General features: G+C 36.2%; 5 protein-coding genes and 1 pseudogene across 5 annotated transcripts; 4 read left to right on the top strand and 2 right to left on the bottom strand.

Moving 5' to 3' along the window:
* The first annotated feature begins 17,704 nt into the window (after positions 1-17,704).
* LOC106363960 lies at positions 17,705-18,785 on the top strand. The gene is made up of 3 exons (XM_013803613.3): positions 17,705-17,997; positions 18,083-18,242; positions 18,317-18,785. The coding sequence occupies exons 1-3, from the start codon at positions 17,882-17,884 to the stop codon at positions 18,353-18,355; spliced, it is 315 nt and encodes a 104-aa protein (XP_013659067.2). The 5' UTR covers positions 17,705-17,881; the 3' UTR covers positions 18,356-18,785.
* Positions 18,786-27,447: 8,662 nt separating this feature from the next.
* Positions 27,448-28,775, bottom strand: LOC106378200 (annotated as a pseudogene).
* Positions 28,776-47,202: 18,427 nt separating this feature from the next.
* Positions 47,203-49,641, bottom strand: LOC106363938. The gene is made up of 3 exons (XM_013803595.1): positions 49,020-49,641; positions 48,394-48,894; positions 47,203-47,627 (listed from the first exon to the last, which is right to left on the bottom strand). Exons 1-3 carry the CDS (start codon positions 49,639-49,641, stop codon positions 47,203-47,205), a joined length of 1,548 nt encoding a protein of 515 aa, XP_013659049.1.
* Positions 49,642-51,539: 1,898 nt separating this feature from the next.
* LOC106452475 (beta-amylase 1, chloroplastic) lies at positions 51,540-54,969 on the top strand. Its single transcript, XM_013894610.3, has 4 exons — positions 51,540-52,571; positions 53,374-53,584; positions 53,715-53,825; positions 53,914-54,969. Exons 1-4 carry the CDS (start codon positions 52,012-52,014, stop codon positions 54,724-54,726), a joined length of 1,695 nt encoding a protein of 564 aa, XP_013750064.1. The 5' UTR covers positions 51,540-52,011; the 3' UTR covers positions 54,727-54,969.
* Positions 54,970-65,890: 10,921 nt separating this feature from the next.
* LOC106378186 (golgin subfamily A member 6-like protein 2) lies at positions 65,891-67,084 on the top strand. Its single transcript, XM_013818359.3, has 2 exons — positions 65,891-66,591; positions 66,662-67,084. Exons 1-2 carry the CDS (start codon positions 66,195-66,197, stop codon positions 66,943-66,945), a joined length of 681 nt encoding a protein of 226 aa, XP_013673813.1. The 5' UTR covers positions 65,891-66,194; the 3' UTR covers positions 66,946-67,084.
* Positions 67,085-68,896: 1,812 nt separating this feature from the next.
* LOC106363917 lies at positions 68,897-69,961 on the top strand. Its single transcript, XM_013803580.2, has one exon. The coding sequence runs from the start codon at positions 68,897-68,899 to the stop codon at positions 69,959-69,961; it is 1,065 nt and encodes a 354-aa protein (XP_013659034.2).
* The last annotated feature ends 2,128 nt before the right edge of the window (positions 69,962-72,089 follow it).

Genomic DNA, 72,089 nt, shown 5'->3' on the forward strand with positions numbered 1-72,089 from the left:
ACATATATAAAACGATTATAAGGACTTCAATTGGTAACGACACCCGTTAATAATAAATTAACTATAGTGTAGGAAATAATAATTTGTATTTGGAACTAAACGTGATTAAAGGTTCTTTAATGCCTAACCTAATATGATAATATGACAAAACGTAGGTCATATAATTAGACTACTCAATAGAGGTCTTTCCAAGTCAGGCGCGTGTATGACTAATAACATATGCTTTTGTTTCGTTTGCATGTGATGGAATAGTTTTGTCATATGGGTTAAAATTCGAATCTCATCATGATATCTATACTAGAGTAGCCAGCTAAGATGTTTATTATATTTGCACATATTGAAAATTTCGATCTTATCTGCATACTTGTTTACTTTCCTTGCCTATATATCCAGGATAACACAAAACTATTTCCTCACACACCTCACCAACTAAAATCTCTCTTTTAAGATGTCAAAACCTATGCGTGTAAGCTTATATCACGGAGCATGGCAGCATAACGACGAAGGTTATTGGATTTTCCAGAGAAAGCCGAGCGATCTCGGGTATACGGTGTTGGTCAAACCAAAGGAGAGTTTCGAGGAGTTGGAAACTATTATCCGAGATCGTTATAAACTAAAGCCTGAAACACCCTTGGCGATGGCTTACCACCCCCCAGAATGGATGCTTGAACCAGATGGGACTCGGAGGCTACCGATTACTGTGAGTACAACCTCCTAGGTAGAAGCTATGATGCATCTTCGCTCATGGTTCACAGATCTCAAACTTTGCATTTCATCTGGATACGAAGATGTTGCCCATTTCCAGTTTCTTAACAAGACCACGTTTACCGTCGGCGGTGCAACATTTGTGTTCAATGGTTAGTAACCAAATTTTTAAAAAATTTCCTAGGGTTTAGTTTAAAAAAATAATTTAATGCGTACAATGTTTTTGTAGGTTACAATGATCGCGAACTCGTCGCCTCCAAGGATGTTCTTGAAGAGATATTTACCGAACATGAGATGGTTTCAATCTACAGGTCCCATCTGGAAATTACAAACGCTAGGCAAAACCAACAAGAAAACGCTGCTGAACCAAGTGTATCATCAAGCCAATTAACCAAAGAAGGTTAGTTAAAAATAATCATACAGTTTTGTAGAATGATTAATCTAGATTATTAATTAATTATTATTATTTTAGAAGCATCTGGATCATCTCCGTCACTTCCTGGAGAGTAAAGCAATCGATGGCTACGTTTGTGGGCAGAAGCAATAAAAAATTAACATCAGTCGAAGTTGTTTTCTTAAATCGTATTGTCTAATGTTCCGTTTTAATTTCTGAATGATGAAAGACTGTGAGGACTTTATCTAAGGTTTCCTCTGTTCCGTTTGTTATGTTTGTTTTCCTGTTTTGTGTCGTGTCTGTATGTCCCAAACTTATCTTTTCATATGTAATATAACCGTTTCGAACTAGTTACAATTGTCGGTGAATGTGGTTTTTGCCAAGATATCAAACCACTACATCTTACTTTGGGATTTAAAATACAATACTCTATTACCTTTATGTTTAAAAATGTCCCAAATCTAGTTATATTGCTCGAGAAATATATAGAGAGTGGTCACCACTCTATTATCTGATAATCGATTCAGTAGATGGATTTCGCGGTTTATTATACGAGGTGCAAAATACCTATTCTCATTAACATAGATCGTATCATATTGTGTAAATTCCAATCACTCAAATTTAAGCCAAATAATTGTCAATTATTGACACTTATGGCGATAACAATTCTTATTGTACACAAATCAGTACAACAGCAAAATAAAGGGGAAATTTGTTGTTTGATTTTCATCATACATGAAACCTCCAAAATTGACTTTTGTAAGAAGAAATAAGTTAACAATTGGTTAAATTAAAGAGAAATTATATCCAAATAAACATCAATCATATCAACGAAGATGTCCGTTATCATTATACATGACCCCTTAGTTTGCTCCAATTATCCTATTTTGAATTTGATTAAATATCCGGATAACAATCATAATACCGGAACCAGCGATAATATCCAGCTTAATCAACAGAAAAAACTCAATGTGTTTCATTCGTAAATTGTTTCACTTTTCATAACAATAATTTGCATAGCGGAACACGATTAATTAATTATATTAGACTGATGCATAGACGGCATACAATCTTAAATCCTTACGATAGGAAAACAAAATAGTCAGCTTTCAAACATCACATTCGTATAAAATCTTTGCTTGGACAACAGAGTCTAATGTTAAAATTCTACAAATTCAATGCATAAACAGCAAACTAGAGTTTCATGTGGTACTCATAGAGCAGAACAGCAACCCTTTGCGCCTCAGAAGCTAAGATATGGGGTGCGATACAACGACATGCTTCGATTCCAGAGAGAGCATGTGTCTGCATACGCAAAACCGACGTCAACGAAGAATCTGCTGATATGATGTTCTGCGGAACGGTTTTTGCTCTTTCAACGACCATTGGCACCAGTTGAGAGTTTGAAATTCGCCACCCAGCTTGTTTCATCAGGTAAAGAAATATCTCTGAAATTGGTTTAAGTTCGGAACTCATCGAAGCTTCGCTCCTTAGCGAGGTGTTGCAATCAAAAACTGTAATGATCCAAGAGGAAGCATCTACACACAAACCGACCCAGTGTTTCTTATCCAGATTAAAAGGGACATAGAAAACATAGTGATCAGAACAATGGTCCACCATCTCTCCAAACACTTCTACCAGACCCTTTGTGAACACATGTGTTTCCTTAGCCTGTATTTTGGAGAATTTGGAGTAGTTCCTAGACAAAGAGGCAACGAACTTGGAATCCAAAAATACCGACTTCTTGCTCTCTTCGCTAAGAGACTGATTAGCGTATGACAAGCTAAGATGCTTCATGAGTACATCCATCACCTACATTGAAATATATTAATAGGTGGAGCAATTTTAAACGATAACAAAGAAGATCCTACTACCTTTGAAGAGTATGGCTTGGCCCTTTCGACAATATGATTAATGTCTTTGTTTGAAACTTGACACCCTCCAAGATGAATAACACTAGTATGGATATTAATAGATTAATAGACGCAAAATAGATCTTCTAAATATATCAGAATAGACATAAAATAATCGAATAACTTACAAATGTGATTTTTCTGGGCCAGTTTGGTATACTTTTGAGTATATTCCCAAGAATCAGCTTTGCCATACACAACCATTTGGGATTCCCTTGCTCTATTTAATATATCTGGACTACACTGGAAAACATCAACGAGGCCATGGGTAACTGTTTTTTTGTCTTTTGCCTCTCCTGCATTCTTGTAAATCAAAAGGATTATCCTTTTCTACTGCGACTTGTTCAGCAGCCAACCCGTTCACCAGGTCATCATTATTATCTTCCTGGGACAAACCAAGGGAGAACGATGGAATCTCAATAACATGGAACAATTCCATCTCAGAAATCTAAAACGATAAGTCCTAGTGTTATAATTTATCCACCAAACTAACAATGTTTAATAGTACTATGGATTTCATATTTTGTACCTGTTCGACCGAAGTCGACTGAGGCAAAGTTGAATTCAGAAAATTTCATAGCCGCAAACTCTTTCTACGTTGTGGGAGCTTATCATGACTGTCTTCTTCGATACTTTCTGGCTCTTGGGAGGATCTACCGTCAGTGTGATCCTGTTTTTCTTCCTGAGACAAACCAAGCGCGAATAATGGATTCTCAATAAATGAGAACGGATCTCTCAGTGCCATCTAAATAATAAAAGTTTTAATGTGAAGAAATACTATTCGTTCTAGGATAAAGTTAAGTTTAACAATAGAGAATTCAGATATTTTACCTCTAACCTTTCGGTTCGGAGACATTGAGGAGCTACCTGGAAAATAGGCACTATATTAATATCCAAAGCTATATTACTCTAACCTTCATGAAACGGCTATTATCATTAACTGGTGCAAGAAACTTTACTGTTTTTGGTGGTGGAGGATGTTCCATTTGATTTTCCAAAGATGTGACATTGGGAGATGGAGTTAATCCAGATATATGTGGGGACAAACATCTGGTTGAAGAATCCTGTTACTCAAACATATTGCATTAATATAGAAATTGGTCTCAAATTTTGAACATATGAATACTCATACGATTAAATATATAGCAAATTTAAAGAGTGGATTGTATTATTCATGCAAAAAGGTTTGCTTACATTTATGTCACCCTCTGGAATATGTGATGGTTCATCCTGAACATATGTGTTCTCAGTTGGTTGAACCTATATATTACAAGATATTTAGTGGGGAAATAATGGCACTAATAAAAATAAGCTGTGTATACCCGGATAACTACGTTATTAACTACTAGATCAAACATTTTAGGGATATGAATCAAAAATTCGGAAACAATGCCAATGTTTGTATTTATTTGGGTACCAAATGTTGTAACGTCGACTATTACTGCTGAAATATATATATCTCTAACACAATGAATGAACATTAATCATTTGCTATGAAATTATTTTTTGGATGGTTTTAGAGAACTTACATTTTCGGTATCGTTGGACGTCGGATCAGAGTTGTAATGGTCCTGCACCGATGATGGTTGTGACTTTGAATTGATAATGGGATCCTGATGTTGATTCGTAATCATGGTTTCAATACTTTGGATGATATCTCCTTTCATCTGAAACAGTTTCTGTTCTATCATTGGAATCATGACTGACTCTATCATCGATTTGATCTTACTCTCTACAAGCGTTCCACCTCGAGACTCCATGGAGGTGAATTCCTCAGTAGCAGCCTTGACAGTTGCATCTAGATTCTTTGTTGTTTCTCGAAATCATGAAATTTCAGGTTTCATTTTGTCATACAGAAGCGTAGCAACCTTCGAGTCCGAGACAGTTTCAGGAGACGCTGATTTCTTACCAGTCTTTGTATCTTTCTTCTTACCCTTTCTCTTACCACCCATGCGTTCGACTTCAGCCATGGTTAAACCTCCCTTGAACATCGAATTGTTGAAATCATGTTTTTCAGAGTGTAAACGCAAAACATTTTCAATCTTTTGGTCGGTTTCCTCGTCGGAGTAATCCTCATATTCATTATCCACAGGATGGATAGAATCATCTTCGATGATACATTTCACAGGTACCTAAGTCCATTATTAACATCAACGTTTCAATATACATTTCTTAAAATTGTATAAACTAATATATATGAAGAATGATCCGGATAGTTTTGATTGTACCTCGCATTTATGATCAACATCTCTAGCATGTCCTGGACACAGTGTCAGTCGCTTATTACGCTTTTCATGAAGATCACCGTCTTCCCTATCTGACTCTGACTCGGAAGAAGAAGAACCAACTTCTTGCACAACCTCGGTTAGAGCCGGCACCCCCTCCACCATTATTAATTGCATAGCGTGTACAAACCTTTAAGGGCGAAGGTGTTCTGACAAAGTGCTACCTCATCTCTTTCCTTGATGCTAGTCATTATCATATCAAATGCAAGTCGTCCCCAAGGAAACGACAAGAATTGGTTCAAATCTTTTATCATCTCTACATACTATTTTGGAATCTTAGACTTCAAATTTGTAGGCATCAAAACAGAAGAAACCAGAGCAAGAAGAGCATACTTAATCCTAATCTCTTTGTCGACGACTATTTTCTTTCGTAACATCCTAATCACCGACGAAACAGTAACAACGTCAGTACCACCAAACAGAGTAGGCCAATACGGAGTTTCTGCCATTCGCTCTTTCTTGTTTTTCCGTGATTTTCTTGGGAATTTCCCACATGGTAAGCCAGTGACAATAGCAAATTCTCTTAAAGAAAATCTTATCGGATTTCCGGCAAAACGAAACCAAACTTGGTGCTTCTTGTTTACCTTTAGTTGTCTTGAAAGAATATATCGAGCAAACCTCCCGGAGAATGCGGGTTTATCTGCGAGATCGATAAATTTCTCAAAGGTAGATTTTTTGATGAACTGGATTTCTTCGTCGGACAAAACTCTTAGGATTGACCGGATTCCACTTGAACGGTGATAAGCAAGAACTCGTACGCCAACTGGTTCTTCACCATCGGCAAACATGCGGTCAGGAACTTCGATCATCTTGACCATATCGTCTGACTCGGAAGAAACAGGTGAGTCGACCAGGCGAACTCGGACCATGATGATTTGAGTGGAGGAAACTGAATATTGTCCGGTTAATTGAGAATTCAGAAACTTAGAAATATGTTTCTAAAAGCTGCAATTAATCCCGTCGATTGGTGAGGAGAACGGTTACAATAATTCAGACACGCAAATTCTTTGCTCCGATGGAATATATTTTCGAAAATATAGTTATTTGTAATATTGTTTATCTTTAATATAGGCATGCAGGGGACATCAAATCTCTATATGTATCAAGTTGTCAGATACAAAACAGGTAATAGGCTTAGGGATCGATATGGCAATACGATATATAAATATTAATGAACAATACATATAGTTATTTTCCTAAATAGATGAAAGATGGTGTATATGGGAACCAAATTCTCTTAAAAAAATATCAAGATTACAACGAGTACACTATCTAAGACGTTTGTTATCTTATCGCAAGCATTAAGCAACTAGAAATATTTTTTTATCAAATTATATAATAGTTTTTAAAGGATCTTAAAAATATTCATGGAAACTTTGAAACAAACATATATTATCTATCGTTCCAAAATAATATTTTTGTATAAAAGTAAATTATGATATATTGTAATGCATTATACAATCATACAAGCTTCACTGCTATACAACTAAATAACTAGATAAAGTAATAGATAAATATTATACTTTAGGTTCTCTATATTATTAATTCAATAAATAAAATTTTACTTAACATTTGTTTAATTCATTATATTTTCTTAAAATTTATATTATCATACAAAGATTACTTAATATTAATTAAAGTTCATCAAAATATTTGTTTCGATTAAATTTTAAATCTAAATATTATACTATTACATATATATATATATATATATATATATATATATATATATATATATATATATATATGTGTATAACAATCACACATTAATTATAAAACTTTTCTGAATATAAATCAAAATTAGATATTACTTAGATAGCTTAATCGCTTATGTTATTCAAATAAAAAATATATAAAAATTTTTGATAAAAATATTATAATGTATTAACAGTTTACATGCATTGAGTAATCTACATAATATTTTAAAATATAATTTAATATTTTCAAAAACTATGAATATGTTTATAAACATAATAATTGCATCTATAAATACAAATAACTAAATATCTAATAACATGGTATAATTATAAATAAACATAAATAATAAAATCAACAAATCATATTTCAAATTAAAAAAAAATATAAATCAATTTAATTGTTAGCTTAAAAGTTACTATAAAACTAAACTAAACTAAATTATTAATACAGACTCGCGCGTAACGCGAGTATAAAATCTAGTCTTTTTTTTTACAACATTAATAACTAAACTAAGATAAAGATCCTACCGACTCGAAAAGCCAAACCGGTGGGGTGGAATCAACATAGAACACAGCTGAAGGGGAACTCCGAGCACCTCGTGCCAGCTTGTCCGCCACTAGATTAGTTGATCTTGGTATATGTTGAATTTTGAAGGAATGAAAGAAATTCTTACTGCGTCGAAACTCCTCCAAGTGTGTAGCAAAAGCTGGTCATTCGTCAGGTGAGGACACCATCTTCACCAGTTGAGAACAGTCTGTTGCCAAAACTACGTCTGAAAAATCAAGGGTCTTCATACACTCCATAGCCCATATCAAAGCTTCACATTCTGCATGTAGAGCTGATAAGCTTCTTCGGAGATTCATCGCCTCCATCATCTTCTCTTCTGATCCGACGCCTCAGCAGAACCATCCCTGCCCGGAGAATTTATCATTCTCCTTCCACGCACCATCTATAAAAAAAATCCTCGAAGGACCCAAAAATTGCCAGTCAAAAGCTTGTGTACCCTGAAACTACCTTTCTGGAATTGTTATTTGAGTCTCCGCTAATACCTCACTCTCCACTTCCGCAATTCGAAGAATTTCCTGAGGGTTTCCATCTCTATTATTAAAAATGATTATTTCTATTTTTCCAAATGTACCATAATATCCATGGAAAGTTGTGAAAATCATATTCTTTTGGCAGTCTCCAGAAAAGATAATCCATATTAGTAAACACCGAAGCGGTGGGGAAAATGCCAAGGGCTGAAGGGATTTTTGATAAAGCCCAGTTTGCAGAGCTGGTGGGCATTCAAATAAAGCATGATTCACTGACTCTTCCTCGGCACCACAAATACTGCATCGTGTATCACAATTAATACCTCGTGCCCTTAAATTTTTTGCCACCGAAATAGTACCGGAGAGAATTTGCCAAATAAAATGTCTAAGTTTCGGGGCACATTTAAGTTTCCAGCAGAAAGCTAGTAGCGGTTTAATATGCGGACCATAAGGAACCAAATCTTGTACTTTATCAGGAAACATTATTCCACCCTATATCCAGACTTAACCGTATATTTTCCTGACTCTGTGAAAGCTCATCCATAAGAATCTTGCCTATCATTCCGGCTTATAGCCAGACCTCTAATAATTTTGATATCCTCTGGGTGTATGTATACATTGAGCAAGTCCACATTCCAAGATTTTGTCAACGGATCGATGAGATGATCCACCTTCAAAGAAGGAATTAAAAATTGGGATAGTGTTTTTTGGTTTGCTGATCTCGGGCGGGGAGCAGGAATCCATGGATCATTCCATACGGAGATGGTCTGTCCTGTTCCCACTCTTTTGATTATCCCTTTATTAACCAGAGATCTAGCTGAGCAGATACTTCTCCAACCATAAGATGGTGAATAAGATCTGTGAGGATCCAATGGATCAGTATTCCGAAAATATCAGCCTTTAAATACTTTTCAGAACAAACAATTTGGTTTGTCAATCAAACGCCATAACTGCTTTGGTAGCAAAGCAGTATTAAAATTTTGAAGATCGCGAAAACTAAGTCCTCCCTCCTCCTTGGATTTACATACCTTATCCGAGGAAAACCAATGAATACCTATTTTATTGTTACTAGTGTTCCACCAAAAATGAACAATAGCCCCTGTAATTTTCTTTATAACTGTCTTTGGTAACCTATAACATGACATGACATGATTTGGCATTGACGACGCCACTGATTTTATAATCACCTCTTTTCCACCTGTAGTGAGAAACCGAACTGTCCAACTATTCACGCTATTGTTGACCTGTTCATTCAAAAAACTGAAAATTTGTGTTTTGGATCCTCGCAAACTTTCTGGTATTCCCAAATAATTTCCCATACGTCCCAACTTCGTAATGCCAAGTTTACTTTGAATTTCCACCCTCTGATCCTCTGGTACCTTATGACCAAATTGCAAACACGATTTCTCAAAATTTATTAATTGGCCCGACACAGCTTCATAGTCTTTAAGAAGCTTAAGGATAACATCACATTCAGCCCCAATCGCCTTGCAGAAAAAAAAACTATCATCCGCGAAAAGTAAGTGTGATACCGCATGACCTCCTCGTGATATTTTAAGTCCTGTTAACCGTTTCTCTGTTTCCTCTTTCTAGATATTGGCAATAAGAGCTTCCGTACATAAAATAAATAAATACGGAGATAAGGGATCTCCCTGTTTCAGCCCCCTCTATGGGGTAATGCTTCCTTTTGGTTGACCATTAAGTAAAACCTTATAAGTGACCGAATAAATGCATGTCATCACCCTGGATACCCATTTCGAACAAAAGGCCATTTTCAATAATAATCGTTCCATAAAAGACCATTCTACCATATCATAAGTTTTGCTCATATCCGTTTTTATCGCCACAAATTTTTTTTTTTTTTTTTTGTCACAGGCCATAAATTTTTCTTTACATACATTATTTGTTCGCAGTACATGAAACATCTCCTGAGCAATAAGGATATTATCCGAAATTAACCTTCCAGAGACAAAGGCCGATTGAGTTTCTGAAATAAGATGTGGCAGCAAACTTTTCAATCGCTGACACAAAACCTTAGAAATAATTTTGTAGCCGACATTACAAAGGCTAATAGGCCTTAACTCCGTCATCCTATTTGGCCTCACTGTTTTAGGAATAAGATAAATATTTGTCATATTCAGCCTGTCATCAAAACACCCCGAGCTAAGAAATTCATTAACCATATTAACCACATCCATCTTAATTACTGACCAAGATTGTGGATAAAATAAAGCCGTCATCCCATCCGGGCCCGGAGCTTTCTCAGGATGCATCATAAATAAAGAAGTTCTGACTTCCTCCTCCGTAGTTAGTGCTGTAAGTCTGCTATTTTGTGCTGTCGTTACCAACTGTGGAATTTCCTCTAGAAAATAATTATATTTTGTATTCGCCTATGTTTGGTCAAGGCATGATAAAATTTTGTATTTCTATCTCCACATGTATGCCACAAAGTCCAACTCTTTTGTTCCCAATATAATTCCTCATCTCGATATGCTTCTTTTAGTTTCCGTGAAACCTCAACCACCTCTTCATGAGATTTCGTCATATCATTTTGAACGTCCTCCAGAGCCTTCTGTAGAATATCTATTGTCTCCTTCCCATAAGATGGATTCTCCTTTCTCCAAACTGAGATTTCATGCCGACAATTATGAATCTTATCAACTATACCCCTACGCACTCCCCCCCCCCCTCTGTGAACACCACCCACGTTCAATAGACTCCATCAATCCATCCTTACCAATCCATCTCTTATCAAATCTGAATTGCCGCCGAAATTTTAGAACTTTATCTTCTATCGATGCCACAATCGGCCTATGGTCAGAGCTAATCATACCCAAATATTCAACAAAGGAGCAGGGAAATAGATTGTGCCATTCATTATTTGCCAATGCTCTATCCAGCCGGCACTTCACGTCATGTCCAGATCTTCGACCACTCCAAGAAAGAGTATTCTCAAGACTTGGAAATTCCATCAGACCACAATTTTCTATCATATGATTAAATTTTATAAATGTATCAGCATGTCTAAGAACTCCTCCATGTTTCTCATGATTACCCGTAATCGCATTTAAGTCGCCAATAATAAACCAAGGTTCATCCCTATTCTTGTAAGCCTCTCCCAGACTTGATCTCTAAAATTTTGATTTGGTTCACCATAAACAAATGAAAGAAAAATGTGTTTTCCTTTATATTCTGTCTCGACATCTATAATTCTATTGCAGGAAGAAATAATATTGACCTTATAAGTAGAGTCATAGAATAAAGCTAGACCACCACTTCTCCCAATAGGGTCAACCGTATGCAGATAAGAATACCCAAAATGAAATTGAAAGGACTGCACAAAATCAAATTTCTGTTTGGTTTCCGATAGAAAAAGAAACGCAGGTCTATGTTTCCCCCAAATTTCTCTCAAATAACTAATAGTCCACTTGCTACCCATGCCTCGACAGTTCCAACTTAAAATTTTCATTTATTCCGAACGCTTAACGAACGTACTCACCACCTCTACCGTTAAATAAGACTGGCAAAGAGGCATCATATAATCACCGAACCATTTCCAAGCATTCAGTAATGTAACAATTAACCATATACGATACAAAGACCTCCGAAACGAAACACCCATCATAAAGAGAGGCACCAAAATGACTATATCGTTGGAAACAACTTGTCCAAAATCCAAAGAAAAGAAGCCAATGCATACCCAAGTTAACCGTATACAAACGAAGCCCAGCCCGTATAAACCCAAGGCCTGAATTTGGCAAATCTGAGATATAGGTAATTTTTGAGCTTGAGACATATCTTTTATATGTAAACCTGTTCCAAAAATCAGTGTCAAAAAAAACAAACCAAAAAAAACAGTGCATGGATCCAAATGATAATACACTTGTCCTAACTATTCGACATCCACCAAAATAGAGATGTAAGCTCCCCCTTTACATTCCACCGTTCATGCATTTGTATTGTTACTAGTCCAACACTCCATAGTTTTACAATTAAGAACTCCAGACACATACAACAACTGATAAGAATCGCTTCCATAATTCCCAACATTTCCAAGAGTTCACCGTCCTTCTTCATAATCGCATCTCCTTTTGAAGTGGAGCAAAAACTGCTCAACACCATAACTTCAATTTGAACCCCAATGATCATATTACACCCTGCAAAACAAACATCAGAATACAGTGCTATAACCCACCTACAAACCCAAACAACAAGAGATCCACATATATAAATTATATTCTGTTTGCAATCCTTAATCAGCCGATCCACATATAGTCTATACTAAAAGTTGAGGCTATAAGCCATTGAGAGCGTCCACGTAGGATTTAAAACCACCAATTGCATTACGACACATCATTATATTAGTTTATTATTTATAAAAATTATTAATATTTCCAAAATTATATTAAAAACGAAATTATTATTATTTATATAACTTAAAATAACAAAATAAATATTAACATTTTAAAACTTGCTTTAAAATGTTAATTTTTATAGTAAAAAAGAAAATCAAAAGTAAAAAAATCTATAATCCATATATTAACAAAAAAACAGAAGTTTTAATACTTAATGTCGATATATAATTATTAGACTTAAAAAAAAATTTAAAAGTCAAAACATATCCTTAAATACTATATTACCTGTTAATAAAAAATTTATATTATCTAATAAAGTATGCTAATAAAAAAATAATTATTTTCAAAATGTCAAGATTCCCAAATTTATGTATATTAACCTAAATAAACTATTAAAAAAATTGGAAAACTGATGTTAAAGGATTTTATTTAGAAAATATTAATATTTCAAAAATTATAGTAAAAACGAAATTAGCATTCCATATATAACTTAAAGTAACAAAATAAATATTATCATTTTACAACTTACTTTAAAATGATAATTTTTATAGTAATATGGAAAATCAAAAGTAAAAAGGTTATATAAGCCATTAAGAGCGTTCACATATGATTTAAAACAACCAATCATATTATGACACATAATTATATTAGTTTATTATTTATTGAAAATATTAATATTTCCAAAATTATATTAAAACGAAATTAATATTCCATATAATAACATAAACTAACAAAATAAATATTAATATTTTACAACTTGCTTAAAAATGTTAATAAATATAGTAAAATCGTAATATTAACAAAACATTATTGTTTTCTTAGGTATAATATTATTGTTTTCTTAGGTATAACAAAACGAAAACATCTAAAAAGGGAAATTCATTTAATATATAAAATAAGAAACTTTCTAATATATGAAGTATTTTGGTGAATATAAATAGTTGTCAAATATCCTAGAGTTTTCAAAATTTACTTTGCAAAGAGAGAGATACTGAAAAAGAAAAGAAATATTTACACAATGATCGCTTGTGAATGATAAATATGTTTTAAATTGTCGTTTATTTACTTATTCATTGAGAATGTGTCTACATAGGATTTAAAACCACCGATCAAAATATGACACATCATCTTTACTCTCTATTTATAAAAATGTTAATAATACCAAATTTTTTTTTTCAAAATATAATAACAAAATGAAATTGCCTTTGATGCTTCGAGGCCGGATTTTTAGCACGTGCAACCATCAAACCAGAGATCAAAGCAGGACTCGAAAAAATAGAAAGTATCATGGCTACGCTTGCCCCGAAATGGTCTGGCCAAATAGGGAAATCCCAATTCTTATAAACTAATATAAAATAAGGTAAACATACAAAATTAAAACATCATATATAAGCTACCCTAATATATAATAGATTTTAGAAAATTAACATAAAAATAACTAACAAAAATAATAATTAATTTTAAAATGCAATAATTTTTGAAACAATAACTATTTAAACTTATATCACGTGATTTTTAAAGTTTAGGTTATATGCTATTAAAAATATTCAAAATAACATATACTATACATAAGTTGATGCTATAAATCATTGAGAATTTCCACATATTATCTTAAAAACCAAGGAAAATATGCCAAATCATCATTTTATTTATCATTTTAAAAAAAATCAAGATTTTCAAAAACTATTACTTTCAAAATTAAAAATACAGTAAATTTAGTCAGCAAAAGAGGCAAAATCATTAAAGGTATCTGTTTGATATATGAACTAAATCTTTGGAAAATTAATATAAATTTAACTAACGAAAACTAAATCTTAAAGAATATAGGAATTGAATTAATAAAAAATATGAATATAAAGCACATGTGATTTCAAAGTTAAGGCTATATGTTATTTAATTTTAAAGTGTTCACATAGAACTTACAAATATCATTAGAAATATAAAAAATCAGCATCTTGATTTGATATTTTAAATTTCAATTTCGAAACTTAATTTCACTAACATAAAATGAAAATAAAATAAGGTACCAAAAAAATATTTTTTATTAAAAATAACTAAGTTGATACATAAACTAAATATTTGAAATTTAGTAAAAAGACAAAATTATTATAGGAATCATTTTGATTTTTTTTTTTTGTCGACAATGATTCGTTGATCAGACCCAAATGGTCATATTACATGATATAGACATTAAGGCCCAATAACATAAAATACAAGGGAGAAACCCAAAAGCCGAAGGTTCGAAATGGAAGTCGGTGTATGATCACTGTCCATCCACAGATACGTGTCCCTCATGCGATAACAGGGGAGAGAAGAGAGAGAAATATCCATGAATCATTTTGATATATAAACAAAATCTTTGGAAGATCAACATAAAATTAACTAACAAAAAATAATTTTCAAGAATACAAAAATGTCAAATAAAAAGAATGAATATAAAGCACTTTTGCCATCACATATGAATCTAAAGAACATATGATTTCAAAATTGAAACTATTTCTTTCAAAACAAAAAGAAAGCCAGTATTAAATTTAGTAAACAAAAATGCAAAATCATTAAAGGAATCAGTTTGATATATAAATTAAATCTCTGGAATATCAACATTAAATTAAGTAACAAAAAATAATCTTAAAAATATAAGGATTTCAAATAATAACGGCAATATGAATCTAAAAAACTTTTCATCACATATGAATCTAAAGTACATATGTTTTCAAAGGTGAGGATATATATTATATATAGGATTAAAGTTTATATGATCTTACGAAGACTATTTAATATTCATTGAAGTTTTCAAAATATTTATTTGTGATTAAATTTTAAATATAAATATTATACTATCACATATATACAACAATCACACATTAATTGTAAAGTTTTTTTTGACTACTAAGCAAAATGAGATATTATGCAGATAGTTAGGGGAGGAAACCACTTGAAAGCTAATATGTTTAGCTGCTCTGTCATTTTTAGTTGAAACAAGGATTCAAAGCCCTCAACTTGGTAGGTCTTTGTTTATGTCATTCTGATATCTACGATCCTGTGAATTTTGGTAACTAAGTAGATGTAATGAATGATTAGATAAAGCTTCGTTTTTTCACTCTTAGAAGAATCTAAATATGTCCAAGCTTCTCATGCAGCAAACCACAGAAGAGCTTTGTATACTTTATAACAAGGAGAAGATACAATTTTTTATTACTTAATTTCCATCATGCCCAAATGAAATAAGAAAGAATCTGTTTTTCTCTTCTAATTTTGTTTTCATCTTTGTTTCTTCACTGGATCTGGTGATGCCTATTATCTATTTCTTTTAGATTTAGATTTTATTGTTTGTTTGTTTGAATCAGGAGGGAAATACCAAGAGAGATGTTTTCAGGAACTATTTAGAGCCCAATGGAATTCTTGATACTCTCACCATAGGTATAGTTTCTCTTTTCCTGCATTCCACCATTCCTACTATGATCCTTTGGCGTATGGAAATCTCAACTATTTGATAGTTTTGGTTATGATCCTTCTTTCGTTTTGTTTCAAATTCATTCAGCAAAAGCTAGGAGGTCCTTAAGTCTCTGACTATGAAAAGCTTCAAGTAGAAAAGTCTAATCTTTAAATAAAGGACATTGAAATTTGGCTAAAGATCAGAAAACTTTCATATAGGTATTGATTCCTAACTTGAATTTAGCTTATCATTAAACAATCTATAATTGAGTAGCACATGAGTCCATGCTTATGTAGTACCTTAGTATTGGCGTTGCAGTTGCTTTCTTCACCATCTATAATCATGAACATATTGAGTCATTCTTTGTTTACTGACTTGAGACTATAGCCATAACGAGTCCATTTATCTAGAGTAGCTAACTCTATTTATAGCTAAGTTTTTTCATGGTCACTATTAACAGGAGTTCGTAAAAGTATAAAAGTGTCAAAATCTGCTTGGCACATCTATTTGTGGTTAATGTTGTGGAGAGCTTGCGTTCACAAAAAAACTCTTCAAAAGAGGATGAAGACAAAGAGGCTATGAAGACGAGCACACAACCCTTTTGAATCCTCACCACTAAACTGTTCGTTGTTGTATTTGTAATTCTCACTGCGACATTTTAAATCTCCACTAGCGTTACTATTCGGAATGTCCTTTTGTTTCCTACACTCATTTAAGACAGTAACAGAAAAATATATGATGATGTATTCCAGTTTTAAAGGTATGGCAACGTTATTATTCCATCGTGTTAACAGAAAATATAAGTTCAATTTTTCTAAGTCAGTTTTTCATTTATCATGCAGGTCAGATTATGTGTTTGTCACAAGCTGTTCTCAACTCTGATTGTGCTATGTACAATAGAAGTGCTTATCTTAAGCTGTCTAATTATTTCTTAACGATCTATGACTCTATGGATGAAGATGAGACACTAAAAAAGCTGATATAGTAGGTATGGTTTCACGTACTATCGAGCGGCCGAGGAAGTTTGCAAGTTATCAAGGTAAACAGAAAAAAAAAGTTTGAAGGAAGGATATCCTGACAAGTCTCCTGACGATGAAAGAAAAAAACAAAATAATGGTTTATTCAGAATCATCAGATTCAAGGCCCAGTACATTTAAAGCCCAAAATTGTTTAATTCATTTTTACTTTATCATTACGTTGGATCTTAAAGCAATATCAATTTATATTTTTGGTCCACCATTTCAAACTTTTTTCGCAGCCTCAAACAATCTAAACAATTATCTAACTATATAATATTATAAATTTCTAGAGTTACTACTTTATAAAAATATAGTTTAATACAATACAAAATTTTTAAAATAAATTTCAGATAGAATAAGGAAAGTAATTAATTTACGGTTCATATAAATTGTTAAAATTAAGATCAAAATTTTAAATCTTTTTCTTTGCACTAGTTGAGTTGTATACTAACAAATACCTAAGTTTGGTCAAACAATAAAACCACTAATAATGCTAATTGTCAATTTAATCATTACAAAGATAAAATTTATCAATACCTCCGTATATGAATCTGCTGGTCATTTTTATATCAACCTAATCAAGCTAAGTAATTTTCATTATTCTATCCATAGACAAATTATAGGCAACATGAGAAAACAAAAACTTTAAAAAACTAACGATAAAATCACAATGCCAAAACAAGACAATGCATCATACATATCCGGGCGGATGTTATGCCCCTAGTATCTCTTAATGATTCGGCCGTAAAACATCTTGCAAATAAATCCACAAAAATTTAGACTTCGATTAATTTCTGACTAGTGAGTGATTTTGACACACTCTCAATCGGGTAACCGGTCTTAACCAAAATAAATAAATGGTTTGTTCTGGATATCTTACAGGGAAAAATCGCTGCTTTTTTTTTCTGGTGATCAGACTGAAGCATTACATCTCTGTGATCTTCTGGAGAAGGCTTCTGTTGCGGATTTGGAGAAGGTGCACACGGAGTACCGCGAGCGACTCTTCTTCCTTAGCGAACACGAAGTCGGATCTCTCCTTCTGATGAAGTTCTGTGCAAGGATCAGTGATCTCAATCTCGAGGAACCTAATATTCTACTCTTTGATGATCATATCGCCGACTTAGAGAGGATGAAGATGACTTTGCTCAATGGCATTGGGTAAGATGAATCTTCATTTAGGGTTAGGGTTTCTTTTTGGCTTCTTTACTGATGGCTAACATTTTACTTCTCATTTTTTGTGTAGATCCAAGGCGCTGATGAACATTGTTCATGTATGTAACAAAGATGAAGTTTTCGCCATGCTCCTCAAACGAACAGTCCATATAGACATCATGAAAGAATCTATGGATGTTAGACCTCTCTTCAGTTCTCTATTTCGGACTCTTAACGTTCGTCAGCTTGAGGTTCAACAGAAACCTCTTTTTTTTTACTATTTATGTCTTTTTCGATGACTTGATCTTCTGAAATTGTGCTACAGGACTGTTCTTTGGGAATTATGTCTTACAATCAGCTGTGAGAAGACGCTCTGTTTTGAATGCTGTGCAGTGCAGAGAACTCATTTCTGAGATATTGAGCAGGAGAAACGAGTTAGAGACTCATCACTCTGCCAGATAGGTTGTGAAGACATGCGATTATGTTCTAATGAAGATGCGAGTCTAGAAGAATCCACCAATATGTACAAAGACTTATACATATTCTTGCTTTGTTGTTACCTAACCTCTTTGCCAAAGAGTTGTTTGTCTAGATGCCTTTATCTTCTATTGAGGATGAGAGGATTGATAGTAGAATTTGATTCTGGAGGCTCTCTTTGAAGTTTATCCGAACAAATGTACAAAGAGATACATATTGTTTCTTATAATTGCCTTTTGTACACTCCATTGATATCTCGGTACATTCCTTTGTTGACTTGTCTTTTGTAAATTCCATTGGTTCATTCATTCTTTGGTTTGGTTCATTCATTCTTTGGTTCTTTCACAGGGAGTAATATCTTGATACAGGTCAGTGTCATAAGGTGTTATGTTTTGATTGATTGTACCCTAAGGGAGTTTTACTTGTACCTATCTCGGCTACGTCCCAAATTTTAATGTCTTTATTCGTTTTCTCACTAATGATTTTGGCACACTTAATTCTGGTTAGTCTAGACCGAAATAAAAAAATAAATAGATTTGTTTTTTATATCTTACATAACCGTTTGAATAACCAATGGGGTTTAGGTTTGGGTCGGGTCAACCTTTGTAACAGGACTACTTATATATGAACATGTGACTCTGGTTTAGCACAGACCATTATAATATAAAACTTGATTTGGTGCGTGTGTGTTTACTGTTTAGTGGTGAAGATCACGGAACAAGTTCGGTATCTTCCTGCACAGTCAAGCTTACAAGAATTCTATCATGAAAGACAATCAAGGAAGTTAAGTAATCTGACACAACTTTATAAATATTATTTTTTATAATAGTCCTTTGATACTCTGATTGCTACACCATGGACTACACGCCAACCATTTAACTTATCTGGAATTGCATAAAATGTTGAATTGCAGATAATCATACAAAACCTGATGATTTGTTGTAAGAGAATTTAACTTAGGTTACTTAGGTTCCAAATTAGTCTTAGATCTAGGTTTTAAACTGAAAGCAATGACACAGTCAATTTAACGAGTTCCCGGTCCTCGGCGCGGTACGTCTCGTGGGAGAACTTCTGCTCCCAAACTCCACTAGATCAAAGAGACTCTAGCAACACCAAATCAGTGTGCTAGACAGTTTTTTTACAAAGAACCAAATACTCCAAGCTAGAGGATACAACAAAACCTTTAGGTCAAATAGACTTAGGTCTAAGCTATTTATCTTGTATTGTTGTCTTCTTCCTCTTGCTTATTGCTGATTGATCTGATCCTTGTTGCCGTAAACGTTCCGTGTATTTCCTTAGACTGCTCGACCTAACAACATATTAACATCTCGTTATATATGTGTTAGCAAGGTACACGGGGTACACAGGAGATGGGCATGCGTCCTTGTCTTGGCCCATAGGAGTGATGCTGTCGTTGGCCCAGGTAGAATATCTGAAGCACAAAACCTTACAAATCTCCACCGTTTTTGGCTGAAGCCTATCAGCCCATTACTTCTTCTTCCGACAGCCCTAACTCGTGTCTCTTTGTCTGGGTAGTGATGAAATCAGACGCGATTTCCCACTCTCTTTCTCTAGCGTCTCTCTCTCTCCCTCGTTTCTTCTCGACTCTTCCGCCGTGAGTACTTGAAGCTTCGTCTAGCTTCGCCGAGGAAGATCTGATCAGCTCCACCATGATGGCGTGTCTCATCTTTCTCCTTTATCCTCAGGTACATCTACTCCCTTTTATATTTCCAGAGAGTAGGGTCATCTGTAAGGATGAGAAGTCGTTTTGAGTTAGCGATTGGCTAACCCTTTGATTCTGTTTTGCATGTCTTCTCCGGTGATAGATTCGCCTCCTCCAACATGTGATTCAGCTCTGTCATGAGCTTCATCTCCGAGAGCGATCTTGATTCACTCACCGCTTGAGCTCATACCTTAGCTCCATCATTATGCTCCACCTCTTTCGTAGAACAGGTAATCCCCTTTCTCAGCAAACCCACTATACTCTGCTTATCGTTTGTCGATCTGACTCCTCTGTAATGTTTCACGAGTCTAACAGCTCGATGATGAGCTATCTTGGTTTCTATATTGAAAACCCCTTGATTAACCAGACACTGTCACGTTCTGTTGGTAAGCCACTTCTGAACTACTCTTGTGACTCGTAACACTTCACGAACTTGTTACTAACACCTGTATCTTGTGGCTGCATGTAGATTCACTGTCTCTGAAAGATTCCATTGATGATGCCTTTCTTAAGTTACAAGACCCTGATGCTTGCTTCTGTACACCTCACGAAGCCCTTTCTGAGTCTGTTCCTGTATGGGAATGTCTGGTGGCTCACGGTTACTCCACCTGAATAGAGTACTCTTTCTCGATTCTCATTATCCTCCAGGTGATTCCTTGTTCTTTATTGACACTCCCTGTTGACTTAGATTCACAATTGCACACATACTGACCTATTGTTTGTTGTCTGTGTTGTGCGAGAGTGGGCCTATTCAACTTTGAATCACCTGGAGCATCTCCAGTCTTATCAGTTCACATTCAAAAGCTCACAGCAAAGCTGGAACTTCTGACCAGGTACCGTCTTTGTTAGGAAGTCTGATGGATTGACATTAGTGTGTATCTTGTTTAGGACAATATCTCCTGATTCCACTAGGTCTCGAATGAAGTTGAACTTGGTAGCTATATGCTTAGTCTTCTCGTGATTGACTGGATTTCTTGCTAGAACTAGGGCACTTTGAGAATCGCAGTAGAGTTTGATCCCCTGTTGTTTGATTCCTAGCTCTGCGCATATCTCTTTTAGCCACATTGCTTCTTTAGCTGCTTCATTCATAGCCATGTATTCGGCTTCTGTAGTTGAAAGTGCAACAACTGATTGTAGACATGATTTCCATGAAACTGTATTGCCTACAAACTTGAAAGCATAGCCTGTAACTGAGCGTCGCATGTCCATGTCTGTTGCATAGTCTGAGTCTGAATAGCCTTCAACTTCTAGTGTAGACTGCTTTCTGAATGTTAGAGATGAGTTCATTGCTCCCTGTAAGTATCGTAGAACCCACTTGACTGCTGACCAGTGGTCCCTTCCTGTTTTACTCATGAAGCGACAAACGTAGCCTACTGCAAATCCTAGGTCGGGCATCGACCCGACCATTGCATACATTAGGCTTCCTACGGCACTGGCATATGGAATCCTTTCCATATGTGCTGCCTCTTCTTTCCATTCTTTTTCTGTTAGACTCCGAAGCTTAAACTGAGAAGAGGTGGGAGTGGCTACAGCTTTGGCGTCCTGCATTCCAAACGTCTTTATCACTTTTTCAATGTACTTTCTTTGAGACAGAATCAATGTTCCTTTCTTTCTATCTCTAATGATATTCATTCCCATTATTCTGGATGCCTTTCCCATATCTTTCATCTCAAATTCTCCACTCATCTTTTCTTTAAGACCCTTGATCACTTTCTTGTTTCCTGAAGCAATCAACATGTTGTCGACATAGAGGAGCAGATAGATGGCTTTGTCGGTTTTAACGTCTCTCATATAGACACATAGATCTTTACTGCAACGCTCAAATAGCTGATCCTTCATGAAGCTGTTGAACCGGTGGTTCCATCTTCTTGGAGACTGCTTCAAACCATACAGAGACTTTCTCAGCAAGCAAACTTTGTCTTCTGTTCCTGGTTTTATAAAGCCTTCAGGCTGTTCCATTAAGATTCTTTCCTCCAAGCTTCCATGTAGAAAAGCTGCTTTCACATCCATCTGCTCTAGTTCTAAGTCTAGGTTCACCACAATGCTAAGCATAAGCCTGATGGAGACATGTTTTACCACTGGAGAGAAGATCTCATTGTAGTCGACTCCTTCTCTCTGTGAATATCCTTTGGCAACTAATCTGCCCTTGTATCGTTCATCCTCAACACCTGGGATTCCTGGCTTTAGCTTGAATAGCCATCTGCATCCAACAAGCTTTGCCTTTTCAGGCCTATCAATGAGATCCCAGGTTCTATTCTTTCTGTGAGACTCCATTTCTTCTTCTGCAGCATGTTTCCATAACTTCTTTTCACGACTCCTCATAGCTTCTGCATAGGATTTTGGTTCCTGAACTTCCAAATCATCAATCACATTGAGCGCATAAGCCACAAAGTTCCCATCCTCATATCGAGATGGTGGTCTCACGTTCTGTCTCCTTTCCCAATCTCGTGCTAGAACATAGGTGTCTAGAGTTTCAGTGTCACCACTCTCACTCTCGTGATCACGTTCACTATCAACCTCGTGATATTGTTCTTCGTCACTTGAGCTGTTAGAGCTAGAAGAAGATTTTTCTCCACCTTGATCAGATGTGCCTTCGGATTCGACAGAAGGAGAAGGCCCTCTGATCAAATCATCACTGAATGACACCTTCTTCTTAGCTTGTTTTTCTTTCTTGGTCACTTATGTGCTTTCTTTTCCTTTAGAAACAGTGTGTTTGTACAGCTCATCCTCGTTGAAGACAACGTTTCTACTTGTTCTGCATCTACCTTCCTCCTCTATCCAAACCCTGTAACCTTTAGTGCCCATAGGGTATCCTACGAACACTCCCTTGATGGCTCTAGGTCCCGTTTTCTCCTCGGTTATGTGCACATAAGCAGTGCATCCAAACGTTCTGAGATGTCCCAAATTCGGTTTATAACCTGACCACACTTCTTCAGGCATTTTGAATTTCAGCGTAGAGTTAGGTGATCTATTAATCAAATAAATCGCAGTAGATGCAGCTTCTGCCCAGAAGCTTTGGTCCAAGCCAGATTCGGCTAACATACATCTCACCTTATCCATAATTGTTCTGTTCATTCTTTCTGAAACTCCATTCTGCTGCGGAGTGTAAGTGCAGGTTCTGTGCCTCTTAATCCCAGCCTTCTTGCAGTAATCATCAAACTGTTTATTACAGAACTCCAAACCATTGTCTGTTCTCAAACACTTGACTTTCTTCTCTGTCTTAGTTTCAACTTCAGCCTTCCATTCCCTGAACTTAGAAAATACCTCATCCTTAGTCTTCAGAAAATAAATCCAGACTTTTTTTTGAAAAATTATCAATAAAAGTAACAAAGTACTTAGCTCTAGCAAGGCTGTATGGTGTAGAAGGAGAACCCCATAGGTCAGAATGAACATACTCCAGAATGCCATTAGTCACATGTTTAGCTTTGGGAAAGCTTTGCTTGTGTGACTTCCCAATGATACAATGTTCACATAAATCCAGGGTCTTAACATCCTTGTCGACAATAAATCCCCTTTTGACAAGTTCTGACATGTTATTAAGACTCATATGACCGAGGTGTGAATGCCAAACATTAGTCATATTCTTCTCTGCTCTAGATAGATTAGCTTCTCCTCTTAAGACTGTTCCTTGAAGATAATATAGTCCCAGATGATACCTTCCAGACAGAACCCTTTTATCATCCTTGTAGAAATTAACTGTAAGGTCTCTTCCTTCATATCGACATCCAGCTGTTTCCAACATTCCATAAGAAATTAAATTTCTGCTCATGCCTGGCATGTATCTAACTCCTGTTAAGATAACCAACGAACCGTCTGGATTTAGAATTTTAATTTTCTCAATTCCCTGAATGTTGTTGTGAGTGTTGTTTGCCATCAACACTTTGCCTCCCTTAAATTCTTCCAAATCAAATAAGAAGCTCTTATCAGGTGTGATATGAAACGAACATCCTGAGTCCATCACCCACTCGTCCTTAGTGTATTGTGTGCTGACTGTGAGTATTAGAGGTTGCTTTGCCTCTTCTCCTGTCAGGGCAATCATGCTTCCAATGACCCTCCTTTCCACATACAAAACATCCCTTGGTGTTTTTGTTGTTCCTGGAACGAGACTTAGATCTCCCATGTCGACTCTGGGATCTACCTTTGTATGTCTTTCCATTGCCCTTTCCGGATCTTTGCTATGATCTGCCTCTGTCTACAAGCAGACCTTCTCCACCTAACCTGGTGAACTTGCCACTCTCGATCAACTCTCTTTCTTTAGACTTTGCAGCACCAGTAACCTCAGCTAGGCTCAGTGTGTCTCTCCCATACTTGAGAGTCTCCTTGAGTTGATCATACTTAGCAGGTAGAGAACTTAGCAGTAAAATAGCTTGAACTTCCTCTGATACTTCAACTTGCAGATTGTTTAAGTCTGCTACAAGCTTTAGGAAGTCATCAACATTCTCATCAATAGATTTTGAGTCAACCATCTTGAAAGTGTAGAACATGAGCTGTAGATAAATCCTCTTGGGTAGGGAAGTCTCTGTGTAGAGAATGTTCAGTGTACTCCACATTGCAGCAGCAGTCTCACAATGTTGAATTTTTCTTAGTACCTTATTCCCAACATTCAGCACAATCAGGTCTTTGGCTTTTTCTGATTTCTCAAATTTTGCAGGGTCTATCGCAGGTGCAGGGTCAACAATTCCAGCAAGTCCCTTTCCCGAGTCCTTCATGGCAGACTCGGGTTCATCCTTTGCGTCTGATCCCTCCTTTAGAAGCTTCGTGTCAGTGAGAATGGATTTAAGTCCAAGCACTCCAAAATGAGCAAGCATCCTCACCTTTCATAGGGCGAAATCACCATCACCCTCGAACCTGTCAATATCCACACGTTCCTTCGAAGTCACCATTGAACAGGTAATGGATATGACCCTGTCTCTCTCTCCTAAGTAGCCTTAATAACCCGGAAGCTCTGATACCAGTTGTAAGATAATTTAACTTAGGTTACTTAGGTTCCAAGTTAGTCTTAGATCTAGGTTTTAAACTGAAAGCAATGACACAGTCAATTTAATGAGTTCCCGGCCCTAGGCGTGGTACGTCTCGTGGGAGAACTTCTGCTCCCAAACTCCACTAGATCAAAGAGACTCTAGCAACACCAAATCAGTGTCCTAGATAGTTTGTTTACAAAGAACCAAATACTCCAAGCTAGAGAATACAACAAAGCCCTTAGATCAAATAGACTTAGGTCTAAGCTATTTATCTTGTATTGTTGTCTCCTTCCTCTTGCTTATTGCTGATTGATCTGATCCTTGCTGCCGTAAAGGTTCTGTGTGTTTCCTTAGACTGCTCGACCTAACAACATATTAACATCTCGTTATATATGTGTTAGCAAGGTACACGGGGTACACAGGAGATGGGCATGCGTCCTTGTCTTGGCCCATAGGAGTGATGCTGTCGTTGGCCCAGGTAGAATATCTGAAGCCCAAAACCTTACATTTGTGTCTCTATGATGCGTGTAAGAAAAGATGATGACAGCGACGGGTGCGTAGCTTGGTGACCAGAGCTTCTTCTGTTAAACCATCATCTAGGGAATATGCTTTCATGGTCTCGAAGATAGATGTCATACAATAGCCCCTTGCTGACCGATATATCCCTATAATTATCATACCAATCGGGTTTAGGTGTGGTCGAGTAGTATTCAGCCAACCTCTATATTTGAATGCTTGACTCTGTTTTAGTCCAAACCATCATAGTATTGTTGGGCCTAATTATTAAGCCTAATGGCTCAAATAATATATGGCAAAATGTGAAAATGAAATGGGCCTATGGGTTCTTACAAAAATTCTTGTTGGCTTTAATGAAATGAAGTTAACAACATCCCACATTGGTTGGGAGAGTTGATTTTGAGGAGTATATATATGTCTTCATGACATGAGAGGTTAAACAGCTTGGGCGTGGGCGTGGGCGTGGGCGTGGGCGTGGGCGTGGGCGTGGGCGTGGGCGTGGGCGTGGGCTTGGGCTTGGGCTTGGGCTTGGGCTTGGGTGGAGGGCCTTTGGCCCGATAAGAACTATTCTTTTTGGACCAAGTTAAGCTCAACGTTTTGCCAGTTATTTCGGGAAAAAACAGCATACAATTTTATTTAAAACGACAAGTAGTTTGTCTAAAAAATAAAAAAAACGTCATGCATGTTATCCTCTCGAAAATTTAAAACGAGATAAGAGAGAGTCTTGAGGAAGAAGTTTCGGAACTCAACTTCCCTCGATCTCCGCGAGATTCTCGCCCACGTGCAGCAGCTGTTGCGGGAAGTGGGTCTTCTCCGGCTCTTTAAAATATCGTCTCTCCTCTTCCTTCATTTGAGAATTTTTTTTTCCCTGATCGAAATCCAACAGCAAAAAATCCCTCTGCGTAAGTCTATATTGCGAGAGTGTTTCGTAGAGTTTATAGTTCGATAGGGCGATCACGAGTGAGGCGTGATTCGTCTGCCATGGTTGTATCCTGGGACTCTATATTCGTACAGTCCCGTCTCACTAACGGAGCGAATATTTTGAGTTAAGGAAAGAGATCATATCTCGCTTCCATGTCTATTTGCGAATACGGTTTCTTATCGTCCTCGTATTCGTTTTTTATATATTCGTCTATTTCCTTAACTTCGCTTTTATTATATCGTTTACATCGGTCCGGTTTTCCGGCTTCTACAAGTATAAAACTTGGTTTTGGCGTGTGTGTTTAGATATCTCAAGTCCCTATTATCTAACCATGAAACTTCAAGAAACATACAAATGTTCTTTTTAGTCACTCTGAGTTTCAGTAATTAAGTCATCTAAGGTGTGGCCTTGGAAGTGATAAACTACATGTGACCTTGGAAAGGACAGTTTGTATGTTCTTAGCGTGTCTCATGCAATTTGTACACTGAATTTTCTTGAACTTAGGTTTGAACGCATCCAACAGGAATACATTCAGGTTAGAGTTTGATTTAAATAGACTTAACTCTTAAGCATTTACACGTTATGTGTTCTTATGACCACAACATCTCGGTGCACTCACTGGTAAGGATACTGGAGTGACCAAATCGATAATGAGTGCTATTGCCGCTTTACCTTTAAGAAGGAGAAGCTTTCTGTGATCACTGACTCCCCAAGTTGTCTGAAATGATAGCTGCTTTGAAAAATTGAACCATTATCGAATATGCTAGAAAAGGGAGATCACATTAACTATCCCGTCTTTTTTATGTGTAGATCTTTACTACATAGCATGACTTGAATTTTTTTATATTGACCCAGAAAAAAGCAAAGACGAGGGATTGAGTCTGTTATTTACTTCCTTATCTCTGCCCTGTTTTTCATGGGTTTGTTTCTTTGGATACTCAGTTTTTTTTTCTTTGTCAATTCAATGAAGTCTCAGAGTTCAAAAAAAAAAACAAAAAGATCAAATTAATTAATATATATGTAGCTTTTTCAGTCACCTCTGTTTTCTCTTGCCTTCCAGATCACTGGATTTGAACCAAACTTGGAACATAATTGAACAAAAGTGGCGAATGTAACTGCCATGTAGAAGATGCTCTGAAATCCCCTTGTGTGAGTTCGTTATCCTCCCCAATAATGTATAGGAAGAAGTAGTCCTTGGTCGTGTCTTGGTTACATATCCCCCTATCACAACACAAGGCAATTTTCTTCTCCTCGTCCACCAAGAAACTTGTCCCGCGGCAAAGGCCAAGCCTAGGCTCATCCCCTACTAATATCTTGCTCCACGAAACCACCTTGTGCTCATCAATCGGATTGCTTACCCATATCTCTATCTCTGACTCTAATGCATCCCTGCGTCGTAATAAAACCGAAAGCTTCTCTTCTCTAACAACCGATAGAGACATTATTCTATAAATGCCATACGGATTAGGAAGGCACACGCGTGCAAATCTCTCTGTTGTATAATCAAAACTGACTAAGAGTACGATGGGATCTAACTCTTTTTCATCCAAAGCAAACCAGTAGGTCTTTCCCTTCAAAGACACGCTGGAATGATTATACATTAATATGCAGTCTGGAGTGACGTCAAGAATCCTCCATGAATCAGATTTTATCTCATAGATTTCGAATCTTTGGTTCTTCTCCCATTCCACGAGTCTCAATATTTTGTAGCTACTATTGTGAGATTTCTTGTCTTGGTAGCATCCAAGAGTGTAAGTTATGTTACCTCCAGGAGTGTAAGTTATGTAACCCTTGTAACGACTTACAGGATGGTTGAGCCACTTGGTTTGACCGGTACATGGGTTCCAAACCACAAGTCTATGGTACCCTTCATAGGTGCATAACAACAAGCCATCGCAGTGAAAGACATGAGTTATCTTGAATTGAACTGAATGAAGCGGATCTAGTAGGCCAAGCTCACCTTTAAGCTCCACGCTCAACGAGCGAATCCTATACTCATTCTTTAACATGAGAAACAGAAATTGCTTTGCGGATTTATCAAAGTGAATTTTTGCAAATCTCCTATTGTTGAATAAACCGTTCCATTGTTTGCAGGTAGCTCGTAAACGTTTTAGAGATGTGGCCGGAACTCGACATAGTATCTCTTCCTCTACCAATTTATCTGAAGAAGTTGCGACATCGTCATTGTCCTCTTTCTTTCTGTTAAGAGAACGGTGATTACAGTTTATGCTTTTATAGGGACATTCTTGTAGAGTATATATACTCTACAATTCTTTCCGTTTCGTGACCAAACAAAAACAAAAAAAAAAGGAAATAAACAAAAATCTTTCGCTTTTATGATGAACCAGATCGTGGATGGCTCATAACCAAGAAATTATGATTTGTAATCTTTTCATTTATTTATGACGGTGTAATCTCGTATATAAGGAACTTCTATGTTATGAATAAAGATAGACTTTTCCATTACTTTTATAACACGTTATCAACACGAAACTCTAAATCCCTAAGCTAATACCCAAATAGAAAAACCCTAAAACCCTAACCCAAGCAGGCGATTCGACGAACCCTAAACCCCGATCGCGTCTCTTGTTCCCGCATATGTTCTAGCTCGCGTCCCCGATCAGCTTCAGCCCAAGGCGTTCCTGATCCTAGCTCAGAAGTTCGCGACCCGAGAGCAGCTCCAACACGCGACCTCTTCCTCGTTCGCGACAGCATCAGACAGCTCGCGTCCGACGATAAAGGCGTTTCCGATCAAGCAACAAAGGACGTCCGCGACCCGATAGAAGCGACTCGATCCATTCCAGTTCGCGTCCCGTTCGTGTCCAGCTCGTGTCCCGTTCGTGTCCAGCTCGCGGCTCAACTCCTTTGGTGGTCCGATTCAACAATCATCTAAGTTTAAAAGGTAATTCAAAACCTAAGAACCCATAATCGAACATGGATTGATTGATAAAGAATGAAACCCTAAAACCCTAATCTTTATGAATCAAAACCATAGGGTAATAGATCAAAAATCCTAATTGAGTAAATCGAAGCTCTAAAAGTTCGATACCCCAAACCCTAAATCATGTTCCTACATGATTAAAACTCCAAATCGATTTTTACAAGTTAAAATCCGATAAACCCTAACCCTATATCTATAAACCCAAAATAATATAAGTATCAGAATTAATTATACTATAATTATCAAATCACATATTAAAACCCTAATCGAATATTTTGAAGTCAAAACTGTTTTCGGTTTTGATCACTGAGGTTTTAAAATCTGATTGAATCTAATGCTATGTTGCTAGAATTGTTTGACCGTTAAATTGGTAGATTTATTTTCTCATCCTCCTTGGTTAATTGGTCATCTGATTTAAAATTGTTTAAACTGACCAGCCTATTAAAACATTGATTGAATCCGATAGGTTGCTAGCTTGCTTTGCTTATATAATCTGATAGGTTGATAGATTGACTGAGGTTTACTTGTTTAAAATCCGAATGATCTGATTGCATGATTCTTGAGGTTTAATATCATCTGATATGATTGATAGTTTTGTAATCTGATATATTTTAAATAGAAACCCTAAATAATCCGTATGATAGGTTATATTGATTTGATTGGATGTCTTTGAGAATTGAGAATCCGTATGCTAGGTTGATAAATTCATGATAAAATCTAATGTCTTGAGGTTTAAGATTGTATGCTAAGTTCGATTAAATTGATTGATCTGATTATATGTTTTTGAGGTTTGATAAATTCGGATACTAGATAAATTATTTACACATGGTTTATGCTAAATACCAATCAGCCTTGAAACTGATTCATTGAAATTCATGCTTGAAATCTATATTCTAGTATTGCTAAAATCAGCCTTGAAACTGATTGAGTGATTAATAAATTTTTTTACTAGTCTTGCTAAAATCCATTGATTGTTAAACCCTAATTGCATGATTAATTGAATCCGTTTTTGCTAGTCTTGATAAACCATAATATTATGAGCACATAGAAATAGTATTGCTGAGACTTGCTAGAAATTGACTGATTGATTAAATGCCTTTAAGATTGATAGTCTCATTGTCCTCACAAGATTGAAATCCGAATTGATTGTTTTTAAGAGTAAGGCCGCATGAAAATTATACCTAAATATTGAGTGATATATGATTTGAGATGTCGAAAACCAACCTAGATTTTGCTGCCATAAATCTCTCTGGAGATAATTATTTACAGTGGGCATTGGATACAAAGATTATCCTAAAGTCAAAAAGACTTGGTGAATGTATCATAGAAGGCAATAATGCCAATGAGAAAGATTGATACAGGGCAATATTAATTATTAGCCATCATCTTATTAAGAGTCTCAAAGATCACTATCTGACTATAGAGAATCCTCTAAACCTTTGGACAGAGTTAAAAATCGAGATATGATCACCAAAGAACGGTGTTATTACCAAAGGCCCTATTTGATTGGAGGAATCCCAGAATCTAGGACTATATGTCCGTGAATGAGTCTATTGCTAGCTGGACAAAATAATGGATTACTGATGAGAAACAGTGAATTGAGACCTCCTGGATTAACCTCATTACCTGATACCAATAAGGCCGCAGAAGGAAAAAAAAGGTAACCACGTCCAGAATGATAGACCACGCGGTCATGGCCGTGGAGGGTGTAAAGGACGTGGCCATGGCCACTATAACACATTTGGCCGTGGGAATCACTATGGCAGAGGCCGTGGGTATCAACCCAATTTGAGCCATGGTCAAGGCAGTGGCCGTGGTATATCCTTTAAACCACAAAGCTCGACCAAATCAATGTGCCATATATGTGGAATGGAGAATCATTGGGCTAAGATATGAAGGACTCCCAAACATTTTTGTGACCTATATCAAAAAGAGTATGAAAGGGAAGAATCATGAAACCCACTTGGTCTATAAAGATGGTGAAAATAATTTCGAACATGATCAAGATGATCTTATGGAATATGAGACTTATGATTGCCTAAAAGAATCAAGTTGATAATCTGAATTCGACATCAAACTTGTGTGATTGCTTTGCTTGTATGCTTTCTCTGATTTTTATCTCCTTGAATTTATTTCTATTACATTGTCTTCTTAGATTAAATGAATGAATGATTTTTCTATATGAGTACACTGAAAAACGCCAATATAAGTACTAAAGCAGGTATCGCTAGTCTGAAAGAAGACTATTGCTGGGCTAATATATTATTGCCTAACGGTATGCATCTAGAAATCAGTGATGTCTTATATTCACCCAGCTCTAAGAGCAAGAGCTGCCTATTGAGTTATAAAGATATAAGAATGAATGGTTTCCATATTGAAACAATGGGCTAAAGAAACAAAGAGTTCCTTCAGATATACGTATAAAATCGCCCAAGGCCATAATAAGTCCTAAAGACTATACCTGCATTCTCTCCTGACCTAGACTATGCATAGATCAGTATGATAGAGGCTAAAAGCCTGCGAAAATATACATTTTAAGGCACGGCCGGATTGGCCATCCTGGTCCAAATATGATGCGAAAATTGATATTCAAAAGGCACACATTAAAAGATAAGAAGATTTGTCCCAAAGAATCTCACGTGTGTAGCATGTACACAAGGGAAACTCATTAGGCCATCACCAGTAAAACGGCTACGAGCCCATTTTTCATAAATAAAGAATATATATCTAGATAATACTGGTGAATACATGTCCCAAGCGTTTAAATGATTATGGTATGTCCATGGGGGTAAGTGTTGACAATTCTGTGATAATGTCCATACCAAGAACGGCTTGACCGAAATCTTTTAAAACACAAATAGTTGATTAATAGACCATAACTTATGAGGTCAAAACTCCCATTCACAGCTTGGGACACACGAAATTTACATGCACCTAAGTTAATACGCATCAGGCCATTTAGTGAGCATAGATAACCCCTATCACAATTATTAACGGGTCAAGAGCCAGACATACTCCATCATAAGACATTTGGATGTGATGTCTATGTACTTATTGCTCCACCACAGAGAACTAAGATGGGACCTCAAAAGGAGGATGGGGATATATGCTGGATATGATTCTCCCACAATAATAAAGTACTTTGAGCCAACTATGGGTGATTATATTTGAGGCCAGGAACACATATTATTTTAAGACCAGGAGGAGAAAAAAAATAATAAAGCTGGTAAAAGAATGGTAAAAGAAATAGAATGGAATCAACCATCAATGTCTTGGCAAGATCCTCGGACTTAAGAATGTGAAATAGACGTCCAAAGATTATACATTTACAAAGCTAGCTAATCAAATGCCAGACACATTTGCTGATCCGAAAAAGAATGACTAAGTCATATATAAACCAGCTTGTAAAGCACCAACGAATTTGATGTCCAAGAAGAGACACAGTCAAGTTGCTACAGAGTCTAGACAACGTATGAAACGTGGTAGACCAAATAGGTTCCAAAAGATAAGAATCCTCGGAAACAAAAGAAAGGTGCAGAGAATGATAATCAAAATCCAAATCCGAGGTTACTAAGGAAACCATCCCAGACATGGAGATAAGGTCGGGCGGCTCTAAGGTACAGGTACCAAACAATGTAGCTTGGGACGCCAAGCTGCAAAGTATTAAAGGTCCTGATAATAATGAATCTCAATCGATTATATCATGTCTGGAACATAATGGAACCAATAAGGAATGTTGACATAAGATGATTTATTTGCATACAAGGTAGCACTTGAATTTATGAATATAAGCGAGGATCATGAACCCACGTCAATATAAGAGTGCGCACTCGTAGAACAGATTGGATTGAATGGAAACGTGGGGTTAAATAGTTTAAGGAAGAAAGGCGTATTTGGCCATATGATTAAGACGCCATATGATGTTAAAACCAGTGAATATAAATGGGTCTTGTGAGGAATAGAAATCGTGAGATATAAAGCTGATGTTGCACAAGGATTCTCACAAAGACCAGTAATAGATTATGAGGAGACATACTCCCATGTGGTTGATGCAACTACTTTTAGATTTCTCATAAGTCTGGCTATATAAGAGAGAAAATTAGACTTGCAGCAAATTGATGTAGTGACTGCATATTTATATGGTCTACTGGATAATGAAAGTATTAGAGGGTATTGAGCTGAAAGTACAACAAGTTCTCGAGAACAATATTGATAATCATCAAAGTATATGATCTGAATATCCTAGGAACCTCTGGATACAATTTCTCAAACAGTTGAATATCTCAAGAAAGAGTTTGAGATGAAAGATCTTGGAAAACAAAGTTTTGTTTGGGATTACAGCTTGAATACATTAACAATGAAATCTTTGTGCATCAAATAGTATATACAGAAAAGGGTACTCAAGAGATTTAATATGGACCAGTCTCACCCATTATCTAGTACATGGGCGTGAGATCACTTGTTTTGGACACTGATCTATTCAGTCCAAAGGTGGACGATAAAGAAGTCCATTTAGTCCTGAGATGGACGATGCAAAAGTCTTGTTTTAGACACTTATCTGATTGGTCCATAAGAAGGACGATGAAGAAGCCTTTGATTTTGGTTTATTTTATACTAACAAGCTCAAAGAGAGATTATTTGGTTTTGTTGATTTATTTTCAGACAGGTTATGTTTTACATATGGTGGTACACACATATCACAGAAACATCATCCAAGATTTCGTGTGTGTGTATTTGAGGTTGATGACTCAATATGGTCGATCAGATTGTGGCATGGCCGATGGTAAAGAAGAACCAACTATCATGTTCGAGGACGAAGCATATTCTGCCCAAGATCTTCATCACCCACGGATTGCAGAAAATTGGAGAGGTCCAAGAAACCTTCAGTAATGTCCAAATCAGAGGGAGTAATGTGTGTTTTACTATTTTTCCTTCACCATGGCTTTGTCCCAATTGGGTTTTCCTGGTAAGGTTTTAATGAGGCAACATTAAAGCACATTACAAGCTTTAAATGGTTATGGCATTCAAGGGGGAGTGTTATGAACCAGATTGTGGATGGCTCATAACCAAGAAATTATGATTTGTAATCTTTCCATTTTATGTATGACGGTGTAATCTCTTATATAAGTAACCTTTATGTTATGAATAAAAATAGACTTTTTCATTATTTTTATAACACCTTTATTATTTTGAGAAGAATAAATTGAAGAGAATTTAACTTTTTTGGACCTTTTTTCTTTGTATTTACACAATATTAATTTTATTTACTTCAAATATCTTTTATTTTACTTTTTGGTCCCTCTTTTTCAAGCATAATAATTACTGTTGATGGTTTATGGAACCCGTTTATGACTGCAAATCTGGTGAATACAACAGACAACTCCCTCCCTTTCAAAAATACAAACTAATTTCTTTTAATGTGCCAGGTGCAACTGGTTTCTATATAGACATTGAAAACATTATATCTATAAAATACAAAAAGGTGTTCAAAATAGACATCAATCAAGCCTGGTTTAAAAAAAAAAAGATATCAATCTCCGCTTTAGGTGTTTGAAGAATCAATTGAAAAAATCATCCCAGAGAGGTGGGAACTCGAAACAAAATAGCAAATAGCGAGGACCACATAGCTAGGGCACGTGTTACACTTACAAAAGAAACTTCAATATTGATTCACTTTTCTCCACCATTCAATATGTTGTATGCATGCAATTTTTAAATTTAATTTGTTAGAATTTGGAATTACCTACGTAATCTTTTTTTGTTCTTTTTTGAGAAATGGCATTAATCTTTTGTGTTCTACTATCAATGTTTCTTTTATTCAATTTATATGGTGGATATTTTTTCTTATTTGCAAATTGTAAAGGATTTTTCCTTCTACCACTAGTTGCACGTTTAAAAGTATACTCCAAGTATTACTGTATTAATTTAATGATTAATATATGAAAACAACTGATATGATTAATTTTCAGACCAACAAACCCATATCCTTCCTAACCGATGACCGGAGTAGTTATGTAAACAACTCCAACCCGGAAAGGTAGCATCAAAAACTTTAGTAAAATTTTCCTCCTAAACTCTAGTATACTTTAATTTTTTTGTTACTAAACTAATGCATTATTTTATATAAAAAGCTGAAAATTTTGATGAGATTCTTTATAACTTTTTCATCATATTTTGTCATGATAAAAAATAAACGTTAAATTTATAATTAAAATTAATTTACTTTCAGTATCTTAAATGAATTAAAAAATTTAAAATTTTCAAATAGCATATTTTAATAAATAGCAGTTAAAGTAAATGTTAGCTATATTCTATTATATTTTCTATATAATCATTTTTAGATAATTTATTTTTGTAATTTTAAAATAAATAAATAAATATATAATATATAGTTTTAGATATAAAACTTTAACATATATTAACAATTTTATTTTTTGTATAAAAATATTACATAATTTACAAATTGTAATCCTTTTAAATGGTGAATGATATTTTAATCTTTTTAAATGGTGGATACTAATTTATTCTTTTTAAATGCTGAATACTATTTTATTTATTTATTTAAATGAAATTATTTTCAAAAATATAATAATTTACCAATTTAATATAATTGTCATATTTAATTCATATATTACTTCTATTTTAATATAATATAGACAATAATTATAAAATTTATAGAGATATCATATAATTTTCTTTTCTTTTGTTTGGTAATATATTTTTATTTAAAATTAATTTATAATACTAATTACGAAATTATTCAATTTATTAATTTAAAAAATATTTAAAAGTTTTAGTAAGATTTTGTTAGATTTTTCTCAACATATTTATAATTTAATATCTTTTATGTACACTTTTCTTTTACAACGTCATCTTTATATTTTGAGTATATTTTATAAGAGTTATATTTGTTAAGTTAATGAGACATTAGATTTACTTAGTACTGATTTGTAGGGTTGGTAATAGTTTTTGTTAGTGTTTTTGTACACGACCTAGATCCGTGGTTAAACAAGTAAACTCAATTATCTATGTATAATCCGGTTCGGATTTAGTTAAAATGTGAAAAGTAAAATCTAATAAAATTTGGTAAAAACTCAAACGCCCATCATTAATCTGCGATCTGATAGGTTGTCCTGATAAAAACTTATATAAACTGATGATATATTTTTATAAAAAGATGATATACTTTTTAATAATATATAAATTTCAATAAACTATTTGATTTGCGATTTTTTAATCAAATTTATCATTAACTTAAATAGACTTTATGTAGACTCTGCAAACCAAAACTCTGCATCCATATGAACAACAAAAGACGTTTGTTTCCTGGAACTCTGCGCCAGATTGTTCGCATTTGTATTCATCGTTCAAGAGATGTGAATGATCTCTGAGTGAGTAAAACTTTCTTGAAGAATCTTGATGCCGTCCAAATGATTCGCAAATTCTGGTCAATCCTCTGGTGCTGAAACCATCTTCACCAATTGGATACAATCCGTCGCAAAAGTAACATGATATTAACGTAAGTTTCTCATGCTTTCCATTTCCTATATGAGGGCTTCCACCTCCGAGTGTAGAGGCGAAAGACTTGTTCTTGTGTTCCTAGCTCCCATTAGTCCCTTGAAATCCGGTAGCGTGTTGTACCCCTTGTACCGAAACAAATTATGTTCTTTCCATGATTCATCCGTAAAACACCAGGTCCCAGGTATTAAGGGTAAATTAAACAAATGTTATACTAAAAGAGAATCATTCTAAAAACTAAATAAATATTTGAAGTGACCTAAAATATACTAATATCAATTCTATTAATTTTATATTCTATAAACTTATAAATATATATATGTATATAAATTTAATGCTTTACTGGTGTATATAAGATATATGAGTTTATGACATGAGGTTAAAACTGTTAAAATATTTTCATTCAATAATGAATAGAATTGTGTGTGACCTAATATAGTTATAGAAAATACCAATCTATTCATAATACAAAAAAAAAACATATCTCATAATTCTCTTAGGTTTGAAAAAAAATGCTCTCATGTTTATGTGTCTTTTTTTAAGGCTTCTCACATTCAAGTGTTACGTAATCATTGTGTTTTATACCGGACATGATAAACTCAAGTTAAGAAAAAAATAGAACGATTGGTCTATTCATGGTTACATGATATAGTATATGATTATACATATCAATTCATAAATTGCTTTTCATGATTTTGCGAATTTTAATTTAACTACCTAAATTATCTTTATATATAAAATGCAAAATCCACTAAAATTTCAACTAATTCTAAGATTTTTTAGGAACATATGTTAATTTCTATAATATTATTTCTATTTTAACTTGGCTTATAGTTTGATTAGTTAAATTAAATATGAAATAAAACATGTTAAGTTATTAATGAATAGGTCCAACAATTTTTCCCGTAAATTTTCAAAATGATTATGTTTATATATATATTAATACCAACTAAATTTAGTAGTGTAATTTTAACAAATTCAAATATATTTTAATTTTTAAATATTTTGATATTCTAATTAAAATAAGTAAATTAAAATATTTATTTTTTAAAATATCTTACTTTTATAAGTTGAAGTAGTTTTTAAAATTTATGAATATATGTTTTCTGTATATGTAATTATTTTGAATTTTAAAATTTAGAAAATATTTAATAGAAAGATTAAGTAACTTTATATTTATTAATTGGTCGACCAATTTGATTATGAGTATGAATTATGTATATATAAATATAATAGAATTTTTGTTTCTTATTCTATAAATAAAAAAGAGTTAATATTCATTTATAATAATATATAATATTTGTTACGAATTTTACTATTTAAAATTAAATATCAAAAATATATATAGATATATATTTACATTTAAATATAAACTATTAAAAATATTATTAAGTATAATCTTAGAAAATGATACTTAAGAATCTTTTAGATATCTTATTTTGAAAATATTATAATAATAGGTTAGATATTGTATATATTTAATAATAACTAAGTTAGTTGGAGGAGAAATAATATGAAATTAAATTAATGTAATTGTCCAATCTAGACTATTTGTAAGTAGATAAAAAATGCTTATTTTTTAGTAGTATTGATATAATCAGAACCAGTTCTAAAATTATGGGGGCTGCAAGAAAACAAAAACTGTGGAATAGAAGAGAGAAGAACTCGAACTCATAGCATCCTAAAGCCCACATGTGTACAATAACCAAGTTGCCCAATTAATAGTTAAAACTAGACTTCTGTCCGCGCAGCCGCGCAGATGTTTGTTTCAATTATATATATATATATATATTTTTTTTTTTTGTTTTACGTTGTTAATGGTATATTTTTAATGTTAATCACATATTTAAATGTCATATGGCTATTTCAAATAAAATAATTTTATTGTTTACATGTTGTAATTTAGTTAATGTTTCAAACCATCATATGCATTTGTCACTTCTTGTTATATAGTTATCCTATTAAATTTACTGTTGATTATTAAAAGAATTAATGGCTATTTGCAAATTAACTCAAAATTCAAAAGTGAAATCTAAAACTAACCCATGTTTTTTTTTGGATTTTTCTTTTTTCTTATTCACCCCACAAGTTCATATTATTCACGAAAATGGTATTAGTTTTTTTTTCTTTCGAAAATAGCATTTTTACTCTCTCATCCTCATCATCTTCAAGTATTTACAAGATTGTCATTGCCATCAATACACCAACCACCATGTACAACCAATTTGAAGCGCTTAATGCACCTCAAATCAATTTACACTCTTTTTCTCAATTCTTATGAACTGAAAACAACACCTCTTTCACTTTCTCTATGTATTCATCCAAAAAAACCCAATATTTTGATTCTAAAAATTTTATGGTTCATAGAGCCATTAAAGCTTACGATTCTTGGTGGGTCACTTTTGTTTGAGATTTTGGGTGCTTGGAGAAGACTTTTGGGTGCTTGGAGAAGATTTTTGTGTGCTAAACAAGTTATCTCATTGGTTGAAACTATGAAATTAGTTTTTTTTTCCAGATCTGTTCGTCTAGACGACTTCCACGTAAGTCGTCTGGCTATAGACGACTTACATGGAAGTCTTCTGGTCAATGCGGAGGTTAGTTTTGCAATTGACTTTTAAATGTGTTTTTTTAGACGACTTACATGGAAGTCGTCCATCTTTGTTTGTTAAAAAAAATTCGAGACGACTTCCACGTAAGTCGTCTAAGGTAAACGGGTTAGTTTTGCATTTAAGCGGATTGTGTCAAAATTTTGACTTTTTCTGGACGACTTACGTGTAAGTCGTCCCGTAGAAAATTAAAAAAAAAACAATACTTTGTTATACCTAGACGACTTCCATGTAAGTCGCCTCAGGTTAGTTTTGCAATTGAAAAATAAAACAAATAAAAATTATTTTTGTCTAGACGACTTACAAGGAAATCGTCCATAAGACAACTTACACGAAAGTCGTCCATGATTTTATTCCGAGATTCTGGTCTAACCTTGCTTATCTTGGACGACTTTCATATAAGTCGTCGGACGTACGACTTCCGTGTAAGTCGTCTAGAAAAAAAAAATTTTGTTTTATTTTTCAATTGCAAACCTAACCTGGGACGACTTACATGGAAGTCGTCTAGGTATAACAAAATATTGATTTTATAATTTTCTTCTGGACGACATAAGTGTAAGTCGTCCAGGAAAAGTCAAATTTCTGTCACAATCCGGTCAAATTGAAAACTAACCCGTTTTCCCTATACGACTTACATGGAAGTCGTCTCGAATTTTTTTTTTAACAAACAAAGATGGACGACTTCCATGTTAGTCGTCTAGGTTAAAAATCAATTGCAAAACTAACCTAAATGGACGACTTCCTAGAAGTCTACCAGACGACCTCTAGAAGTCTACCAGACGACCTCCGTGGAAGTCGTCTGCGTCAATGTTTAATAAACTTTCATTTTCTCTAAAAACTAATAAAGACTTTTTAAGTTTTTTTTTAATTCATGTATATTAGTGAATATTGGGGCTACGGAATGAAATTTATAACTTAATTGGTGATATTTATGAGGTTACCAACATTTATGCTTAGTAAAGTTTCTAGCTAATTGAGAAGGAAGTCTTCTACGTTAGTTTTTGGAAATTTGTTAAGTAACTTTAAGATATGCTTATTTAATTTTCAAAAGTGTTAAGTAACTTCAAGAATATCAAGTAACATGGTTTAATGTGTCTTCTTAGATCATAAGATATACTTTTTACTTATGTATCTAATGAAAGTGTTCTATCTTTGAACTTATGTAATGTTTTATCTTTTGTGAATTTGACAAAGTTTTCTTGAGAATTTTTCTCCCTTAGTTGTAATAAATTTGATTATTTTTTTTGTGTTATTGTGTTTTGCTATTGAAGTTGTATCAATAACTTCAACTATGTCAAGTAATTTTGGCAAAATAATATTGTGGAAATTGAACATATTTACCAAAAGTTTTCATTAATATCTCTTCAAATTTCCAAAAAAAAACCACAACTAAAGGAGTACACATGCAAATCACAAAACATACCACAAACAAAACTATTATAGATCATTCCTCTACGAAGACAAGCTTAGACTCCACTTGATATGGAAGAAGACTCCGTCAGAAGACTTCTTGGTCTTCTGGAAGACTTCTTGGTCTTCTGGAAGACTATCTGAAAGTCGTCTGGAAGACATTTTTGAAGTCATCTGGAAGACTTCCTAGAAGTCATCTGGAAGACTTCCTAGAAATCGTCTGGAACGAAGTCTTCTAGACTTCTAGCGCATTATATTTTAGAAGACTTTCGAGAAAATTTCCCATAAGTCTGATCCAGATCTGAAAAACATGTATATCAAACCCATATCTGAAAAACCTGCATATCATATCAAAAAACGTTCAAATTGCTTAAAAACAGAGAAAATGAGAGGAAAATTAGATAGATATACTTTTATAGAACACACAAACTACATATCCAAGTGGAAGATGAGAATCATCGGATTAAAAACCTGCAACAAAAAGATAGATTAGTGAGAAAGACATGAGACAAAAATGAAAAATTCATATAAAGTTTAGTGTTTTCAAGTCAAAGAGATTAGAGTGGGTTTGGAGAGCTTTAGTTTGGGAAAAAAATATGAACTTTATGCAACAAGAAGCTACCGAATGAAGAAAAAATCAGACATAAAAACTTACCAAAACGCTCAGATCTGTTATGAAAGGGAGACATGGGAGAAGACTCCGTCAGAAGACTTCTTGTAAGTTGTCTGGAAGACTTCCTGGAAGTCGTCTGGAAGTCTTCTAGCCCAGAAGTCTTCCAGATCTGAAAAACCTGCATATCCAAATCCAGATCTGAAAAACCTGCATATCCAAAAACGTTCAAATGGCTTAAAAACAGAGAAAATAAGTGGAGGATTAGATAGATCTACCTTTATAGAACACACAAAAATACATATCTTAAATTAATAAATCTACCTTCAAATGAGTGGAAGATGAGAACCATGTGATGAAAAACCTGCAAAAACAAGATAAATTAGTGAGAAACACATGAGACAAAAACAATAAATTGATATAAAGTTTGGTGTTTATAAGTTCAAAGAGATTAGAGAGAGGTTAGAGAGTTTTAGAATAAAGAACATTACATTTTTGTTGCAGCCATTTGAGAGGAGTAGAGAAAATGTGTAAATTTTTCTTTATATAGAGAGACAAAAAATCCAATTAAGTTAAATATTTTCGATTCAGAAAACTTTCAAGTAAGTCTTCTATTAGAAGACTTCCTGGACGACTTACTATTAAGTCGTCCAGAAGACTCCACTATTTTTAGCGGGAAATTAAAATATTTTTAGTGGGAAACTAAAATATTTTTAGCGGGAAACTAAAATAGAAGAGTTCCTAGACGACTTACATGTTAGTCGTCTAGACCCTAAACATAACCTCTAAACTAAATTAACTAACTAAACACTTCACAAAATCAAATTAAACTTAAAAAGTGTTTACTATACACATAAATAAACACATATAGGTAAAACTTAATTTGTCAAAAAAACATTTAAGCTTTCCAAAATATAACCCTAAGGATACATACAATACTATAACATATGTTGCCAAACCATAAACCAAAGAATATCATGATTAACTACTTTCACTCATCTATGTTAAAAACTATTCAATTTTATTATATCTTAATTTACATCACTTAAAACTGTTTATAATTACATGATTATAATTTTTCACTTGTCAAAATATTTTTTAAACAATTTAAAAATAATTTTTAAGATCAACAACACCAGACGACTTACCTGGAAGTCATCCAGACGACTTCCAGTATCTGAGAAGACTCATCCGACTTACCGGGGCTATATTCGTAAAAATGAGTTCTGTTTTTTTGTTTAGTCATAAGTGGTTGGATGTATTTTCACAAGGTTTTTAGGTTAGTTTTACATTTGATTCAAGTTTGGGTATAGGTTTGCATTTTAAATCAAGTTTTGAGTCATATTTGGCAAATTCCCCAAGAATTAATATATGCATGATAATATATTTGAAACATTATTTTATATTTAATATATGCTAGATTATGATCCGTAATTCAAAATGATGGATTACTTTTAGTAATTTTTTATGTTTGTTCATTTTAGATAATAGATTATTATATATATATATATATATATATAAGTTTAAGATAAGTTAATTTTTTTACATGTATTATATAGTTTACTAATGTTAACCTATTCTACCAGCATATTATATTTTTAGCACAAAATTTTTATATTTTTTAAAGTAAAATATATTAACTTATCAATTTAATTTAATTTTGTCATACTTAGTTCTATGTAATGTTTTTCTTTTAATATGATAGATTGTAACTGTAAAACAAATAATACAGGATAATATTTTTATTTTTTTTTAATTTATAAACGAGAACTGAATATATATATTAATATACCTTTTTGAGAATTACGATCTTGTTATAATATGTTTAGACAGATTTTTTAGATTTTTTAAATAATTATATTTAAAATGAAAAGATATCTAAACATATTATGATTAAGGTAGTTAAATTTTTTTTATATTATTAGTATTAAAGAAATACATTTAATAAAATATCACACATAAAAGAAGTCATAACTTCTATTTTAATAGAATATATTTTGCGGCTGGAAGCATGGGCTTAATCCGTATGTGCTAAAGGCTAGCTGTGACTACAAATCAACACTGCAGGGCAGCTTATGGAAGAAAATGTTCGATTTAAAAGGAAGCCATACCAATACAATAAAGAGTTATTAACATTGCAAGGCAGTTTCCAAGTTTTATTTACATGCTAAGGCAGTTTCCGCTGGTGAAGTAGTTTTTTGTGACTAGAAACCAACTAAAATCATTTATCTAACTAAAGTCGTCCTACTATATTCTTAAATTGATTATTTTCCTTTTTTGTTTCTTTGGAACGGACAAACAAAAATTTAAAACTAAAATGTTTCTTCTTCACATTTCACTTTTTGAAATCTCAATCTATGGTGCATCATCTCATTTATGCTGGAGTTCCTCTTCACTGTGCTTCCTGGTCCTCCTTCATCACCGCCGACGAACTTCAGCCACGCTCGAGCACAAGCCGTCGCGGTTTGTCTTCTCCTTCGCCGTGAAATCATCAGAACAACTTCCTCATCCACGTCGTTCTTTGAACCTCAACCAAGTTCAATTGCGGTTTGTCTTCTCCTTCGCCATGAATCAGCACGATCAAGCTTCCCCCTCCACGTCGTGCTCCGCAACTGATCCGCCTCGCGTTGTGCCAATAATAAAAAAAAGAAGCAAGATCTATGTTTTTGTTGTAGAAACAGAGTCATTTAGAACTTGAAATCGGGTCTTAAACGATATTTTTACATGTTTAAGGGTATAACAACCAAGAAAAATGAAAAAAATTGATGATTAAGGTGAAAATAATGGCTGGCGGCCATAGAGGGAAATTACAGAAACCCTAATTGATTTTGGAGAAGATGAACTTAAAATTACGAAAATGCCACTCATTAAAAAAACATGAAAAAATAAACTAAATGCGTTCCTTGGTAGTCGAACCCGCGTCGATAAGATAAAGACCACTACATTTAACCACCACACTAAAGAACTCAATATGTACATAATCCGTAAGTAATCAAATATATATTTATACTTCTGTGATATATTCAATTTAGTAGAGTCAATGTATGATTAGTTGTTGTTTGTCTTGGAAGTTTTGTAGAAAATGAGTAACATAAATATGGTTTTATACAAGGTATGTGGATTGCCATAGGGTATGAGTCAGTTTTCGTGTACATAGTTGTAAAGATATATATATAGTCATATGTACATGATATGTTGTACATACAACTATACTATCCACATGTACAACGATTCACATGTACACTATTTTTTTTTTTTGTAAAAAGAGAAATACTATGGGGCCAGAATGATATTCGATGTGAACATACAAAAACTACTCATGTGTACATATATGATATTTCATGTTTTTTAATGACTTTTAGCATCTCGTTTTAAATATTTTAATCATTTTGATTGTATATTAGGCCAGATTACAACATTAAAAGTATTGGGGTAAATTTATGAAGTAATTTGATCAGATTGGAAGTTTGAGGCATATTATAAAAGAAACAGAAAACTAGAGGACCAAAAGTGCAAAAAGATGATACTCCTCCATTAATATTGCAGATCACACTTCTTGCCGGTCTCGTTGACGACAACGGAGAGTCGGTGAACAAGTTGATGAATAAAACACAAAATTAAATTTAGTTTGCATTATATGAGCCCAGAAAAAGTTGATGAACAAAACACAAAATTCAATTCATCTTCACTGTGCGTATGTACGATAAAGTATAATAGTATACATGTGTACAGTAAATATGGTGGTGTACATGTGTACGATAAATATGATAGGGTACATATGTAAAACAACCAGAAATTAATCAAGCTAAGACCTACCATGAAGCTAGCATGAACACACACACTAATCAGATGCTCTTAAACAAAGTGTGAAAGATGATATTTGGGTTCAGTCAGATTTCAAGGATGCCCCGACCCTGCGTGTACATGGGAAGAAGGAAAAAAGTTCACATGTACATTGTGTTAACATTATGTGAGTTCATGAAGTCGTGGAGGCTTAGTTATTTAGATATAAAACCTATAAAAAAACCAAAATTATGTACACAATCACTTTGATGTATAATACAAAACTAAGTGTACACATGTACAAGATAATGACAACGGAGAGTCGGTGAACAAGTTGATGAACAAAAAAAAAATTCAATTCATCTTCACTGTGCGTGTGTATGATAAAGTATAATTGCGTACATGTGTACAGTAAATATGGTGGTGTACATATGTACATTGTGTTAACATTATGTGAGTTCATGAAGTCGCGGAGGCTTAGTTATTTAGATAGAAAACCTACAAAAAAACCAAAAATGTGCACACAATCACTTTGATGTATAATACAAAATTAAGTGTACACATGTACAAGTTCACGACAACGGAGAGTCGGTGAACAAATTAATGAACAAAACACAAAATTCAATTCATCTTCACTATGCGTGTTTACGATAAAGTATAATTGCGTACATGTGTACAGTAAATATGGTGGTGTACACATGTACATTGTGTTAACATTATGTGAGTTCATGAAGTCGCGGAGGCTTAGTTATTTAGATAGAAAACTTACAAAAAACAAAAAATGTGTACACAATCACTTTGATGTATAATACAAAATTAAGTGTACACATGTACAGTTTGAATGTAATGTACACACGACTTTTCTTTTTTCATTAATGTTGCAAAATTATGAAAAGAACCTCATCTTCTTCCTTAGCATTGTCGACCAGAAACCCTAATCTCCGCATATCTCGCCTATTTTCCATGATTATTTACATTCTCAACTTGTTTTTTTTATGTATTTTTGCCCAGATGTGATAGATTTCAATCCTAATTCATAGCTTTAATCTTAAGAGTTAGAACAAAAGTGATTTTTTGGTTTCTGATTTGTTAAACGATTTGTTCCAAGTCGTCACGGCTGAGTGCCACCTTCTTAACAACGATGTCTGACTCGGGCTAATCAAGACGTACAACACCGAGATCTCACGGTGATCTGTTGAAACAATTGTAAAAAAGAATCAATGAGATTTCACGGCGATCTCTTGAATAAATTCCGTAAAAGTCAATTTTTTGGAATAAAAATAAAAAAAAAATTCAGAAAGGTTGTAATGAAATCCCATCAATAAAATAAATAGATATAAAACTTGGTTAGTGTATGCAACTAGTTAGTAGCTTATTTAGTTAGCTTTTATCTATAAAGTGAGTTTAGTTAGACAAAACTACCTTAGTAGTAAGAACTGTCTCATAGTGTAATAATAAACTTAAAACTGCCCTACAATGTAATATTTTCTACAATAAATCCAATTCATTTTATGTTCGGATAATATCATTTAAATCTTTAGAAGAAGAAAACCAAATAAAAATTTGGGAGTCACTTCTGTTGGAATAAGCTTTGAGTTAGCTTGAGAAACAAGTTATCCTAATCCTACTTGTGTTATGACTATCTAAAGGATTAGGAAATATGAAAAAGATGTTATTACTAATAGGATTACGAGTTATCTAGTTCTATATAAGAAGATGCACATGTTGTTGCATTACTTGTGATTTATGATTTGTGATTTGATATTTGTGACTTATGAGTTTGAGTGATTGAATAAGAGAAGGACTTCTTATTTAAACTTTGATTGTGTGATTCTATATCTGGTATCAGAATTAGGTTCTCTTCTGTCTCACTATCGCTCTCTTCTTCTACTTCATCAGTTTGGACAGTACCTTCATTCTCATTAGCTACTTGAGTTTCTATCGCTTCATTATCATCGAGTCCTTTCACTCTTATAGTAAAAGTGTCCGAGTTCATCTTCTGTCGCGGTATCTCCTTGTCCCAATTCCAGCTCTTTGTTTTGTCGAACACAACATCACGGTTCACTATGATCTTCTTGCTTATTGAGTCTACAAGACGGTACGCCTTTGAACCGGGTTCTGTCCCAAGATGTACCAAGGTTCTCGATCGATCGTCGAGTTTCTTCCTTCCTGCCGTATCAGTTTTTGCATAACATACACAGCCAAAAGTCCTGAGATGAACGAGATTTGGTTTCTTGCCACGTAAGACTTCGTATGGTGCTTCCCATCAAGTGAGCGAGTTGCAATTCGATTAATGAGGTAGGTTGCATGACGCACTGCTTCCCCCCATAACCAATTTGGCATATTCATATGCTTCAATATGCTTCTAGTCATCTCTAGTAGAGTTCGATTTCGCCTTTCAACCACTCCGTTTTGTTGTGGTCATTATGCAGCAGTGAGATGCCTTTTGATACCTTTGTTGTCGTAGAAAAGTTTGAATTCATGGGATGTGAACTCACCGCCCCTATCTGTTCGAAGAGTTTGTATCGTAGTCTTTGTTTCGTGTTCAGCAAGTACTTTGAAATTTTTAAATTTTTCAAACATTTCACTCTTCTCCTTTAGTAATATCGTCCACATATAACGTGAGTAATCGTCAATGAGTACAAACACGTACCGTTTTAGTGCTGGTGTCGCAGGTGTTATTGGTCCACAAAGATCCCCATGGATAAGCTCGAGAGGACTACTCGCATGGTATGACGTCGCTTGCAGGAATGGCTGTCTTGTTTGTTTGCCACGAAGGCATGATGGGCAGGTTCCTTATCAACTGTGATCCTGGGAATACCAATAGCTAGCTCTTTCTTCATCATCATCTTCATTGTTTCAGTATTAATATGACCAAGACGAGCATGCCATATAGACGATTGTGTTGATGCTTCAAGTTGTAGACATCATATACTATCGGCTTCTAGCATGACTTTGTATAATCTGTTTCTTGATCTTGTGCTCTCCACCATCAGTCGACCTTCTCGATCGAACGGCATCAACGCATCGTCTTTCATACGTACTTCGCAGCCTGCTTCCGTCGCTTGACCTAAGCTCACGATATTGCTTCTTAACGCCGGTATATAGTACACATCCCTTAATACTTTCTTCGATCCTCCAGGGAAGAGAAAACGTATTGATCTCTTTCCTTTTATATCGATGTGCGAGTCATCTCCAAAGCGCACTTTACACGTGATGTTTTCATCGAGCTCATAGAAGAATGTGCGGTTGCCACTCATGTGATTGCTTGCCCCATTATCAAGGTACCACAAGTTTTGTGTGTCGTGATCTGAGTCAAACATAGTTGGATTTACCTTCTTCTCATTGAGATAGAATACTTCGTGCATCATTAACTCATCGGCTTCTTGAGTATCTTCATCTTTCTTCTCGGTAGTTTCTTGAAGTTTAAGTAACTCTGGGCAATCGTTTGCATAGTGTCCAAGCTTATCGCACTTGAAGCAAGTTATGTAAGTAGCATCACGTTGCTGCTGTGGACCACCTTGTCGATATGCTTCTCGTTGCTGTTGGAACGTAATGTACCTGCCACGGCAACGTCCCTCCATGAATTGTTTCTTCCTCCGCGCCCTCGACCTCTATTGCCACCATAATGATCCTGTTGTGACTCTGTATTGGAGAACAACAGTTTACTTTTATCGTCTTGGAGTTCCTCCTCATCTTCTCCTATTCTTTCTTCGTAAGATTTTAGTCTCCCAACGATTTCTTCAAAGCTTGTCGTATTTAGGTCAAGGACTTGTTCCAGAGATGCAACAATATGAATATATTTTCTTCTCGGCAAGCTCTTAAGAAACTTCTTCACAATCTTCGACTCTTCAATGATCTCCCCTAGCGATGCCGATTTTGATGAGATCTCTGATAGTTTGCCGACAAATACATCAATTGTATCTTCATCTTTCATCTTAAGTCTATCAAACTCCGCCATTAGAATTTTTAGTCTTGCTTCTCGAACTCTTTCAGCTCCAACATGTCGGGCTTTAATTGCTTCCCAAATTGCTTTAGTTGTATCTAGGTCACCAACTTGCAGTATCAAGGCCTCGGGCACATACTGAAATATCAAGGCGATGGCTAGGTCATTCTTTTCTTCAGCTTTGCTTCCGGGGTCTACATCATCCCACACTTTGTTGACCTTGAGAGCTATATTCATTCACATGGCCCAAACCGTATAGTTCGATGCATTTAGCATCGGAAACTTGATAGAGGAAGGGCCAGTTTCCTTGTTCGTCATCGCAGTCTCGTTTTTAACATATCCCATCGTGTTTGATAAACATCTAATTCTTTAGATTCCGTAAAGTCCCATGCTTCATCATTGATATCCATCAGCAATCGTTCGCACTCGAACTCTGCGAAAATGACATAATCCTCCAAGTACGCCGGTTTTGTGGTTGTCCTTGTTGATCTTCTTAACTGCGGTTTCAGGACAAGAGAACAAGGTATATAAGCTAAAGAAGGCTCTCTATGGTCTGAAACAAGCACCTAGAGCATGGAACGTCAAGTTAACTCAAATTCTGGTCGGCTTGAAGTTCCATCGATGTTCTAAGGAACCGTCACTATATAGCAGAGAGGATAAGTTGGGCCTTCTTGTTGTGGTGGTATATGTTGATGATTTGCTTGTCACCGAATCATCATTGACATCCATAAACGATTTCAAGAAAGATATGGCGAGCAAATTTGAGATGAGTGACTTGGGCATGTTAACCTATTACTTAGGTGTTGAGGTGCATCAATTCAATGGAGGCATTGCACTGAAGCAGAACACATATGCACTCAAGATTCTCGAAGATAGCAAGATGAGTGAATGGAACTTAACGCACGTACCTATGGAGTTCAATTTGAAGTTGTCGAAGTCTCAGGAAGAGAAGAGCGTGGACGAGAGCGAGTATAGAAGGCGTATTGGTTGCCTACGGTACATGTTACATACTCGATCGGATCTCTCATTCTCTGTTGGGGTGTTAAGCAGGTACATGCAGGAGCCAAAGGAGTCACACGGGGCGGCTTTGAAACACATCTTGCGGTATTTGCGTGGAACATTTTCTTTCGGTATCGTGTTCACTCACTCAGCCAAGATGGAGGTGATCGGATACAGTGACAGCTCACATAACGTCGATAATGATTATGGCAAGAGTACGACGGGTCATGTATTCTATCTCAATGAAAGCCCGATCACATGGTGCTCACGGAAACAAGAGATCGTGGCTCTATCTTCCTGCGAAGCTGAATTCATGGCTGATATTGAAGCGGCCAAACAAGCGATTTGGTTGCAGGAGCTGCTTGGAGAAATCGTTGGGAAAGAGTGCAAGAAGATAACCATACGAGTTGATAATAGATCTGCAATTGCACTTACAAAGAATCTTGTCTTCCATGGTCGCAGCAAACACATACATAGAAGATTTCACTTCATACGTGAATGTGTCAAGGATGATCAAGTTGAGGTTGAACATGTTCCGGGTAGCGAGCAAAGAGCCGATATATTGACAAAGTCTCTTGGAAGGATCAAGTTTGTTGAAATGAGAAGCCTTATCGGAGTGTGTGAGGTGAGTGAAGATAACTTCAAACTTAAGGAGTAGAATGTTGGAATAAGCTTTGAGTTAGCTTGAGAAACATGAAAAAGATGTTATTACTAATATGATTAGGAGTTATCTAGGTCTATATAAGAAGATGTATATGTTGTTGCATTACTTGTGATTCGTGATTTGATATCTTTGACTTGTGAGTTTGAGTGATTGAACAAGAGAAATACTTCTTATTTAAACTTTAGATTGTGTGATTCTATAACTTCATTTTTCCTCCGAAGGAATTCGTACCCTATTGTTTTGGCTGAGCAGCTCCTTGTTAAATCAATAACAATAGGAGAAGACCATTTCCAAATAATTTTTCCATATTAATTTTTTTGATAAAAATGTATCTGAAAGTTATTTACGAATAATTTTTTCCATACTAAATGAATTTGAGACCTTAACTTACGAATACTTTTTTAATATTTTCATAAATTTATACAGAAGCACCCAAATATGAAACATACGTTTCATGAAAGAAAATCTTATATAGTAAGTAACCATCACTATCCCCGTTTTCTATATAAACCGTGTAAGAAACAAAAAGTTATGAACTTATTGTAATTTAACAATAAAAACGAAAAAAGAAATTAAGAAATAAAATAATTATTATGGTCCCTAATAAAATGGATCTATAGACCACAAAATGTTTTCTGAGGTTATAAGCGCGTCAGCTGGAAAGTTCACGCGCACTGTTCACACCACCGTCCATTCTGACTCTTATCTAAAATCGTGTCTTTATCCACATCGTACGTTTCTACACGTGTCGACAAACGGACCACTTCATCAAATGTATTATTTTAATCGTATCTATTAAGGGTCCCCTATAAATATCTTCCTTCTCGACCTTCTTCAGATCTCCTCCGTCACATAAAACTCAAAGCTTCTGTTTCAAATAGGAAGAACCAATTTGTCATCGTAACGATCGTTTTTATTTTCTCGAGAAAATTCGCAGAGAGGAAATGGCGTTTAATCTAACGCATCAGCTCGGAGCTCTCGCCGGAACTCCGATCAAGTCAGGCGAAATGACCACACCATCGGCTGAGTCGTCGCTATCGGTTTCACCACCGTCGGCGAGGATGCCTATATCGATGAACAGAAACGTATCTCCCCCGATGAGTCCGGTTCTGGGATCGAGGCGAGCGGATCTGTCCGTGGCGTGTAAAGCCTTCGCGGTGGAGACCGTGGAGGAGCAGAGGACGTACAAGGAAGGAGGGATCGGAGGAGAGAAAGGGAAGGGAGGAGTTCCTGTGTTCGTGATGATGCCCCTTGATAGTGTGACGATGGGGAACACTGTGAACCGGAGGAAGGCGATGAGAGCGAGTCTCCAGGCGTTGAAGAGTGCTGGTGTTGAAGGGATCATGATTGATGTGTGGTGGGGTTTGGTGGAGAGGGAGGCTCCTGGGGCTTATAATTGGGGAGGTTATAATGAGCTGCTTGAGATGGCGAAGAAGGTTGGACTTAAGGTGCAGGCTGTTATGTCGTTTCATCAGTGCGGTGGCAATGTTGGTGACTCTGTCACGTAAGTGCTTCTCTCCCTTGATACTAAAGATTGCTTTTTTTTAGCTCGAGTTTCTGTGTTGTGTGCATTTGGATTTAGAGAAAGTCTACGGATGTTTAGTTTCGAGTAGAGAGAGTCTCTATATGAAACTCGAGTAAGATTTATAATTTAAATGATTAAGAGTAGGATTTGAAGCTTGAAAAGTTGCAGAGTATGAATGGTCTATTAGGCGAAATTGTCAAAACTTTTCGTGTGACGACATAACGTTCTAAAGATTGCATTTTTAGCTTCCGGTTGTGTGAAATTTGAGTAAGATTTGAGATTTGAAATGATCATGAGTAAGATTTGAGGGTGGGAATATTGAAGATTATTATCAACTGGGAATTTTTTATTAGGCGAAATTGTCCAACTTTTTCATTGATTAACGGGAACTAACGTGCACGGGAGTTGCGTTGACACGTGACGACACAATGTTCTAGAGGAGAGTGATAGTTTCGAAAATCTATTAGAACCACACATCTTCTTGTTTGTTACGTGAACGTGAGCGTCTCTTTTAAAAAGATTGAGTGACTTGTTCGTCGTTTTCTCCCTTGTTTTTAGGCTTTTTTTTGTATCCTTTTGAGTTTTCTTCTCATTTGTCTTACGTCTCTTTCAATATTTGATTGTGGTAGTCCAGACGTTTCCTTTAGATGGACCAGTTGAACAATCAAAAGAATGAATGATTTCTTGTCCTTGGTGAAGAGTTAGTTCATGTTGTATGTTTGAAGTCTTCTGTCTTATCATTGTGCGTGTTCTGACTGGGAATTTTTTTTTTTTCCTCCAGTATTCCTCTGCCTCAGTGGGTTGTTGAAGAGGTTGACAAGGATCCAGACCTTGCATATACTGATCAGTGGGGAAGAAGGAACCACGAATATATATCACTTGGCGCTGATACACTCCCAGTTCTCAAAGGTAGAACACCCGTGCAATGCTATTCCGATTTCATGCGTGCTTTCAGAGACAACTTCAAGCATCTTCTTGGAGACACCATTGTGGTAATTCCTAACTTCTCTTTTACCCATTTTGTGCTTCATGACTTCGTGTCAGAAGCATACACCTCTTTGACTTATTCTGTTCCTCTATTACGTTGTTTGCTTCACTGATTCGATTGAATTCATCTTCCAGGAAATCCAAGTGGGAATGGGACCAGCAGGAGAGCTGCGCTACCCTTCATACCCTGAGCAGGATGGGACATGGAGGTTCCCAGGGATTGGAGCTTTCCAGTGCTATGACAAGGTACTCACCACATATCACACATGACTAGCCTATTATTCGTTTTGCTGAGAATGTAATACTCAAACTGTTTTACCTATGATTGATGCAGTACTCTTTAAGCAGCTTGAAAGCAGCAGCTGAGGCTTATGGAAAGCCAGAGTGGGGCGGTACTGGCCCAACCGATGCTGGTCACTACAATAACTGGCCAGAAGACACTCAATTCTTCAAAAAAGAAGACGGTGGTTGGAACACAGAATATGGAGAGTTCTTCCTCACATGGTACTCCCAGATGTTGCTGGATCATGGCGAGCGTATCCTTTCCTCAGCCAAATCGATATTCCAAGACACAAGTGTCAAAATATCAGTCAAAATCGCTGGAATCCACTGGCACTACGGGACACGCTCTCACGCCCCTGAGCTCACAGCAGGATACTACAACACCAGGTTCAGAGACGGATACCTCCCCATCGCTCAAATGTTAGCCAGACACAACGCCATATTCAACTTCACCTGTATCGAGATGAGAGACCACGAGCAGCCTCAAGACGCTCTTTGTGCACCAGAGAAGCTAGTGAACCAGGTGGCTCTAGCTACTCTAGCTGCAGAAGTTCCTCTAGCTGGTGAAAACGCATTGCCTAGGTATGATGACCATGCCCACGAGCAGATCCTCAAGGCATCGGCGCTGAGCTTTGATCAGAACAGTGAAGGAGAAAACAGAGAGATGTGTGCGTTTACGTACCTGAGGATGAATCCGGAGCTGTTCAAGGCGGACAATTGGGGGAAGTTTGTAGGGTTTGTGAAGAAAATGGGTGAAGGGAGAGACTCTGATAGGTGTCAGGAAGAAGTGGAGCGTGAAGCTGAACACTTTGTGCATGTTACTCAGCCGCTGGTTCAAGAAGCTGCAGTGGCTCTCACTCACTAGAAAGAGTTCTCACTCACTAGAAAGAGTGATTGTGGCGTGGTTCCACCCGATGATTTATGTTTGTAAGCGATGTAATGTAAGGATTATTATGATGATGCCGAAAAGATGTTTAGGCTAAGGTTGTGTATGTATCGGCGGTATTAAAAAATGATTATGGGCCATAGCTGTGGTTTTTTTGGTCAGGGTTGTGGCGTTTGTACCATTTCTGATACATACTAAAAAAAATATGTATATGTTTTCTTCTTTTTGTTCTTATAGTGATATAGCATGAGGAATGATTTCAATATGAAAATAAAAAGATATACACCTGATTAATGTGCGTTCTTGTACCAATACTTACAAAAAAGAAGTTACATATTGGTTTTGCTTTGTGTTCTTTTGCAGTGTTTGTGTAACTGTTTCAAGTGAAAATCAGAAATCGAAATGTGCAACTGTTTTAAGTGAAAATCAGAAATGTTTTCGATTCGGTGATACAAGTTGGAGTAAATATGCTATACAAAAGAAAACCGAATTTGATGGTAAAAAATCTACATAGCCAAAGCTCAATCTGAGGAAAAATAGCTAAAAGGAGAGAAAAAATGATTTTCCAATATGTTCTTCACTGATTCAGACATTATTTTGATTTAACCGAATAAAAATTAACAATTTTGATTTAGTTTCTTTTGCTAAGTCATGATTTGTTTTCTTTCAGTCTTAACAGCTTTCATTTGATATATTTTTCTTCACGCTTAGCCGAGTTTTCATTTGTAAGAAGATACTTTCTTGGTTACCTCTGATTATTTCGAGAACGTTTTCTTCTGAGGACTTGATGAAGCTTCTTTTAAATGGTTTTGCTAAAAATAATCTGAGCCGTTGTTCAATCGTGAGTTTGGGTTTATGATTAGGAAATGATAAGGGACGAAATAGGTTGAAAATTTTATTTGCATTAGGAGTAAATCGAAGTAAAAATGAGATTACAAAAGTGAGAAGAGTTCAATATTCGAATCAAGCTTGCTCTTACGAGAGTATTAAGATCGCTAAATAATTTATATATCTTCTCGCTCGTGAGAAAAGTCTAACCTTTGCTCAGTTAGCAAAAACTTTTTTATATAGCTGAAAGGCGCTCCGGATAAGATAAAAGATAGGTCGTCGTCCTTCGTGATGAGATTATATATTCGGTTTGTATCAGAGTGAAGGTGACATACTCACTGCTACGTAGTTCAACTCGCCTTGTCTCTAGGCATTTAATGTGAATCACTGTATCACCCGCCACTTTCGAAATATAATAAATTGATAAAAGCGGAAATAAAATAATAATAATTTTTATATCATAATATAAAAGTCAATACGGTACCAAAAGGCCTAAAAGCCCAACATCGATAACATCTGAAATATAAAATACGACATAAACCGAAAGTCTGAAATATGAATAACATAGACGATAAAAGTCCAAAGGCCCGATAAAGATAAAAGCGGTAAAAGCGATAGAAGCCCAAAAGCCCAATAGCACCGGTCCGATAATCACTCCTGCTCATCGGTCTCACCTAAAAGGGGAAAAGAATGAGGGGTGAGCGACAGGGGAATCGCTCAGCGAGGTATGGGATGCTACCCCGAAGTCCATGGACCCGGACATAGCACTCCGAATAAATATAATTTAATTCTAATGCATGTCAAACACAGTACCTAAAGTACTCAAGCAACAAACAATGGTCCTAGCGAGGTGCACACTCGCCGCCCACTAACAGGCCAAAACACTACCGAAAAGGTTCTCGGTTCATACACACACCGAAAAAGTGCTCGGTAACACACGCTCGTAGACGATTTATCGACACTTCCAGTCTACAGCTCAACCGGTCGACTAAAGTTGGCTGTGACCTCCATACAATCCGGCATACAGAAGTCCGTCTCTGTATCCGTCTCCAAACAAAACAATCCTAGCTAAGAATTTACATTAAGTGAAACAATCAATGTTGAATCTTCTAACCCCCTAGTTCCGGTTTATGCAAAGAACCTAAAACTAAACAAGCAATGATAGACTCGATTTCACACAGACGGAACACATTAGAAATAAACTATATTTATTCGAGGTCCTAAGTCGTGTACGAGAAGTTCGGGAATAGACCATCACCTTAGCAATAAGAAGTGATATCTATGAACTCCAGCTGCTCAAATGGACTCCAAATCTGAAATCAGATCGAAATTTCGAGTCAGAACACCTTTCGAACGGTTTAAAACGGGTATTTACGGAAAAGTCAATCCGCTGGTCAAAGATTAATTATTTAATTAATTAATTAATTAATTAATTAATTAATCCGGTTTTCCCGAACCGATTTCCAATTGATTTTAACCGACCGTTTTAACCTAACCGAATCGAAATCGATTTAAACCGGTCAAACCACCGGTTGACCGAGTCACCGAGTTGACTCACCGGGTTGACTCGGCCGAGTAGCGAGTCGCCGGCGAGTCACCGGTGTCGGTCACCGGCGGTGACGCGGCGGCTTACCGGAAAATCAACGGCGGCGACGGCGGCGAGGCGGCGGCAGCTTCCCGGCGGCGAACGGACGGTGGTCGGTCACCGCGGCTCCGGCAAACGATGGTCGGAGACGGCGGCGCGTTGCCGGAACTCGCGGTGGCTCCGGCGGACGGCGGAGGTGCGTGTGTTTCACGCGCGCGGCGAGGCAAATCTTCGGGAGGCGCGTGCGGCTTCTTCCGGGCTCCGTTTGAGGCGTGGTTGGTGTCTACGGCTTCGTCTCGACGAGAGGAACACGATGATGGCCTTGGATGCACGAGATGATCAATGGTTAGGAAGCTATGGGCGATTTACTAAACGGAACGAAAATGAGTTTAAGGAATGCAGTTTCTGGCGGTTACCTAGGGCGTTTATCGGTGGTGGCAAGCTGAACGTGATCACGGCGCACGGTTGCTCCGACGACGAGCTCCGGCGACTCTCTGACTATAAAATAATCACACTTCTTCTTAGTTCTCTCTCTCTTTAATTCTTTCTTTATTTTCTAAGTCTTTGTGAAATGGGAGAAGGTGGAGGTGGTGGGGTTTTAAAGGCATTACCTTTGGCCTTTGGAGTTGGGGTTGGGTCATTACCCCATACTTCTCTGAGCAATCAGCATGCCTATCGTAGGTATGGACTCAAGCTCACGCTGGCCACGCTAGGACTCAAGCTCGCGCTGGCCATGCCGCTTTCCTTATTTTTGTCGATTAGCTTTTTCAAGATTTGGGTCGCTGATGGGCCTTTCATAAGTCGGGCCGGGCATTAATGAGTGTGGTGGTCTCGTTATTTCTTTGCTAAGATTAATGGGGCCTCGGTTTCTGATGTCAATAGATTTTACCAGCCATTTTGGAGTCCTGCTATTGGTAATATGCAAGTTTGTCCTTGCTTTTGGCTTATTATTTGGTTGATCTAATCGGTTTTGCTGTTGTTTCCTTTTGTAGATTGTATGTGGCCTTTCTATCCGCTCACGGTTGGTTTTGACCAAGATCAGGCAAGACTTAAGGAGGGTGGGCTTTGTTTGTGGATTTTGATTTTTCGAGAAAAGCTTCCTCGGCAACTAAGTAACGCTAGACGTGGTATTTTTTGTTTTTATAAGGCTATAATATCTCCCGCTCCCCCCTTTTTTTTAAGGTTTGGTGTTAAGATTGTTACTTTTTTTTTATTTCACCGAAGACGATGAGAAAGTTTCATTTGGATTTTTCTGATATTTTCAACAGGAGGAAGTTGGTGTTGGCGAGGCTGGTGGTAGTGAAGTCCAGTCTGCTGTTGCTTCTTCGGTGGTTGCGAGTGATCGGACCGGCTCCACGCAGTTAGACGATGGTGGATTATTGGGGGGGGGGGAAGGACTAGGGGATCTCCTAAGGGTATTTTTCATGCGCTCGACTCTTCCTTCGAGAGGGTAGTCGTTGTTGATGATCGCTTCATGTCTCGGATGGAAGTTGATCCTGGTAATGCTTTTCTGGGCCGGTGGGGACAGATTCTGTCAACCCGGACGGCCGGTCGGCGTTCGACCCTCATGAGGATGTAATTGGAGGTCACATACTTTAGACGGATTTTGTTACTGGCGTGCCGGTGAGTACTCCTCCTGAAGTGATGGAGATGATCGAGGAGGGGAAACGTTTGCGGGGCACATGTAAGACCCGATCCCGGCTCTTACGCCCAATCTGATCCACGGCCTTAACTCCTATCTTATGTCTAATTGATTCCGGTTTTAAGTCTTTAGTTTCTAAGTCCAATTCATTTCCATTGAGGTTCAAGACAAATCAACTTAACAAGATGATCATAAGGGGAAAACCGATTGTATATATATAAAATGAGATCCATACATCATCCATAGATTCATACTAATAAGTTACACACTTAGTCTATTATAAGTTCACAGTTTGCACAATAGGTTATCAATACTTCACACTTATCCACAATGACCTAATCACCACACATCTTCCCATGGCTTGAGTCTTCACGGTGCCTTTCCTTTACCACGGTCCAAGTCTGATCCTAAAACCATACAAAATCACATCACATACATATATAACTGATATCTTAACATCAGATCTAAGAAAGCATGGTTCGGATCCTTAAGAACTAGGTTATGTCCAAAAATGACATACTCAAATAAATTCGTAAAAACTAATTAAAATTCATGATAATTCCTGATAAATCCCAACTAAGAGATTCTCATAATCAGTTCCCAACAAATCGACCCAGAGATGTTAGATCCGATCATGGACTTCGTTGCTGAACCGGCCAAAGCCTTGGTTCAGCGTTCCCTGTCTGATCAATCCAAATCCAACACAATATATAGAGAAGAAAGTGATTTATAAGAGATAGGGAGAATGGATGTAACTGCTTCCCAAACCGGCCACAAGCCCGATCGGATCAACCGCTGGCTAGGGCCGTTTGCTTGCAGGCTACACCACTGACCTTAGGCGTTCGTTCCCCTAGTGGTAAGTCCTTCTCCTTCTCCTTCTCCTTCTCCTTCTCCTTATCCTTCTGTCTGGTATCCATCTCACTCGCCTCGCCTTCCCATGGTCTGAATACGCCGGCAAGACAGCCCACTCCACACGGTTCTCTTCTCTAATCGTCGATCTCTTTCTCTCTTTCTTTTTGGTGTAATTTTGGCAGAGTTTTCCCTAAGGCTGTGTATTTATAGGGGAAGAGATCGCAAACTGCCCTTGGGTGAAAAGGTGGTGGTTGTGGCCGAAAAGGTGTAACTTCCCCTTTGCATCCTTTCGCCTCCAACTGCTCATAACCGACCCCAACTGCTATGTCCCTATCGGTTTCCAAGTCTGGCTCCAAGGCCAAGTCCTTAGGCTGATTGCCCAACATCATGGCTTCACCATCTGACCAAGCCTCCATAACCTCCCAAGTAACCGCTCGGACGGCCCAACCGCCTCGGCACATGATCACTCAGCCCAGCTGAGTTGAGCTAATTGCTAGCTGGCCCCAGCTGAGTGAGCTACTCCTTCCAGCTCCTCCAGCTGATGCACACTGACTGAGCTATCCTTGAGCTTCCCCGAGCTGATTGAACTCGACCATCGCCTCGCCCAGCTCCCTAAACACTCGTCCATCTCCCTTGAGCTTGCCTTTACCCCATTTTGGTTAAGTCTCAGCTCTCTGATACCCTTAACCGTGTCATTGAGCCATGATACGCTTGTCTTTAGGTCTGATGACCTGACTGGTGCGTCTCCTCGCACCATGGTTCGTCCCAAACGATCCTATCTCGGATCAGAGACATGACAGCACATGTCGAGTTTCCCCTAGTCGGCTTCCGGCCGATTCTTCCTCTAACTTCTTCTGAGGGCTTCATATTCCAATAAGACGATCCACTTTTTTTTCGTTAATTCGGCGAAGTGTGCAGAGCTTTACAGGGGGATTACTCCCTTGATTGGGGAAATCCCTCCGGCGGTGGATCTCAAGTTTTCCAAGTAGTACATGACGCTTGCCAGGATGACGCATAAGGTATGTCATGAATCCTCGGTGTGTTTCCCAATGTCTAGGGAATGTAAATCGATCGTTCTTCTTTGTAGGTATCCGCCTACCAGACCTATCTTAGGGATAAGTATGATCTTCGAGTTCGGGAGCTACGGACCCTAAATGAGGAGTTTAGTGTTGGTGAGGCTAGTGAGGCGTGAAGGGCGCCCAAGATGATCTTGCTTTCAATGACGTGAAGGAGTCTCAACTGAAGGAAAAGTTCGAAGGATCAACTAGACTTCGAGCTTGAGAATGAAGGAATCTTTCAACAAACAATTTACCTCAAAGTGTAACTATCTTCGTTTCTCTCGGAAGGTAATGTCCTCCGGGAGAGAATGTCTTCTCGTGATGATATGAAGTTGGAGTGTATTTGATGCCTGGCTCAGGCTAATAAGTACCTTGCTGAGTGAGACCTGTCTCAGATGCATGTTCTCGAGTTGAACCAGCTTACAGACTCGCTAAGTTCCCTCGATCGTTTGAAGACGAAGTGTGATGTTGACGCTCCCGTCTCCTTCGTTCAAGATTTGAAGCATCATCGTGATGATCTTTTCAGCCGAATCTATGGTATCGAGCTGACTTCTTTTAGCAAGCAAGACCTCTTGTTGCATCCTACGCTGGACAAGGCTTTCGTGGTGGACCTGCTGGTCCCGATTGCTTCTCCGGGGAACTTGGAATTTGATCCTCACGGATCGAATATCGCTTCCGATGGTGTCCCAAATGTAGACTAGGCTTAAAACAATTTTATTTGCTTGTTAAAAACATGTTGCTTGTTTTTCGTTTTTTTGTATTCGGCCGCAAATTGGTTTGTGGTTCGCAGGTTGTTTTATGAAAGTTTTGTTTGTTTTGAATATTTTTCGTTATTATGGATCTATTGCGCCACTCATTTCGGGCTTGACGTGCCCGAGATGAATTAATTATTTCGGTGGGTGATCAGTCCACATTGCTTGTGGGGAGAGTGGTGGTAGATTCAATTGTACCACGGTCGAAATTCGTTTAACTTGACAACTGAAAATGCGATGTTTAGAAATGTTCCCGATGAAATATATTGAGATCCACGACTTACATGAGGGAATAAAAAAAATCCGTCCTTCGCTCAGTATGTGCATGTAGCTTGCCTTCAATCGTCCTCTAAAATGTGTGCATGTAGCTTGCCTTGTATAGACGCCAACAACTTCTATAAAAGAAAAAGCACGCAGTAGTGTTTTGACGTTATCCACCAGCCGAGCTGGAGTGGATTGTGGATCTGCTGCTCGGTGTGTCAACCTTTCTCCATCTCATTTGTTTACGTGTTGTAACACATGGTTTTTAGTTATTTTTTTTTTATTGTTATCAATAAATTAGGTGGAGTAAACGAAATTAAAGTTGTGAAGGATGGAGTTTGAACCGTCCAATATCACTTTTAATATCATGTTTGGATTTTTCATTTAAACAAAAGGGTGCTGAGAAATCTATATATATAAAGTAGACTTTGTTCTCTTCTTATGACATGTGGAAGATGAGTTTATTGACATGTGTCTACAAGTTTTTTTATTTTGTATTTTAGATATTTTTTCTTTTAAATTATTACAATTTGTCACATCACTTTCTAATTCTGCACTATCTAATCTTTCTCACATTAAGTATCATTATAGTTTGAAAATTTATTTTATTGGTCACTAAAATTTAAAAATTAAGTAAAATAATATAATATATTTTAAATATTTAATTTATTCACAACTAAAAATAGCATAAACTTTCATCATTTTATTTTTTTTACTATTATTTCTTATACAAATTATATATTTATTTTACTAATAAAGTTATAAAATAACCAAACTAAAAATAAGAAACTAGAGCACAACACAAAATTTAAACCTAAAACCTCAATTATCACTGGGAAAACAAAATGTCATAGTAACACTAAATCAATAGAGGTCTAGAGCTGAAAAGAGATCAAGAACGAAGACTAACTGGCCTCATTGTACCATAAAGTGTCTTGGCCAGAACAAGTAAAAAAAAAAGTTAGAAAGATAAAATCTGAAACAAAGTCCCCCGAACAAAAATAAGCGCGATCAAGCACCAACGCAAAGAACCAAGAAAGCGCACCAAATTGAGAATAATAATCGAAAGGCCAAAGTTACCAAGAAGCAGGAAGATACATGCCTAAGTTACTGGAAGCACAACCACTAGGAAAAAAGTAAGAAAAACCTCACAAACTAAACAAGAACATACAAGACGCCCATGCAAGTGAAGAAACACAAGCTCTGGATAGAAAGGACCAAAGTTTCAAGAGGCTAACTCCGCACACCTATACCAAAGGAAACATGGGAAGAAGAGAAACAACCTGAGGGAGGGATAATAGAAACCAACCACCGCTAAATCAAAGAATAAGCTTGAGACCATAAATAACTTTTAAAGCCCACATAGCATACACACGAACGAAAACATTATCCAAACCTTGAGTGATAAGCATGGTGAAAGGGAGAGCTACAAGAGATGCGAGCAGCGATGAAAGCTGCAACGAGATGAGAAAACAAAGAGGGAAAGGGAGACAAAACAAAATCAGCAAACTGTGGAGCTGTCCTCGAGCTATGAAAGAGAGCATAGAAGTCAGATCCCCAAAAACTAGATCTTGCAAAACCAAGACGTGCAAGGACTATTAATCTGACCCAACCCAAGGAGATGCAGTTCCTAACATCAGCCGAAATCTAAGGAATAAGAGGAGCAACCAATATTGACTAGAAAAGCCTACAACGTTGTGAGAAACAACCACACAACTGAGAACTCATAAAGTCGATTTACAACAAATTCCGTATTATCTCACCGTCGAAGAAGGCGAGGAAGAACAAGAGCAGGAGGTGAGTCTTTTTCCGGTGATGGTGAGAAGCACCGCACACTATAAAGGTAAACGAAAAACATAGATGATGACGGCTCAAGGTCAAAATATGGGGAGAGGAAAAAAAACATCTTAAAATTTATAATTCTCAAAAATATGAAAAATGTAAAATACAATTTTGACGTTGAAACCCTTAAACTTAAAATCGACAAATGCCTAAATGGAAAGTTATTGAAATTCAATATGCTTTTACATTATATTATCAATTTACTCCTAACAAGTACTATACACACAACAACACATTACTGGAAAAAAACACAAAATATATTAACCTATCACCTACTACTACATAACACACTAAAAACACTAAATAATGCTCTTAACAGATAAAAACGACCACAAAATTACATTATCCAAAAAGTCATACTGTTAATAACAGTAAAATAAAATAATTGTGGACTATATAATCCTTTTCGCACTAACTATTATTATATAAAGTTTGATAATCTATTTGATTGTTCACTAAAATTCAAGATGAATAAAGAAATAAATAAAATAATAGAAATATATTTTAAATATTTAATTTATTCACAACTAATGATAACATAAATTTTTATTATATTATTATTTTTACTATTTTCTATTATTTTATTTACAAATTATATATTTATTTTATTCTAGAGTGAATTTACTCAGTAAACTTATTGACATAAAATAGAAAACATAGGTATTGTGATATTGTAACCAATAATTGCTATGTTTTGGATGAAACAAATACTAAAAAACCATATTGATATATCATATTATATTATTATTCATTCTTCGGTTTGCATTATATTTACATTTGACTTATTTTAAAAAATAATATTGTTTAAATATGATTTAAATCTAATAATACAACTTTACAAAACGACCAATTTAGTGAATTCTTAATTGTAATATTTATTAATAGTGTACTATACCACCTTTAATAAAAATGATATTAAAATGGCAAAATGCCACACATAAAAATAAAATAAAAACTTTTTTTCAAGAAAAATAATTATCAACAATCCCGCGCGTAGCGTGGACACTCCTCTAATAGCTACTCCATTTGTTTCACTTTATTTGTTTTTTTAGACTTCTGCACACAGATTAAGAAAACATTTAATTTTGTACATTTTCAAAATAAAAACATCATTACCCATACACATAACCATATTTCAACCAATGAAAAAATAAACAGAAGAATCTTATTAATAAATGTTGTATTGAAATCATAAAACGACACTTGTTTTGAAACGAAAATTTTCCTCCAGAACGACATTTAAATTGAAACGGAGGGAGTATTAAAAATGATCTTAGAGGTTACTACTCCCTCCTGTTTCATTAGAAGTGTCGTTTTAGGTTTGTGCACACGGATTAAGAAAACAATTAATTTTATATATTTCCTATACAAAAACACCATTAACTATACACCTAACCATATTTCAACCAATAAAAAAATAAATTGATGCATAAAATTAATAAATTTTGCAATGAAAATTGAAAACGACACTTATTTGTAACTGAAATTTTTTTCTAAAATGACACTTAATACGAAACGGAAGGAGTATAGTTTATTGCGTTCATTATTTTCAATACGGAGAAAAGTGGCAGAAACCCAAAACCAGCACATTTATCTCTTTTATTTACTGTGCCACTAAAAGTAAATGAAGCTATTAGCTGCTTCAGTGCTTTTCCAAGTAATCAATTTTTTCACCAAAAGAACGACCAAAATTAGGGAGACAAAACACCAAGTAATAGTGAATGATTCTTCTAACTAATGGAAAAGATTAAAGACAGAGCCATATTAAGATGGAAGTTCACGTGAAGGACAGCTTAAACCAGCCAAAAACACACTAAATTCTAATTCCCACAAATAAATATCATGGGACCAACCTAATCGTTTTAATTGATTATGTGGCTGTAAAACCTAAGTATCTATATATAAACTATTCATATGAATAAAATTATGATTAGACAACAGTCTAACTTTTGTCTCTTCCTCCATATGATTAATTTGTCCCTTGAGCCACCCAAAAACAGGTATGTCTATTCACCTCTTAATGTGAGATCTACACTAAGTTGTCTCCTTCTTTTTTTGTAGACTTGTGACTATGGAAACTGATTAGTAATATGAAGTGAAGACTTATATAGTATATATATTATATGGAGTATAGATTATCTAGAGTTATAAGAGAGAGGGTCGCATCCAAATAGTTTTGAAGTGGACCATGTGAAAAAACAAAGAAAGCCCACACCATTGATTGGTAAATGGATGAGAATATGGTGTTGTAGTTTTCCATGTCCTTAAACCTAATCCTCTCAACACTATTTCTACCTTCTTTTCTGACATCTCCCATCACTCGCCTCTTAATTTATTCCATTCCCCACCAAATTCAATATACTTTTTAACTGTAGTATGTTACACATGTGAGTGAAAAGAAAGCTAGAGAAATTACGGTTGTGAGATGCTTTTCTGGAGGCCATGTATAAATATGGTAGAGTAGTACTAGTAGAGCTTCTTCACTCACAATAATGACTTCTCTTCATTAAATGAAGAGGAGCCTCTCTACATCAGAAGTTAAATAAGAACACACATTCAAGAGAGAGAGACCCTTCCATTAACATTCTTTGTTCATGTCCTAAGAAGAAACATCCACAAGACTAGATATGGGTGGTTGCACAAGCAAGCAAGAGAGACCAAGTATGAGAAGTGTCAAGAAGGAGTCTTCAACTGAAAAAAGAAGAGGAAGAAGACACATGAGAAGAGAGGTGGATGAGCGAGAGAAAGTGATGTTTGATAAACTTAGAGAGGCGGAGAGAGAGTGGGGGAAAGAGAGGAAGAAGCTAAGAGAGCAAGTGAAGAGGCTAAGGAAGAAAGTGGAGGAGAGAGAGGAAGCAAAGACAACAACAACAGAGGAGAGAGAATACTGGAAATGGGTTGTTGAGGAGATGTGTGTGGAGAGAGCAGTGAGAGATGAAGCCGTTGAGAAATGGAAACAACTCTATTTAGCTATCAAGAATGAGCTTGATCATCTCATCATCCACACAACTTCTTCCTCTTCTGGTAAAAAAAGCTTCAACTTAGAGTTTTTATTTTGATAATGTATTGATCTCTGATAGTGGGTTACTTGTAGGAGAGGCAACAATGCAAAGGCAACTTGAGGGGAAAGGTGAAGAAGAAGCAGTTAAGACAGTGGAGGAACTGAGAAATGAAGTTAGAGTTAAAGAAGATACAATTGAGACATTAAAAGAGAAAATAGCTTTGATGGATAGAGAAAAGTATGAGAAGGAAAGAGAGATTGATATACTTAGACAGAGTCTGAGGATTCTTGGAAGCAAGAAGAATAAGAAGAAAGGAGCATCGTTTGCATCAATGAATCTGATGATTTTGAAGACCAAATGTGTGGAATGTACATAACACTTCAAAGTCAAAACAGTCTTCCTGCAACAGTGATGATATCTCACTCGTCAGAGAATCTTTGATCAACAATGTCACATATTATTTCTCTTTTGGTTTGTTTATCTTTTTATATTGGAAATAGCAAGTTATAGCACTACAAGATTGAAAAGCACATGACGACACAAAAAATAAGTTAATAAATCATATGTTTTTGTGTAAAATACTCACTCATCATACAATCATTCAGCAATAATGATCATGAACCATTTCGTTTGGGTATACGTACAGCGGTAAAGTAACTTTGCTGTCTCTTAATCAGCTCATACCAGTGACATTACTATACACACATAACTTCTAAATTTCGATGCAGTCCGGTTTTCGATTTAATTAAAATTTACAAACAAAACAGATCAACAATAAAAACAAACAAAATGTATTTCCTCAAAACATTGTTGATGTTGGGCAATGGGCATCGTCCCAAGTTCGACCAAAATGCTATTTCTCTCTAAAGACATATTAACCCATACCATGAGTTAAAGCCTAGCTTGTAGCCGAAGGTCCACCAAGGACCCATAACTCAAAAGAAAAAGGATGTTCGGCTTTTACAATGAAATGCAGTTTTTAAAAAAAATACATTTGTGTTATAAATCATTAAGTGGATGACCTATAACCAAGACCAAGACAAGGCCCAACCGTGGAAGAGAGAGACGGCCAAGTTCCTAGTCGGCCAAGGTTACTAGTTTTTCCTTTTCTCTGTTTTAGTAGTTTTCCTATTTCCTGTTGGATTAGGTTTTGGATAATTTCCTTTTATCTATACTTTGTAATTTCTATATAAAGGAACTCTATTGATCATTAATAACACAGACAATTTCCGCATTCTTTTACAACACGTTATCAGCACGATAGACTCCAAAACCCTGAGACAAAATCGAAACCTATAAACCCTAAAACCCTAAGCCAGCGGCGACGATCCTAGACGACCACCATCTCATCTCAACTCCGATCAAGCTCAACTTCAGACGTTCCATGTTCGTGTCCAACGTCCTCAGCCTCAGCTCAGCTTGCGTCCAGCTCAGATCAAATCCCCGACCAGACGGAACCGTCCGCGAGAAGAAACAAGCTCGCGATCGTCCTCGGCAACACGACCCGATAGGAGCCGTCCCGCGTCCGTTCGTCTCAGCTCGTCTCTGATCTTTGGTGGTCCGGTTCAGACCTACAAAACAAAGGTACATACTTAATCTGAGAACATAATGATCAAACCTAAAACCCCCAATCCATTATTATGGAATCCCATGTTCTTGATCAAAACCCTAAAACCTACAATCTAAAATCGACAATCTAATAACTAGATATAGAAATTGATTCCTTAGAACATATTGATTGATGTTATTGATTGTTCCTGATCTGAATTTAAGAAACCCTAATTCTGGAATCGAAACCCTAAACCTAAAAGATTGAATCCGATTTAAATTGATCTTGATTGAGTGTTTGATGATCTGAGGTTTTAGGATTGATAGATTGCTTGAATAAATCTAAATCGGATTTAAATCCTAAAGGCTTTGAAACCTTGAATTCATATTGATTAAACCAGCAGCCTGTATTGCTTAATTGAAACCCTAAATTTATAAATTGAATCCAATAGAAATCGAATTGCTAAGATTGTTTGCATTACATCTAAATCTGAATTGAATTGCATCCGTATTGTTTAAAATCGACCAGCATATAGAACATACGAATTCGAATCTGATTACATTGATAAAAGCATATGGCCGTGTGGCCTTAATCTCTCTGCCACATGTAGAATCATAAATTAGGATTGTTCGCACCATGGTCAAGTAGATTTACGTAGCCGATCCTATTGATTGATTACATGGCCGCATAAGGCATGCTTGTAGCCGATTTCTTTTAAAAGTCTTATGGTCGAATGATCACATTGAGAATCTGAATTTTAAATGACAATGTGATCCAGATGTCGAAAATCTCAAATCTAGACTACGCAGCCCTTAATCTCTCAGGAGATAACTATTTACAGTGGGCGCTAGATACAAAGATCAACCTGAGGTCAAAGGGACTCGGTGATACTATCATCGAGGGAAACAATGAGAATGATAAAAACAGATACAGGGCGATTAGTATTATACGCCATCACCTCATTGAAGGTTTAAAGGATCAGTACCTGACAATGGAAAATCCACTAGACCTTTGGACCGCTTTACAGCGTAGATATGATCACCAGAAAATGGTGCTACTTCCAAAGGCTAGATATGAGTGGAAGAATCTCAGATTCATGGACTATAAGTCCGTGGATGAATACAATTCTGTATTGTTGAAAATAGTTTCAATGATGAGACTTTGTGATGAAGAAGTAACCGAGAAAGAGTTACTTGATAAGACCTTCTCTACATTTCATTCAACAAATGTGTTGCTGCAGCAGCAGTATAGAGAGAGAGGATTCGCCACATATATTGATCTGATCTCGTGCCTACTTATGGCCGAGGCTAATAATGAACTGCTCATGAAGAACAGTGAGATGAGACCTCCAGGTTTAGCACCATTACCAGAAGCTCACAAAGCTGAACATGAAGAGAAAGATCCCAAAGAAAGCAACCATGTCTATAATGAGAGAAGAACACACGGCAGAGGCCGTGGTGGGTATAAGGGACGTGGTGGCCGTGAGAATTACACATATGGCCGTGACAATTATACTTATGGCCGTGGATATGGAAACCACAATAACCGTGGTCGTGGTTCCAACTATGGCCGTGGAAGAGCCAATTTTGGCCGCGGTGGAGGCGGTATATCCAAGCCGTTTTACTCGACCAAATCCGTTTGTCACAGGTGTGGGGTGAGTAACCATTGGGCCAAGAACTGTAGAACCCCTAAACATCTATGTGAACTCTATCAAGAGAGTCTTAAGAACAAGAATCCAGAAGCTCATATGGTTCACGACAATGGGTATGATGTTGATGATGATTTCGACCATGAAAAGGATGATCCAATGGATCATGAAACATCAGATTGTCTTAAAGACTAATTTGACTTTTATTTTTGATTGTTCTTTGATTGGTTTGGTGTTTTTATTTTTATTGTTTGAATTTATAATATGAAAGCTTTAAAGTTTTAAAAGTCTCTGAGATTAGAAATCTTCTTATATAGAATGAATGAGATGAGTATACTCGTGGTGGATAGTGGCTCAAGTCACACAATTCTTAGAGACAAAAGATACTTCGTCAATCTCATAATGCAAAGTGCAAACATACACACTATTGCGGGTGTGGCCGGCCTGATTGAGGGTCACGGCCAGGCTTATATATTGATGCCTAAAGGCACTCGTCTAGAGATTAAAAATGCCTTATATTCCCCCAGTTTTAAAAGGAGCCTATTGAGTTTCAAGGATATAAGATTGAACGGTTTCCACCTTGAAACTTGGGAAGAAGGAAATAAAGAATTCCTTAACATATTTTCGATCACCAAAGGCAATAGGACGGTCCAAGAGACTGTACCCGCAATAGCTACTGGTCTATACTATGCAAAGATCAGTATGATCGAGGCTAATGCCTGCGACAATTTCACTCTATGGCATGACCGGCTTGGCCATCCCGGTACTAGTATGATGCGAAAACTGATAATGAATTCAAAAGGGCACACATTCAAAGGAGTTGTCCCATATAATCTCACATGTGCAGCATGTGCACAAGGGAAACTCATAACTAGGCCTTCACTAGTCAAAGTGAATAAGGAAATCATAAATTTTCTGGAAAGGATTCAGGGAGATATATGTGGATCAATACACCCACCTAGTGGGACGTTTCGGTATTTCATGGTCCTGATTGATGCATCGACCAGATGGTCGCATGTTTGCCTACTATCCACACGAAATTTGGCATTTGCACGCCTGCTTGCTCAGATCATAAGACTGAAAGCACATTTTCCAGATTTTCCTTTAAAGACTATACGTCTAGACAATGCTGGTGAGTTTACGTCCCAGGCGTTTAACGAGTACTGTATGTCCATGGGGGTAAGTGTGGAACACTCTGTGGCACATGTACATACACAGAACGGCTTGGCCGAATCTTTTATTAAACGCATACAGCTGATAGCCCGACCATTACTCATGAGGTCTAAACTCCCGGTATCAGCGTGGGGACATGCATTATTACATGCAGCAGAACTGATTCGCATCAGGCCATCTAGTGAGCATAGATATTCGCCATCCCTGTTACTCATGAGTCATGAGCCAGACGTGTCCCACATCAAAACATTTGGATGTGCCGTTTACGTTCCAATTGCTCCACCACAGAGAACTAAAATGGGACCACAAAGGAGGATGGGAATATACGTTGGATATGACTCCCCAACCATTATAAAGTATCTTGAGCCAACAACCGGTGATTTGTTTAAGGCCAGATATGCAGACTCACACTTTGATGAGTCCACATATCCGACCTTAGGGGGAGATAACAGCCGGTTGAGCAAAGAAATAGAATGGTCTCGACCATCAATATCTTGGCAAGATCCTCGGACTAAAGAATGTGATATGGAAGTCCAAAAGATAATACATCTTCAAAAGCTAGCTAATCAATTGCCGGATTCATTTGCTGACCCGAATAGAGTGACAAAGTCATACATACCGGCTTGTAATGCACTTATAAGAATAGAAGTCCAGAAGGGACAAAGTCAAGTGGCTACAGAGTCTAAACAACGTCTAAAACGTGGTAGACCTATTGGTTCCAAAGATAAACAGCCTCGGAAGTCCAAGAGAGGTGCCGGACCCGAGAGCATTAAGGAAACCGTCCATGACATTGATGGACCGGCCGAGCCGACCAGAACGGTCGAGTCGAGTGGGCCGGTCATACCGAATGAACCGGTTCGACCAATGGTACCATATAATGAGGTTCGGGACGCTGAACTCCAGGGTATACCAGGTCTGGATAATCAAGAGATCTCTATCAATTATATAATGTCTGGAACGAAATGGAACAGAAAAGATATCGACGTCGATGATATATTTGCATATAAAGTAGCACTTGAGATCATGGAAATAGATGAGGATCTACAACCCACGTCCATATATGAATGCATGCAAAGATCAGATTGGATCAAATGGAAAGAAGCTATAAACATGGAGTTAGAATCATTAAAGAAACAAGGCGTTTTTGGCC

Source organism: Brassica napus, chromosome C7 (assembly GCF_020379485.1).
Source record: "Brassica napus cultivar Da-Ae chromosome C7, Da-Ae, whole genome shotgun sequence".
In the NCBI taxonomy this organism is placed as follows: Eukaryota; Viridiplantae; Streptophyta; class Magnoliopsida; order Brassicales; family Brassicaceae; genus Brassica; species Brassica napus.

Bases quoted from the DNA above. Each gene is read 5' to 3' on its own strand.
- LOC106363960 (XM_013803613.3), top strand. From the start codon at position 17,882: ATGAAGTTCTGTGCAAGGATCAGTGATCTCAATCTCGAGGAACCTAAT. The intron at 17,998-18,082 runs GTAAGATGAATC...TTTTTTGTGTAG, and splicing joins ACTTTGCTCAATGGCATTGG to ATCCAAGGCGCTGATGAACA. The intron at 18,243-18,316 runs GTTCAACAGAAA...ATTGTGCTACAG, and splicing joins TTAACGTTCGTCAGCTTGAG to GACTGTTCTTTGGGAATTAT.
- LOC106363938 (XM_013803595.1), bottom strand. From the start codon at position 49,641: ATGAATATAGCTCTCAAGGTCAACAAAGTGTGGGATGATGTAGACCCC. The intron at 48,895-49,019 runs GTACATTACGTT...ACGATTGCCCAG, and splicing joins GAGGGACGTTGCCGTGGCAG to AGTTACTTAAACTTCAAGAA. The intron at 47,628-48,393 runs GTATATGATGTC...CTGATACGGCAG, and splicing joins AGTCATGCTAGAAGCCGATA to GAAGGAAGAAACTCGACGAT.
- LOC106452475 (XM_013894610.3), top strand. From the start codon at position 52,012: ATGGCGTTTAATCTAACGCATCAGCTCGGAGCTCTCGCCGGAACTCCG. The intron at 52,572-53,373 runs GTAAGTGCTTCT...TTTTTCCTCCAG, and splicing joins AATGTTGGTGACTCTGTCAC to TATTCCTCTGCCTCAGTGGG. The intron at 53,826-53,913 runs GTACTCACCACA...TGATTGATGCAG, and splicing joins CTTTCCAGTGCTATGACAAG to TACTCTTTAAGCAGCTTGAA.
- LOC106378186 (XM_013818359.3), top strand. From the start codon at position 66,195: ATGGGTGGTTGCACAAGCAAGCAAGAGAGACCAAGTATGAGAAGTGTC. The intron at 66,592-66,661 runs GTAAAAAAAGCT...GGTTACTTGTAG, and splicing joins CACAACTTCTTCCTCTTCTG to GAGAGGCAACAATGCAAAGG.
- LOC106363917 (XM_013803580.2), top strand. From the start codon at position 68,897: ATGTCGAAAATCTCAAATCTAGACTACGCAGCCCTTAATCTCTCAGGA.